The 61165-nt window shown below is 36.0% G+C and overlaps 5 protein-coding genes across 11 annotated transcripts; 4 read left to right on the top strand and 1 right to left on the bottom strand.

The window, feature by feature from the left end:
- The first annotated feature begins 1215 nt into the window (after positions 1-1215).
- LOC113101283 (pre-B-cell leukemia transcription factor 2-like) lies at positions 1216-6679 on the top strand. Its single transcript, XM_026265626.1, has 7 exons — positions 1216-1458; positions 2312-2502; positions 3065-3201; positions 3340-3480; positions 4246-4340; positions 4517-4567; positions 6208-6679. Exons 1-7 carry the CDS (start codon positions 1222-1224, stop codon positions 6286-6288), a joined length of 933 nt encoding a protein of 310 aa, XP_026121411.1. The 5' UTR covers positions 1216-1221; the 3' UTR covers positions 6289-6679.
- A 7732-nt stretch (positions 6680-14411) lies between these two features.
- On the bottom strand, positions 14412-15525 carry LOC113101286 (alpha-(1,3)-fucosyltransferase 9-like). Its single transcript, XM_026265633.1, has one exon. It carries the CDS (start codon positions 15523-15525, stop codon positions 14413-14415), a length of 1113 nt encoding a protein of 370 aa, XP_026121418.1. The 3' UTR covers position 14412.
- Positions 15526-18208: 2683 nt separating this feature from the next.
- On the top strand, positions 18209-36165 carry LOC113101282 (antigen peptide transporter 1-like). 4 transcript variants are annotated; one of them, XM_026265623.1, is made up of 13 exons: positions 18209-18324; positions 21494-21828; positions 21909-22095; positions 22868-22982; positions 27745-27875; positions 28482-28687; positions 31935-32132; positions 32289-32417; positions 32604-32792; positions 33022-33195; positions 33608-33767; positions 34071-34207; positions 35870-36165. In XM_026265623.1, coding segments are annotated over exons 1-13 (2196 nt in total). In that variant the 5' UTR covers positions 18209-18323; the 3' UTR covers positions 36104-36165. The 4 variants fall into 4 exon arrangements, with proteins under 4 accessions (XP_026121408.1, XP_026121409.1, XP_026121407.1 ...); XM_026265624.1 differs by having other exon boundaries at positions 18226-18349; XM_026265622.1 differs by lacking the exon at positions 18209-18324 and adding an exon at positions 19591-19692.
- Positions 36166-37324: 1159 nt separating this feature from the next.
- LOC113101284 (bromodomain-containing protein 2-like) lies at positions 37325-52298 on the top strand. Of its 4 annotated transcripts, none has more exons than XM_026265627.1 (12): positions 37325-37479; positions 39124-39397; positions 40465-40602; positions 41106-41253; positions 41408-41583; positions 42631-43044; positions 43196-43324; positions 44143-44418; positions 44641-44885; positions 47782-48098; positions 50609-50737; positions 52035-52298. In XM_026265627.1, exons 1-12 carry the CDS (start codon positions 37448-37450, stop codon positions 52154-52156), a joined length of 2400 nt encoding a protein of 799 aa, XP_026121412.1. In that variant the 5' UTR covers positions 37325-37447; the 3' UTR covers positions 52157-52298. The 4 variants fall into 4 exon arrangements, with proteins under 4 accessions (XP_026121412.1, XP_026121414.1, XP_026121413.1 ...); XM_026265629.1 differs by having other exon boundaries at positions 39121-39397; positions 41136-41253; XM_026265628.1 differs by having other exon boundaries at positions 39121-39397; positions 44143-44406.
- A 1408-nt stretch (positions 52299-53706) lies between these two features.
- LOC113101285 (HLA class II histocompatibility antigen, DO alpha chain-like) lies at positions 53707-56911 on the top strand. Its single transcript, XM_026265632.1, has 4 exons — positions 53707-53787; positions 53923-54154; positions 55419-55715; positions 56695-56911. Exons 2-4 carry the CDS (start codon positions 53965-53967, stop codon positions 56826-56828), a joined length of 621 nt encoding a protein of 206 aa, XP_026121417.1. The 5' UTR covers positions 53707-53787; positions 53923-53964; the 3' UTR covers positions 56829-56911.
- Positions 56912-61165: the final 4254 nt, after the last annotated feature.

The raw sequence follows: 61165 nt of genomic DNA, 5'->3' as shown, positions 1-61165 counted from the left end.
TCAAACTAAATTGTTTTTCATGCATCTGATATCAAATTGTTTGCATGCATTAAGTACAAGTATGATAGTAATAGGCTTCTATGAGAAATAATAACAACCATCTAGTATATTAACACAAACCTTTTTATTTGCATGCAGCATCCTATTATTTGCAGGCAAGAACTGACCTAATAATAACTGCACAATGCCTTTGGTTAGTATGAAGAGTCTAAGTTTATAAAATCCCTTAAGAGGACTGAGATGTTTATAGTGATGGTTAGTAATTAAATGGCCTTGTGCCTAATGGATACTTAATTTCCGTGGTTTGGCAAGCTCCCTCACAGCCCGTGTCATTAATCACACACTACTGCCACTATTCACTGTTTATCGTACAGTGCTGTCTAGTAACATAAAAAAATTAAAATCTCTCCTAATAAGAGTATGTGTAATCGTATAAAGCAGATTTTAGGGTTGTTGCAATGTTAAAGCAGTGATGAGACAGGAACTTCTTAATGTTTTGCTCTTGACTGAAGCACTTAACCTTGTGTTGCTCCATAGAATACATTAAAATGAATTAAAACTCATATTTATCTTGTAGGTCATTGACTGCCATTATACTATCAGGCATGTTGGATTGTGATATTTCTACTCCTGAGAAAATTAAGGGTTTTAAATAAGCTAACCCAAATTTAGTTTTAAGAAATATGGGTGTTGAGCAACTCAAATGTAGTTTTTATAGCATGAACATACAAAAATAATTTGCTATGGCTTTTAAATAAACAAATTCATAATTTCTGAAATTATTTGTTTGTATTATATCTGTTAATGTTTATTGTTATGTATATTATTCACATATAAAATTCCTTACATTTGAAGTACTAATACCAGTGTACTAATACAATTAGTTATTTGTATTATTAAGTGTAAACATAATATGGTGAATATTAAAGGAGTAATTGCTACGTGACTCGATAAAAGGGCTACGGGGGAATAACACGGGAAAACTGCATCACCCATAATGCACTTGGCCCGATTTGACTAAAAATGTGGAAGTATAGGATCTGTAGTTTTCACAAAAGTGGTAAATGTGCCATACGGCGGACAAATAAATGGGAGTGTCTTGGTGTAACATGAAAAAATAATACACAATGTTCTTTTACTTCATTTAATAACTGAAACAATGCAAAGTGGTTGAAAATCTGTAAACTTTAATGGATCTGTTTCATATTTACAGGTCTTTCTATGAGAAATGCTCAGGAGGAGGAGCCTCCAGACCCACAGCTCGTGCGATTGGACAACATGCTGCTGGCCGAAGGTGTGGCCGGTCCTGAAAAGGGGGGCGGAGCCGCTGCGGCGGTCTCTGCTGCGACCAGCTCTGGCGGGATGTCACCTGACAGCTCACTGGAGCACTCCGACTATAAAAGCAAGTTGAGCCAAATTCGGAACATTTACCACACAGAGCTGGAAAAATACGAGCAGGTACATAACGCTGCCATTGTGCTGGGTAGCCACGCCCCCGGCGAAATCTCATTGGTCCAGAATCCTGCATCACATGGCTTTTTCAGCTGCGTTGTTTCTGGAAGTATATTATTCATTCACTATTTCCATAGAGATTTAAAAGAAAAAGTCTTTGTTAAAGAATTAGAAAAAGTGAACTAAACCAGCGAATCACAATTTTTCCAACTTTGATTTGAAGCAAAAAATATTTGAAAATCAGCTAAAAGACAAAGCTTAACAGCTGTAATGAAGAAAAGGAGCCGCAAGCCCATGAAGCATTGTGAATGTCATTGAATTGAAATAATAGTATTAAAAACATTGTGAAATTGTAAATGTAAAGAAACTCTTTTTTTTTCTTCTATTGCAAAATAAGGATATTACCAAGTACAAACAGTACAAAACTTTAAAGTAGTTAGAGATCATTCTTATTATTATGCCACTCACAATGCTTCATGGAAAGAGATTATTTGCTTGTGTTTAGTGGAGATTTTTCTGCAGAATCGTGGGTGATGTACTTTTCCATCAGGAATTCCACTTTTGAATATGATTTTCTTTTTAATATTTTTAAATAAGTTCAAATAAAGCTTGCTGATGGTTTCAATCAAAGCATATAATGTCAATTGATAACCTTGTCGCTCACAGTAGGTCTCACTTTAGTGGTTTATAAGTTATTGTTTCAAGATCAGTTCCTCTATGGAGAAAATGAATGGGATTTTTGCTTCCAGAACCCAACTGTTGCACACTATTGTGTTTTTGTCAGTTTGCACAGAAAATGGATGTCTGACTTAAGAAAACACATGTTCTGAGTGTTTTCTAATCTCATTGTCGTTTCCAGGCCTGCAGTGAGTTCACCACCCATGTTATGAACCTCCTGAGGGAGCAGTCTCGCACCCGTCCCGTATCTCCGCGTGAGATCGAGCGTATGGTGGCCATCATCCACCGCAAGTTCAGCTCCATCCAGACGCAGCTCAAACAGAGCACCTGTGAAGCGGTCATGATACTGCGCTCGCGCTTTCTGGACGCCAGGTGGGTTCATGCATTTTCTGATATAAAATCTTTGTTTTCAATATCAGAAAGTTAATTGTTCCGGCTTTCTGCATGGTCTTAAAATGTGGATTGAAAAACGTTGTGGCATTAAATGTTTCATTGCATTGCTAAAAACTAATATCTCAGTGTTTTTGTTTTCTAGAAAAAATTTCTAAACGTATTCAGAAAACATCTCCTTGAGAAGTCTTAAAAAATTGAACAATTTTAAATGCTTAAAACAAATTTCAGTCAATGGGGGATGAAAACTTGTTTTCCTTTTCAATTAAATTGATTTTACTGATCCCATTGGTATACATATGTATATATATATATATATATATATATATATATATATATAAAATGTATATATGTTCGTGTTTTATTCAGAAACTCACTTCATATTGACAGAGAACATGCATTTCATTTTATTCCTTAAATTTTCATTATGGGTCTTAAAAGGTCTTAAATTTACCTTCATAAACCTGCAGAGACCCTGTTTGCTCTACGTGTAGATGATAATTTTAGATTTTTGTTTGACTGTGGCACTTTCTTGGTTTTTCAGGCGTAAACGGCGTAATTTTAGCAAACAGGCCACAGAGGTCCTGAACGAGTATTTCTATTCCCATCTCTCGAACCCGTACCCGAGCGAGGAGGCCAAAGAAGAGCTGGCCAAGCAGTGCGGTATCACTATGTCTCAGGGTACCAGCTCCTCTATCAGATCTCATAGGCTTGTTCTCTTTTGAGCGTTTGAGAGGAGCCTGACTCTCAGTGCACTATGGGAGCGTCCGGTCATCAGAGACGTATCCGTTTCATTCTGCCTCTGAAAATCGTAACAGGTGTCCAACTGGTTTGGCAACAAGAGGATTCGCTATAAGAAGAACATTGGGAAGTTCCAGGAAGAGGCCAATCTGTATGCCATGAAGACGGCCTTAGGGGCGACACAGAGCGAGGAATCCCCCCACACTCCAAACTCCACGGGTCAGTTCAGATCTTTAGCTCTGATGAGGCGTTTTCACACTAGATTTGGAGATTTGAAACAGGATATTTAATACATATTAAGAAACAGCAATATTCAGCTCAAACTGAAAACTGACTTGTGACTGACCATCTGTTGATTGAAATGAATATTGGATTCACTGAGATGAATCAATCAAATTAAAAGAAACCAGAATTGTGGAAAAATGTTTTCAACTGTAACGTGATTATTAAGAATTTGAAAGCAATACACACATATTTTGTTGTTTAACAATTTAAACAATATATTATTAGACTGTTCAAAAGTTTGGCACCATTTTAATGATTCTAAAATCGAATATTCTCACCAAAGCTGCATTTATTTGAACAAAAATACGGTAAAAGCATTAATATTGTAAAATATTACTACAATTTAAAATAACTGTTTTATTTTCTAATGTTTTTTAAAATGTAATTTATTCCTGCGATGCAAAGCTGTATTTTCAGCATCATCACTCCAGTCTTCAGTGTCACATGATCCTCATAAATCAGTCTAATATGCTGATTTGCTGCTTAAGAAACATTTCTTATTATTATCAATGTTCAAAACAGGTGTGCTGCTTCATATATTTCTTGAAAATGTTTTTCAGGATTCTTTGAATAGAAAGTCCAAAAGAACAGCATTTATATAAAATTCTTTTCTGTCACTTTTGATCAATTCAGTGCATCCTTGCTTCAGACTTCTGCACAGAATTGCAATATGATATATATACACCTCTTATTTTCCAGGCTCAGGGTCGTTCTCGCTGTCAGGGTCAGCTGACTGCTTCCTCGGAGTTCCTCCAATGAACGGAGAGCAGCCGTCCTATCACATGGGGGCTCAGGTACGACTGTCTTAAACTCAACAGCATTCCTGCTCCCCTGCCACATGTCATTGTCCCTGTGTGCGAGGATCTCACTGCTTCAGTAACATCAGAGGGAATGATGTGTTTTGTGTGTTTGCTTTAGTGTGCAGCTCTATCTAAATGTCCTTCTCTCTCTCTCTCTCTGTCTCTGGTAGGACGCTCCATCACGCTTCTCAGACAGACTCTATAGTACCAGAGAGAGCCGGGTGAGGAGCTCATCACATGCATGCTCATGTCTGCCGTCTATCAGTCTTGCTTTTTAAGTGACTTGCATGCACATCACTGTGATCCGGGGTCTTTACTTGTTTATGCAGTTTTTTTGAAAGGTTTCACATGCTCTGTTGATTATTTTTAAGGTTTGTTCACATCAAGAGCGATGTGTGAAGTTGCATATGATTTATTAATGAGAAACATTCACACATATAAACAGAGGTGAATTACACATATATACTCTTTGAATGGACGTATCCAAAAAAAAAAATGTTTTTATTATTATCATTATCTGATAATACAAATTTCCATTCAAATAAGTTTGAAATAGGAATGTAGCTTGATATAATGATAATAATATTGGTATATTGTTAGTAATAATAGTAAATAAGGTGCTGTATAAATTCTTAAAGTATTATTATTATTATCATCATCGTGATCTGATACCGATTTGTGATCCTGGCTTATAGCCCAAAAAAAAATATATGGGTCAAAATTATTATTTTTTTTACATGCCACAAATCATTAGGATATTGAGTAAAGATCATGTCCATGAATATATTTTGTACATTTCCTACCATAAATATATCAAAACTTAATTTTTGATTAGTAATATGCAATGCTCAGAATTCATTTGGACAACTTCAAATGCGATTTTCTCAGTATTTAGATTTTTTTGCACCCTTAGATTAAAGATTTTCATATAGTTTTGTCTTGGCCAAACATTGTTTGATCCCAATAAACCATACAAAAGCTTATTTATTCAGCTTTCAGATGACGTATAAATCCCAGTTTCGAAAAATCGACACTTAAGACACATTTCACTTAAAAAAAATTATTGTGAAATATAAATACATCTTGTTAAAATGATATTAATAGTGTATTATTAGTAATAAAATGTATAAATGTTAAAGTTATTGTAATTAAATTGTATTGTTATTGTTAAATTTAAATTATTATTTCATGGTTAAATCTGAATATTATCAGATTTTACTTGCATAAAACAGTAATATATTGATAGAACAACAATAGTTTAGTTGTAAAATATTAGTAATAGAAATAAAGTGTGGTATAAATGTTTAAATTGCATTATTATTTTTGTTATGATTATCTGTCAGTATATATTTAACTTGCATTAAATAAGTGTTAAATAGTAATATATCTTGAAATAATGATAATAGTGTTTTATTACTTGTAACGAAATAATACATGTGATCAGCTTCTCATTAATAATGTGGACCATTTTACAAAACCGCTTTTGATTTATCAAGTGAAATCACTAAATGTCCAAATAAAAGAGGTTTGAACTTTGAAGACAATGTGAACAACATGAAAATATACACACAAAAAAACACCAAAATGTGAAATGTTTTCCTCATATCAATTCAGACTATTACTTTCAGCTGGATCATTTTAAATAACATCTTTAGCACATGCTTAAGCACAATTTAGTTTTTTTCACTTACTATGCCTTAAAGGGATAGTTCACCTAAAAATTAAAATGACCCCATGAATGATTTTGGTTGAACTATCCCTTTAAATATTGTCATGTATGCTAGTATTTGAATATGTTTAGAGATCTCTGTACAGGATGACTTCTTTGTATGGTTTTAAGAGCAGTTTTCTGTCTGTGCAGACTAATGGTAACTGGCAGGAGCAGAACACGCCTCCCTCGGCCACTTCACCCGGCAGCGATCACTCCGACAACTCTGACTGATGAACTCCTGCCACCAGGACGAAAGAATGATGCTCACTCTTCTACCCTACTGCAGTTTTAGTTATTCTCATTTTTGTTTTTAGAAGCTCATTATCGGACTGAAATACGAGCAGAGATTTTCCGTGTAAATCGTTCATACAGCTGTTCTTATGAAAATTGGCGTATTCCATTCAATACGGTAATTTACAAAATAATGGGCCGTATTCATGAAGTAAACTGTTTGTAAAATTGTATTTTTTTATTTTGCATTGACTTCAATGTGAGCAGAACTGATTTCAGTCAAAATGTCTTGTGTGTGTGTGTGTATATATATTAATATATATATATATGAATAGTTCAGATGCAAAAGCCTCTAAGTGCCATCTGAAATTTTCATCTAAAATTAGTGCAGGTCCTTTTCCAGGCTATTAAAGTGAAATAACTGAACATAAATATAGAAGCCTGATAAAAATTCTAATTTTAGATGAAAATTTCAGATGGCATTTAGAGGCGTTTGCATCTGAACTCTTCATATATATATATATATATATATATATATATATATGTATGTATGTATATGTATATTTGTGTGTAACACTAATTAAGTTACTTACTTAAGTTTTTGTTACAGTTCATGGAGTTTATGCATATGCATACATATATATACACACACATATACAAATATATATACCGTATTTTTCGGACTATAAGTCGCACCTAAGTATAAGTCGCATCAGTCCAAAAATACGTCATGACGAGGAAAAAAAAACATATATAAGTCGCACTGGACTATATGTCGCAGGACCAGCCAAACTATGAAAAAAAAAGTGCGACTTATAGTTCAGAAAATATGGTATGGTATATAATGTTTGTGGAACTGTTAAATACTAATTTACATCTAAGTTTTGATTTTACAAACAACTTAAACATCTGTTGAGCTTTCGTTTCATGAATAAGGCCCTTTTTCCGTTTGAGTGAGTGAGTGTGTGTGTGTGTGTGTGTGTGTGAGAGAGAGAGAGAGAGAGAAGTGTTGGATGAGATCATGGCGTATACTTGCCGTCATGTATGTTATTTCACTTTTCCACTACAATACAACTTCCACTATTTGTTACTGCAATATCTGGGTGTTGAAAGGGGAACTTTTTAAACTGCATTAAGACTGCTTTCATTATAGGTATTATATTATTATTATCACTGCTTTATATTGTTTATTCAGAGCTCAGATAGAATTGGCTTTGGTGAAGGGGGCAATAGAGAAAAATCCAAAGATTGTTGGTTTTTGTGTGTGTGTGTGTGCTTTTCTCTTTTTTTACTGAGTTTGTGTGTGCATCAGTTAAATGAATGAGGTGTGTTTGCTGTCTTTATTTCCCGTTTGAATGAGTATATCAACAGTGCTGTCTTTTCTCTGTACAGTGAAACACCTGTATTCTCTACCTCTTTTACAATAAAGACTGTCTGTGTACACATTCATCATTTGCACTTAAATATCTTTTTTCTAAGGACATGATCTGTTTCACCTATATTTTTATCACTGAAAAATGTTTGCTTAACATAATTTGGCAATTGCAGCCAATTTTACTTCAGTAATCTGATTAATGTCCCAGTCGAATGTTATTTGTTAATATATCACTGGATGATATTTCAGTCAAGTTGGACCATTGTGAAAGACGCACTGGAATCTGGACCATTCTAGAAACTTCATCTCATGTGAGTGCACTTTATGTTAAATGCATTTACTATTAATTTCTTTAGGTATAATACTTTTTTTGTGGAAAACATTAGTGAACCTTGGGAACCCTCCTACACTCTAAAATGGAGAGCAGATCCGGTGGCAAGAAAATGCAATAAAATATAATAGGATGAGAAAAAATTACAGAAAATTAAGCATATTTTAGCTGAATTAAGATTTTATGACAATATTAAAATATTTGAGATTAAGATGTTATTATTGTACTGTGATATAATTATTGTAGTATATGATGTTTATTGATTTATGATTATTTTCATGAAAATAAAACAATTCCTGTAATGCACAAAATTTATTCTTACTGCTGTAGTGATAAGATTATTATTATTATTATTATTTATATTTTGTGTTATAAACCCTAAAATACTAAAAAGCAAAACATGCAAACATATAATAGTAATGAGACAAAAATGAAGGGAAAATCTGTTTTATTTACTAGTTCTAAATAGGCTTCTTTTTTTTTGTTATAACTTTTGTTTATTTTAATTTTGGGATGAGAACATGTTTTCCTGAAATTCAGCCAATAATATTAGATTATTTTCATACAGTCAGTAGAAAAATTTTAAACAACAGTTTTATGCATTAATCAGTGTCTTTTTTTTTTTTTTTTTTTTTTTTTGGCACTTGCTGCTTTGGATGGAGTCGGTGGGCTCACTATTGACCCTGTCACTGATTTTGGAGTTGAGGTACCTTATATTCTCTTTCTCAGAGTCCATCTGAGCTGCGCTGGGGACGTTCCCTGTGTTTTTGCTCTCTGATTGGCTGGCCGCTTCTCTAGGGTGGGGCACGATCACTATTTCTGCATGCTCATTGGCTATTTTTTTGACTGGCACTGCTAACTGACTCTGGATGGTTGCCACTGGAGCGGCGGTTCAGTGCTTGCTGGGTACAGGAGAACGAGCGCTGTCGAGGCACAGGTTGTGGAAACCGGAAACAAGGAATGTCCTGGGTCATGTCCCTCTCCTCGTCCTCCATCTCTGACATCACTTCATGGAGAGTGCTGATAGGGTGAGATGGGTGGCCAAGAATCCTTGGGCTGACCAATGCCATTCCCATCTGCCAATCACTGCTGAGAACAAAACATGAGAGCATGCTAAAATTGTAAATGGAATTGGAAGGAACAGCTGCAGAGCTGACTTACGTAGGCAGAGTTGTTGACATCCCCCTGTGGCCAATGATCCCTGAAAATGAGGCACTTCTTAATATTTATAGAAGAGAGTGCCTTTTCCCTTCACCTTATGGTCCCGTAAGTCCACTGCAGCACCGTAGCGAATGAGAGTCCCAGTGGAGGTCAGATCTCCCTGGATGAAGAGAAGGAGAGAGAGAGAGAGAGAGAGAGAGAGAGAGAGAGAGAGAGAGAGAGAGGAGATGCAAGAAGGAATTGATAACAGACAGGGCCAGGGTGATCAGGAAATGGCGTGTTGTGGTGCACAAGAGTTGTCACAAAGTACTGTACGAAGCCAAACAATGACATGAGAGCATCCAGGAACGTCTTATGGGAAGAGAGAGAGAGAGAGAAACAGAGGCTTGGAAGATGAATACTCCACATTGCCCAGGCACTACAGCACAATAACTGTGTTCTGAGCTGGATGTGTTGATCGGTGCTGGAGTGATGAGGGAAGCAGGAGGAGATGGAGGACGGCACTGGGGAGTTCAGGACAGAACAGAGACAGTGGCAAAGACATAACCAGAAAGGGCAAAACACATTACTGTCCAACTGCAAAAGAAACTAAATCTCTTTCTGTAATGTATTCTAGAAGACGACATTGATTGAAGGACTCCACATGCAAGGAGTTAATGGCACTCTTACCGGTGTGGTCAGTGTTATTGACAGCCACACTCTGGCTCTCAGGAGCTCCACAACTACTCGGTCAAGCCAACTTCTGACAGCTCGGATCAGTACAACCCAGCCGTCTGGACCACACCACTGCACCGGAGCACTCTGAGAGATGACAGACAAATAATCAGCTCTACAGAGAGAATTCTTTACATGCACAGCGATGCAGCATGCATATTTTGTTCAGCAACAGATATCATGAATGCTGTAGTATAACAACTTTTGTCATGTGCAGGCAGATTGTTAAAATTAAACTTTCTTGGTCTTTGAGGTGTAGGAACCACGTTCCTTTCCCATCCTCTAGGGGGAGCTAAAAGAATATGGTCACACTTTATTTTAAGGAGCAGTTCTCACTATTAACTGGTTGCTTATTAGCATGCATATTACTAGCATTTTATCTATTTATTAGTCCTTCTAAAACACATATTAATGTCTCATTCTGCATGACCATATTTGAGATCCCTTAACCCTTACCTCATCCCTAAACCTTACTATCTTACTAACCAAATAAGCAGCAAATTAGGAGTTTATTGAGGAAGAATTGTATTAATTAATAGTGAATATGTGTTCCCTATTCCCTATTATGTGCTCTCTATAGAGAAACAATGAATTGAAGTATAGACGGAGCATGTGTAAGGCTGGGGAGGGCTTATCCGTCCCCTGGCCACGTATGGGGACTTGGGGCAAAAATGCCACTTAATTGGACAACAAATGTCCCTGCACAAACAAATATAATCTATTACGTCTGTTGCTAACAAAGTGAATATGAATAGAGAGTGTCGAATGTGACATTAAATTAAGATCTTCTCATGTTGCACGGAAAATCAGCCGAAAGAATAACTTAAATGCTTAATTTCGTGATAGATCAGTGTCACAACACATAATGTCACTCTCTATATATAATTCGCTGTTTGAATAATCGTGGAAAGGAAACATTATATAATTAGAAATGTCTGACCTTATTATTAAATTGTAATCTCATTATATACAAATTATGTACCATTACAAAAATATATATTTATCCTACATGACACCCATGTCTGGTTCTTGCCAAAAAAGACGTGTTTAATATGTTTAATACACAGCCAGGATGTTTTTCATAGGGGTGTCTGGGGTGGCACAGAAATCTTCATTATTTCAATATAAAAATATGTTTGATTCTAATGTACTGGACTGTTTTAGTGCCCAAAAAAACACAGCTCAGTACAATCAATTTCTACTTAACTGTAATTGAGATATTTGTAAATTAGATCAAGTAATACTGGGTGAATATGACTTTTTTTTTTTTTTTTTTTAGTAAAGGGGCACAGTATACTGTAGCATTATTGTTTATTCAGCTTCTATTAACTCCCAAATGCTTGCTCTCCAACACACTCATACTCCTGGATGAGGCAAGTTTATTGATACAAATTTAAAAAAGTCTGAAGTCAACAGTCAAAAATGCCAGAATATAAAATGAGTTATTTGATGCATTACATTTTTTTAAATTTTCGCATATTTATTAGTAGCCTATAAGTGCCCTGAGCTCACACTTATTTGTGCATTAAATTACAAATAAAAAATACATATCATCTTGTGCTTTATCTGGTAATCTCGAATTGCAGAATATTATATTTATGTACATGCATTTGAGAGACGTTCTTGTGTGCTGCATACATGCAGTTTGCAGTTTTAATCGCCTTTTTGGTGTTTTCATGACTTAGCTTAGAGGACAGAACGATGTATGCAGCCTATGTTCAAAGTTTCTTTAGCAGGTTATTTATGATGAAGTGATATAGAGCGTGCGCCACATATCTGCGTATTGTTGAAGAGTGTGGACTGTGAGCGCAGTAAAACGGCTGATGGGACATGGAATTGTGTGTTAATGACAAATAGTCTAAAAATATTGTTTGATGTGGTCATAGCCTAAAGAGATATGGTGGTTCCGCATCTAAATAAATGCATTTCTTGTCAAGAAATAAAAGGGACAAAAACTGCAGTGTTTTGAGAGGGGTGGCCAAAGGAATGGCCAAGCTTTTGTTAGTGGTGGCACCGTGTTAATATTTTTGGCTGCTTTTAACCTCACCCTGGAGTTGGTGCACCCTCCGAGTCCTTATATGTCTGTGTTCCATTTCTCCTCGTAGTGTTACATAGTATTTGCATGATAAGAATGAGCACTTTCTCTATTCATGGTGTATTGAAAATAACATGCAAATGTTTACTAAAACAAGTCTGATTTTATTTACTTGAAATAAATAAATGAATCATCAATCAAAAATAATGTATATATTTATACAGAATCAATAAATATATTATCCAAATTAATCCAAAAACTACATGCTTTCAAAATCATCTTTGTTAATTGAAATTCAAATTAAATATAAATATTTAACTTCAATTGAACAAAAATTAGAAAATTTGCCTTAAGGCAACTAACGGAAATATGCTTGAAGTATGAAGTTAAAAAAGAAATACATTAAAAAAAGAATAAAAGTGACAGAAAGCACACCAAAATGCTAAAACATTAACTAAACTGAATTTAAAAAGAAAACTGAAAATATAAAAATAAGAACTCTTTCAAACTAAGAACCAGGGGTGGTTCTAGGGTGAGTGGAGATCCAGTGCTTAGCCCAGAAAAATCCATGTATGTGAATTTTTATTTTAATAAATCAGAAATATTTAACTTGTTTAAAATATACAAAAACAATAAAAACAAATTTAAAATTTTTTATTTAAAGTATTGAGGAAAATAAATTAGCTTTTTGCAAACAAAAATTAAGAATTGCATAACAAATGAAACAGTGAGAAAGCAATGATTTTGCAATAAATATTTTTCATGGTCATATCTATGAATTTATTTGCAGCAATGCTTTTGTTGTGCGTGTCATCCTGTCATGATGAGCGGAGACTATCGAGTAGATCGTTTATTTTTATTCAGTAGCATTAAAACATTAATGTTTTTGTTTTATTTACTTTATTAACAAATTTTTGTATAAGCAGCGTTTTCTCAAGTTAAAATTGTTAACATGAAAATCTGTTGTTTATTTCTCTAGATGTGCACACTTTTATAGCATTATGTATATTGGGATTGCAAATCATTTGAGTCAGTTCGGAGCGGGATCGCGAATCATTTGAGTCAGTTCGGGGGTTCGCAGCGGGTTCACGAATCATTTGAGTCAGTTCGGGAGTTCGGAGCGGGATCGCGAATCATTTGAGCCAGTTCGGGAGTTCAAAGCGGGATCGCGAATCATTTGAGTCAATTTGGGGATCGCGAAATCATTTGAATCAGTTCAGGAGTTCGTAGCGGGATCGCGAATCATTTGAGTCAATTTGGGGATCGCGAATCATTTGAAGCAGTTCGGGAGTTCGTAGCGGGATCGCGAATCATTTGAGTCAATTTGGGGATCGCGAAATCATTTGAATCAGTTCAGAGTGCGCATTTTGAGTGCGTTCTTTCACTGCATTATTCTGTATATTCAAATGCAATTATGAATGCATGTGAATGATCACAAAATTTAGGATATGAACCCTTTGTGCCAAAAGGGTTCTTTCTTGTCATTATAGAACCTTTTTAGCATAAAAGGTTCTTTGGAGTTGAGTAAAGAATCCTATGGTTCTATATAGAACCAATGATCCCTTTCTTCTAAGAGTTTGTTGTCATAGAACTATAGCCTATATAAAAAAAAAAAAAAAACTTGAGTCACGGCTTTCAGTAAACAACTGTACACTACATACTCTTACACATTTATCTTACATATCTAACAGCTAAGCAGCCATATGCATATAATTTGCATGTTATGCCGCACAGTGCGCACAGGCTTTCAACTAACAGCTTATCAACCATTTCAACAATGGGGGTGGGTTCAATTCAGAATAAATTTCCCTACGTCGATCAGTTAAAGTAATCCACCAATACACGATTCACTTTGATCATTCACGTCATTCTTAACTGACGACACGCCCACAACAGCAGCGGAGCTGTCAATCTAGAACTAATGGACCAATGATGTCGCTTAAAACCGCCCTCATTTACATGAACTCTAACCGCAATATTTGGAAAAGCAGAACAAACAAGAGCAGAAGGGCAAATTAGCATGAGCAAACAAAAATTAAAACATGAGCAGAAAATGTTTGAGAGGAGGAAAAAAAAGACCAAGGCAAACATGATTTTGTGCGCAAGTCAGACAGTATTCGCATTAATATTTCAATTTTGTGCAATATACGTGTTTAAAGTTTTGAGCCATGCTTATTATTTAAAAAAATGCGTTATAATTTTTTTATTTTATTTACTTGTATTATTTTTCAATCCGTGACCATTGTTTGCTATTCTGAAAACATTGCTTTTATTTGTAAATCTTGTGCAATATACTTTTGCTTGCATTTAAAAAATTTGTTTTCACCCTTGGAAGGGAGCTTGAGTATAAATTAAAACAAAAGCATCTTCTCTTAATTACGAAGTCTTTCATAAGCAATGATTTATCAAAACAGTTACAAAATCTAATATCAAAATAAACAGATCATATAAAATACAATCTATTTCATAAACATTGTAACTGATAATGTAAGAAATCCTGGGGTAACTTTAATTGAAGTACCACTCATAGAGATCATGAGCTTCTTTATATTCCCTGTGTCGTGCTACATGGTCACAAGCAGTGCATATAGCCAGATTAAACTCTTGTGTCTGGAATATCAAGGGAGGACTTGGAGTGAGATGTTTCCTCCAGTTAAAGTACTTGTGATATGCATCTTCATCCTTGTCCAGCTGAAGCAGATATTCAGCTAGTGACTTTGCATCTGGGAAGTCATTGACATGAATGAAGGACTCGGCAGGAACAAAGTTCTCATAGTTTCTTCTCGGAGGACCCAACACCACAGGGACGGTCCCCACAGCGAGTGGCCCGTTGATCTTCTCAGTGATGTAGTCTTTGTGAATGGAGTTTTCAAAAGCAAGGTAAAATTTGCAGCTTGCCATGGTTGGATAGTAATCATTATAATCCAGGAACTTTGCATAGGCTTTTCCGAACAAAGTCACTTGTATGTATTTCCTGAATTCTCTGTAGAAAACGTTCCTTGTGTCGACACCAGTTGAGGGATCATTGTTACTCACAATCCAACACACCAGTTTGTCCTTTTTAGGAATCACAAAATCCTCATTAGGTTTCTTCCTGGTCATCAAGCGCATCCGTACAGGAATATCTGCATCCTGTCTGTAGCTGAGAGTGAGATTGAACAGGTTTTCCAGACCTGGTATCCTTTTGGTGTTGGTTGGAGATTCCAAATGTAACCAAATCCACCTCTGGAACGGAGGACGAGGAGATGGAGGAAGGTTGGACAGATCCCAGTTGATGGCTTTATGAAAAACGATGACATCATCTGCATCGTTGTAGAGAGCTCTATCATCCGTCAGATGACAATTATCAATATCGCAAAACTTTTTGCAGTCACCGAACTCAAACCTGTCATTTTCAGGCCAAACCCATAACAGAACTATAGGTTTCTCCTCTGCATTTTCAGTTACGGAGTTGTTGCTCTTGGCAAAGTTAATTTCTGAATTTCGATCTGGTATAAAAACTGGAAGTGGACAGTTTTTTGAAGGTGAGAACCAGAAAAACATAATTCCAAGAGAGATGACACCTGCCAACGTGATTATGATACCCAGACGAAACAGCGATGGGCCATTTGTTTTGGCCATTTTTTTACTTAAAGAGAATAATTAAAGAAATTTAATTTACTTTTACAAACAAGAAGCTCTTTAATAAAACTATTGTAGAATCAGTTCAAACATTTGTGAGAAGCAAAAGCTACACAAGTAAAAGTTAACTGTTATCTTGTAATAAAATATAAAGTTGAAACGTTGACAATTTTGTCTAATAAAAACAACTTAATTCAGTTCCTCACCTGATTAAAAGAGAAAAATCTGTAATTTGGTGTCCGATATAGAGACAAACACAGAAGAGAGTTTCCGTCGAAAGAAGAAATGAATGGGTTGGCTTGTTTTGAGGTTTGTGATACCTGCAGGAAGTGCCAGTGCTTGACACGAACCAATAACATCACCTCTAGCTGAGGGTGATGTAAGGTTTTTTTTTTTTTTTTTTTAAACAGCTAGAACAAAACAAACAAAATATACACCTACAATGGCATGAATAGTTAAATGAGTATCAAGCATGGCATATAACAGTTAAATAAATAAATAATAATAATAATAAAAGAAAACATTCTACATTGTAAGTACATGTAAGTACATTTTAAATTTAAAAGTATATAATAATTAAGAAGGGGTCTATTAATTCCTCTTCTAAGAGACAAAGTCTGGGCAAATGTCTGGGCCTTTTTCATTTTCATACATTCCAATTATGGAAATTAAATTACCCTTGAATACAGAAAAATAAGGTTTCATCTTCATACATTTGCATTTACGAATTTTTTCCCCAGAATCATCATTAAATTAATTCATAAATAAATATATACATTTCTTATTTAGAATGCAATAACAATGGAAATGGAAAATGGCTCATTTACACCTCTGCATACAGACACCCAACTGTACAAATTCATTTATAGATTTAAAACTCCTGAAGAGAACCTGGAGAACCATGTTCTGTAGAGTTCAGTTCCAACGCACTTGGACAGTGCTCCTGATCCTGAAGACCTTACTTAGCTTAGGTGTGTTTGTTTGGGCATTAGCTCTTCACATTCTTTGCATGTGATTTATCAACACCTAGTACATCTTAAAATATACAGCTCATGAAAAATAAAAGTTCCATATGGACAAACATTAAATGCATAAATCAGTGTGAATAAACAATATCTTAAAATAGATTTGGAGGTAGGTTGAAAAAGCCAGAATGGGAAGTTTTAAGTAGTTGTACAGCTTGAAGTGTGAAGTTTATTCTTGCGCAGATGAAATTCCTTTTTTTTAATTTGTCTTTTAAACTAATATAAACAGAAATCCTGTCGCCCCCTCTAGTTGACATTAAGTATTAAGGCCTTCATTGCTCAGATAACAAAAGTCACTAGGATTTTTTGGGAATGTAAGTCTGACCAGTTATACAGCAACGCGAGCCAGACGAGTCTAAAGATCTGAGCTGAATTTGGTGAAACATTAAAGTTTTATTCGGGTGTCAATTATTCTCATAATAAATAATAATAATAATGTTTAAATATATGTTTGCTTTCTCAAGCCCAACAAAGAAGACTAAGAAGAGAAACATCATTCAATTTAGTATGTAATAAAACTAATATTACTAATTTATTTAATAAATTTAACTATAGCCTATTAATTTTCACAATTATTTATAAATGTCACACACATACAGTAACTAGTGCCTTTAGACTTAAAAGACGTGCGTGGTAAATGTTACAGACATATCATGGAACTGTTCAGTCTATTACTGATTTTTATTTCCACTTTGCTTTTATCCAAGGAGACAACAATTTGCACTGTATATATTAGTGGGGCAATATTCATACAATACTATAACCTAGAAATAATTTAAAGGGGTCACTTGCAAGTCGCAGCAGCACGAATTATGTGTCCAACTACATCTGACTAAAAAGTTATGCTAATTAACAGTGAGTGGTGATTTCAAACATTATAGTACTGACTATTATTCTGCCTGAAACAATGAATAGACCGTGGTGAAGGCGGAGCGTTTCGACCAATCAGACGAAAGGACCGTTTCAGCTCCGCCCACAAGTGCCCTAATCGACAAAATGAGATGTCGAGCCTTAAATTAAAAGGATAAACCAATAAACTAAAGTTTTACCGGATCCCGGCAGACATTCCTTCACAGAAATCAAAAAGACAATTGTGGTTGGTTGAATGCAATATGGTACAGACTGTACGGAGATTATCATAAATAATGCTCTGTTTGCAGTGCACACTTCATATCAGGTAAAATAATCTATTCATATGAACTGGTGTGTTGGTTTTATCTAATAAATCAGCAAGTTTCTGTTTTATAGGTGAAAAGTCGCCAACCTTCAGCTCACTAGCTAGTTTAAATGTTAAACAAATATACAGCCATAGATGTGTGTACCATCCTTTGAATGGTCTCTTAAAATAATACACATTGCTTATCATAGTTAGCCCAGCATTAGAAATAAGCCTTGACAAAATTCCCCAAAACCAACCAAAAGTAATTCATATGGCCGTATGGCAAGCTGTCACTGTCCCGCAAAGTCAGAGACTGTACATATTCGGACAGTTCCGAACCTTCTTCTGCATCCATGTTAAATAAATCCCTCCAACGTGCTAGTTTACGCTTGTCAACATTGCGTCCGCGCCTCTTTTTGCCTCCAGATAAGCCCCGCCCACCCGGAAACGTTGCAATGTTTACAAACTTTTAAGGGGTCTATTGAATTCTAAATAGGAAATGAAATGATCCCTCCTGTAATCGAGGTCAACGTCATTGTCAACGTCACTAACGCGTCGCGAACGCTGTAACGTTACTGTGGCTGCTTTCGGTATCAGGTGTGGACACTGGAGAGAGTAAGCTTGATTTCCATTCCCTCTGGTATGGTTCGCATCAGCTGTTCTGTTCCTCGTGCGGGTCTCGCAGACTTGCACTGCTGCTGTGGCTGTCTTTGTTGTGTGTGTGACTATGCACGTATCATACTGGTCATCGGTATGTCTAATAGAGGCTTGCTAATTTTGGGTGAGGGGTTAACGTATAATAGTAGAATTGAATGGTAACATTCTGTTTTTATTTCAGATGCTCTCCCTAAAACATTGGGAGTGTTGACTGCTAGTCCGGTGTAGCAGTCGATTCCAAGTATAGGTCTCTGCAGGAAAGTAATGGGAGTTACCAGATCAGGGTGTTTTTCTGTTGCCCATCCCTTCTGAATGTCGGTTCCCCTTTCCGAAAACATACTGCGTAGTTGCCAAGTTACCATACGTACGATCAGAACTAGCGTGCGCAAGAGGCGCGACTGAATCAAGTCAAATGGTTCAAAATATCGTCCAAAATCCTATATTTGAAAGGAGAGGGTTTTCAACTTGAAAATATACATTAGAATAAACATTAGAATGCTTTATATTTTGTTTCTCTTTGTTTTATGTTATCTTCATTTACATTGGGCTAAGTGATTCTCTCTGCTCTTCTTTGCCTTTGTATCTTCTAATAGGTTTTTTTTCTTTTGTATTTTATTCTGTTGATTTCTATTTTGCATAGAACCCTACCTTTTGTCTTTGGGTTTATTTTGCAGTTCATTATTTTGTGTGGCTTGTTTTATTTCTTTGTTACTTCCTATTAACAATGGTAACATTCAGTTTTTTTTGTTTCGAACGTTCCTTGTTTTGTAAGGTTTTTGTTGGCCGTTTGATTTTTTTGTTAAATGCAACCCTTTTTTTTGTGTATTTTTCTATATTTTGTATTTTGTATTTTTGTTGCTTAGTTTATTTTCTTGAAAACTGTTAAAACCAGCTGTTTCTATTGTGCATTTTCTTAACTCTTTTGATTAATTGATTCATTGCAATTTCAGGGCAAATAGGCCTTGCCTATTTTCTTTTGCAGTTTTGTTTTAATAATTTTGTGTTTTGTCATTTAGTTTGTTAAATCAACAAGAGGACAGTTCAGTGCCGTGTTTAATAATTCGGTGTGCATTTTAGTGACTCTTTAAGATTGCTCTGTTCTTGTGTCACAGGATCTGGGGGCCAAAGTCAGGGAGGCCGGCTCTGTTCCCTTCTAGTGGTGTGTTGTTCACGTGTGCTGTGTCCATCTGTGGAAAAGTGGCGTGTGTGTTTGTGTGCACTGGTGAAAAGAATTATTTCTCTGCTATAGGCAGATAAAATCTGACAGCCTGACCCTGCTGGAAGCCCCAGTTAGCTGGTGTTCGTAGAGCAAATCTCTTATGACAGGTATTGTCCATATTGTCCACACACAGACAGGTCTGGAGTTAGTCAAGTTCCTCTTGATAAAACACCATGACCCCCTCGTTTAAGAATCACCAAGATGAAGACCTGGTGTCTTCTCATTTGAGGCTGCTCAGGGAGTCTTGGATGGTTTCTTCAGATGGATGCAGCAGTATCAGTCCAGTGATGCTGTGTGACATGTGTGAGCGTCCGTGACTCTACAGCTCCCTCCCCGAATTTGTCCCTCATTCTTTTTCGGAAGTACTGCGAATATCTGGATGACTTTCTGCCACTGTGTGGAAAAAAATGGGAGCGAATCTGTGTGAATCTGAAAGGTCATCATTATCGCAGGAGTTTGACCTGTTTATGAATTATTTTACTGCAAGAATTTGTAATGAAGGAAATTTGACAGGACAATTGATCAATGCCACACAGAAAAACTTCTCTTCCTTGTGTTTAAACTAGACATATCTCACTTTTATATGTTGCTAAAAATCTTGTATTTTTTTTAAAGCGGTTTGTCAAAAAAAAGTTTGGGGTCAGCAATTTTTTATTTTTTATTTTTTTTTATTAAATTAATACTATAATATTAAATTAAAATTAATAAATTAATTTTATAAATTATAATTTATAAATTATAAGTTTTTAAATTAACAGACCTGTATAAATAAAAAAATAAAATAAAATAAACCTTTTTAAAAACATTTCCATTGAGGAGTAGGCTATAGGCAAAAATTAAGCATAAGCACCTCAAGTGGTGTTACGCTATGTTTAATGAAACATAATAATAAAAGTAACCTAATAAGAAGAAGAATGTAACAGGGCTACATTACTTGGAAGTACTAAATCCTCTTAATATTTCAAATTTTTGATGCTTTTGACGCATCTGAACACACGGTCCACAGTGCCACTGTGTGGAAATAGTTGCACGAATTGTCGGCACTGTATCTATTGTCTTAGGACTTAATCATGTTTTCCTGCAAATTGGCATTGAGAGTTACTGACTCTTGATGGCCAGAAAAAAATGACTAAATACTGTAAATAAATAAGAATAAGAATCAAATTTAATTTTATGTGCGTTCATGAATTGTATTAATTTGTAAGTATCATATTTGCCAGTTGGTATTAGAGGTTATATTACTAAAATCACTGTATATAAAACACAAGATAGCTGAAGCTTATATATCAGGGTTCCTCAAATCTTGTCCTGGAGGGCTAATGCGCTGCAGAGTTTAGCTCCAACCCTGATCAAACTCATCTACCTGTGATTTCTAATGATCCTGAAGACATTGATTAGCATGCTCAGGTGGGTTTGATAAGGGTTACAGCTACAGTTACAGCTAAACTCTGCAGGAAAGTGGATCTTGTGGGCCAGATTCACTCAAATTCATTAGTTTTCTTAGCAACCCCTCAGGACTGTTAAGCCTCTGTAACATTATAATTTCTCTAGTTTATTGACTACCGTATTTCTTTAAGCTATAATGTATTAAATAAATGTGACGACGACATTGAAAACATTAAATTCTTACATTTTAAAGCAGATTTTCTTATTGTTTGCTTCCTTCTTTTTTTCAATGGCATTCTGTTGTCTTCATGCAGTGCTGGAAAATCTTTACACTAAATACATAGATAAAGATAAAGATATAAAATGGACTGTTGAGTAAGCAAAAACACATCGAACATAATATTAAAATACAAGTGAACTTAATTGAAACCGAAAAAAGAAATTCCATTGTTTTGCATTGTTTTTACACTGGTTGTTTCTCACTGTTAAGTTCTGGGATTTGGTTTGTTTTCTCATTGGCAGTGCTGGAGGTGAAGGATAAGATGTCCGTTCCTCTGTTCGCTCTGTTGGCAGTGTGTGTGGACGTGAGTGCTGTGATGGTCATTGGTTTCATCCAGCTCTCCTCTTCCTTCATCAACAACACCTTCATCCTGCTGTGGGCCGGTGGTCTGCTCCGAACATGTCTCCCCGTCTTGGTCTCCTTCAGCTGTCCTGGCAGCCCAGCGTGGATGAGAGGATCCGAGGGGATGCAGACAGCTGCAGTTCATGGTCTTGTTTATCCAGTGTATATCTCCTCCCTCTGGGCTTGTGACAGGCCTATAGTGGAACTGGTGTGGGGTTGGCACACCTGTCAAGGGGTAAGATGGGTCTTAACACATTTAAATGCTGTTCCCGGTGACATTTTGAGAGTGTGCATTAAATTAGTATTATATTTCAGCTCCTGCAGGGCTATGTGGTGTTGGCTTCTCTGTTGCTGTGGAAACGGCATGCTTCCACTCTCCTCCTCATGGTCCAAAAGGAGAAAACCGAGCGGAAGGATTTGCTGCAAAGGCTGCTGGGATGCATGAAGCCTTTCAGTGGATGCTTTGTAGCCGTCTTTTTCTTTATTTTTATTTCTTCATTAGGTAAAAATATGTCAAAGTCTGGTTTGACCATCCTGCAAACAAAAAAGAAAGAAAAACAATAGTGCATTCAATTCTTATCCTGTAAGTGCCATGGACCCCAACCTGTGATCATCCTTGAGCAAATGACCCCATTCCTAAAATAAAAAAGGCAGCTCTGTAATTGCATATATTATGATCTGTAAATAATTACTTTGAAATCTAGCCTGTAGTGTCATTTAAAACTATAATGAGATCTAATGTTACTTTTACTTTTACTTGCTCTGATAGTTGAGTACACAAAATCATGCCAAGTTTGCAAACAAAATAAATATAGACTTTTCAGCAACTTGATTTAAATGTATTGATTATTCTCTAGAGCAGTGGTTCCCAACCTTTTTCAACTCGCGGCCCACACAACCAAACACATATGTTTGCACGGCCCACTGCAAAACAATTAACTGACCCCGCTAATGTTTGGTGAATAACTGAGTACTCAGAAGCTAGATTGTTAACTGTCTTTATTGAATGAACTGGCAATGAACAGAAAATAACTCAGGCTGGCACCTCTTGGCACAACTGCTGTTGTTCTGTAGCATATGCAGCAAAAATATCAATTTGCAGTTTATTCTTAAACCAATCAGTGAGCTTGAATAGTGGAAGCATAGTTAGAGTTTAATATTTATGTTTTGTTATTTAATGGGTCACTGATCATAAACTTGGATCTTTTGTGTGTAAGCAAATTAGAAGATGCAGACAATGTTAACTGCAAGTGTCAATGCATATTGTCCCGCAGGTGAAATGGCGATTCCTCATTACACTGGTAAAATGACTGACTGGATCATGAATGAAGATGAACCCGAGGCTTTCAACCATGCTATCACTGTCATGACACTGATTACCGTTATGAGGTAAGAGCAAAAATGTGTCACAGTTATTAAGTTGGCTTGAGAAAGTCAGCTAACTGAAATCCTATTTAAACGTATTATTCTTATTCTTCTAGAAACATGGTAATCATGTTAACGACATGCTAGTAACTTGCTAATCATGCTAGCGACATGGCTAGTCACTTGCTAATTATGCTAGCGACATGCTAGCAACATGCTAATCATGCTAGAAACATGCTAGTGTTGGGAACTCAGAAACGAAGACCAGGAGACTCTTGGGTAATCTTCAGCAGGATTCTTTATTGAGAACGCTCTGCGTGGCGCTGCAGTCATCAAGAGGTCTAAATTGTCCTTAAGACATTGTAGATTTTATACATTCAAGTGGGAGGGATCCATACAGTAGAGGTGGAGACCATTTTAACAAAGCATGCAAATGCAATCAGGAAGATACCAGACACTGGCATCTTCCCAGCCTTGATCTTATCAGCATAACAGTGTCATTTAAATACAGAGGTGCCTGACAGTATCACGGATACCTTCACATTATCATAGAGACAAAAGGCACAGCTGTGCCTTGAGCTTCAAGGAAGAACACAAAGACAAAAGGTTAATGTCTCAGACACTTGATTCTCCTGATTTGAGCTTCTTGGATCTCAACTTTATTACCCCAAAAAGTCTACTATTATATTGGAACCTAGATTTAACATTTTCTAAATTTGTAATCCCACAGTCCTCCCTTTGAGAGTTCTAATAACTCTCACATAATACAAATTTAAACTTTCATAAGTCCATTCTATGGCCTATGTTTGTTAACACAAGCCCCATCTTCAGTCATGTAACTTGAAAAGGTTACAGGCACGTTTAACTTATTCTGTGTCTTATACTAGATTTACTTAGGTGTATTTTTAGAACCATAACTGTTGACACATATGGCATGGATGGTAACACGTTGTACAAACTACATGATGACACAGAAAAAAATCATGTAGCATAAGAGTGGAAGTCTTGAAGTCCATGGCATCCGAATAGCTGTGAAGTCTGTTTTCTGTAGTCCATTTCGCATGTTGATTCACTCAGATGACTCTTTGTCCTCATGAAGCTTGTTCATGGAAGTCTGAAGTGATGCTTTACACCAGGATGTCACATATGGAAATGACTTCTCATGCACACATACCTGCAACACAAGAAAACAAAGAAACAGCAGACCAGCAGTATTCATGCATAGACATTTTTAGACTTCTGTTGATCGTATAGTGGTTTTAAGTCTGGTGATTGTATAGATTTTTTCTCAAACTAGTTTGACACCTATGGACCAGTGAGGTGGGGATAAAACTATGGATAGGGGAAACCTATGAGGAAGTCTTCACCACAGGGTTGGCCCCCGAGGCCTGTTGCACTTCGGTTCTTCCCTGGGCTCCTCACTGGTCTCTGTGTGTCCTAGTCTGTCCCTGTAGTTGTTGTACAAACTTTACTGGGTGACATCTCCATCCTCTAATGAAACATCAGTCATAACAAGACATCATAACCCAAAAAGAATAGGAGTGACTGGAGTGTGCTTTAGTATAGCTTTGAAGGTAGGCTGTGAGTGTACTTAATGTTCCCTCAATGAAAGGAAGTGACAGTAAACATATTTACAAAGGATGTTTCATCTTTGTTGCACATTACTGGGGAAGTTAAGCACTCACAGCCCTTACAGTTAACACCTGAGCAAGCTGCTCCAACAGTTAGGTGACGTGGGGAGGGGCAGACTCAGTGTGGTAAGTAGACTGAGTAGGAGCTGAGTAAAGCTGTTCATTTCTCTTAATGTCTTCTTGCTTTTTCTACACTCTTTCATCCAGTGTCCAGTTTTACCACAAAAATGACAACTACCCTCCTTCCTAGGACTTCTATGTTTCGGTCGGTTCTCTGTTTTGACCTGAAAAGATGCTGCTGCAATCTTTACTCTGGCTTTGACATCAGAGTTTCTTTCCCAAGTAGCTAAACTGTCTAGATTTCTTCTGAGAGTTTTGTTAGACCAAGTTAGATCTAAGAATGGCAAAGCTTTTCTGTACTCAGCTACAAGGCCATCTGACCAGATGCGAACTAATGGTCCCTTGTCCTCTAATACATTTTCAGGATCATCAACTAATCCACTGTAAGTTACTGCTGACTGACAAAATCTTTCAGTGTATTCACTCACAGTTTCAGCCTCTTTCTGTACACAGCTAGTGACCTTTGACCAATCTACTTTTGGGCCAACAATATTCTTTAACTCTCTCAGAACTCCCTCTCTCAATTCATCTTTATGTGCATGTTGTAGTTCAGAAGTAACAGCAGACTCAAAACTGTTGAATTCAGATTCAGTTAGAATTTGTGACATCAGCTGTGTGACTTCTGCTAACGACATGTCATAGAGACGCATTTTGCTGATCAATGCTCTTCTGAATTCAGTAAAGTTTGTGCGTACAGAGGGTAAGCTCTGGGATAGTCTCTCTATATCTTTAGGTCTTAGCCCTGTGGCAACAGTTTGTACTTGGACAACAGAAGAGTTGGTAGGAACACTTTCAGTTCCTTCAATCCTCTGTGATCTTTTCCTCGCACCACATACCTTTACTGAATCTACAGTTACATCAGTTACTGACTGGATGGCTACATCTGTTTCAAAGAAAGCTTGTAAGTCAGGATAATTGTTATCAGTCTGACTTACTACTTCCACATCAGTTTTTGCTGCAGCTTTGTTGCGATTCAGTTTCTTAGTCAAAGACGATACTCTAGCTCTGAGCTCTTTGTTCTGTTTCTCTAGTTCTGAGGTACGCTGAGAATGTTGCGTAGCTAGTGCTAAACCAAATTCTCTGTGGCAGCAGATAATGCCTTTCGCATTGTTTTTGCGAATACATGATCCTAGTACCTTTTTACATTCTTCAATTGACCATACTTTTTCTGGATCAATACAAAATTTCTTTATCAAATCCAATCTGACTGACTCTGTCACTATTGAGTCCATGTGCTGTCCTAACAATGATTTGAACTCACTGTCTGTCCATGAAGGAGTAGCTAGTCCACCTTTCTTAGTTGTTGGAATCAGCTTAGGATTCATTCTCAACATTTTGTAATGTCTTTCTGACACAAAAGGACACTTCTAACACAAACTATTAGCCCTTAATGCTAAACTTCCCTGTCAGACACAGAGGGTAGAACAATATTAGCATGTGATGCTAATCTTCCCTGCCTAACAGAGGATTATTTTCATCTCTAAAATATCCTTTTTAGAGGGTCACTTAACACAAACTTTTAGCACTTTACGCTAAACTTCCCTGTCGAGACACAGAGGGTAGCAAAATATTAGCATGTGATGCTAATCTTCCCTGGCTAAACAGAGGATTATTTTCATCTCTAAAGTATCCTTTTTAGAGGGTCACTTAGTTAACCAAACCCTACAGCTGTCTGTTAACTCTTCTCTGACGGTGCAGAGGCTAACAAATTTGTTCTGGTCTTAAAGGTTCTTTTGGATAGAGGTACACTCACCAACCATTGGTTGTAAAGAAAGATTCAGTCTGGAATGAAGTCTGATCTTTGTTGAGGTTGCAGTTACAATCTGGATTCAGGTGAGAAGCTCTATCCGGGTCACGGCACCAAAAACTGTTGGGAACTCAGAAACGAAGACCAGGAGACTCTTGGGTAATCTTCAGCAGGATTCTTTATTGAGAACGCTCTGCGTGGCGCTGCAGTCATCAAGAGGTCTAAATTGTCCTTAAGACATTGTAGATTTTATACATTCAAGTGGGAGGGATCCATACAGTAGAGGTGGAGACCATTTTAACAAAGCATGCAAATGCAATCAGGAAGATACCAGACACTGGCATCTTCCCAGCCTTGATCTTATCAGCATAACAGTGTCATTTAAATACAGAGGTGCCTGACAGTATCACGGATACCTTCACATTATCATAGAGACAAAAGGCACAGCTGTGCCTTGAGCTTCAAGGAAGAACACAAAGACAAAAGGTTAATGTCTCAGACACTTGATTCTCCTGATTTGAGCTTCTTGGATCTCAACTTTATTACCCCAAAAAGTCTACTATTATATTGGAACCTAGATTTAACATTTTCTAAATTTGTAATCCCACACTAGTCACATGCTAATCATGCCAGAAACATGCTAATCATGCTAGCAACATGTTAGTCGCATGATAATCATGCTAGAGACATGCTAGTAAATTGTTAATCATGCTAGCGACATGGCTAGTCACTTGCTAATTATGCTAGCGACATGCTAGATACCTTGCTTATCATGCTAAGTACATGCTAGTAACTCGCTAATCATGCTAGCATCTTTGCTAATCATGCTAATGACATGGTAGTCACTTGCTTGTAATGCTAGCAATATGTTAATCACTGTCTTTTTTAAACTTCTTAAACTTTTAAATCTTTTTAAACTTTTCACATTTTCAAACTTTCTAAACTTTTCAACTTTCTGGTCAGGCTTTCTCAGGCCAACTTAAAGTTTGTCTTGACAAACTTTTTTATCTAGTTATTATTGCAGTTATTTATCACAATCACATTTCAGCATTTATGATAATAAGAAATATTTCTTGAGCAGCAAATTATCATATTAGAATGATTTCTGAAGATCATGTGACACTGAAGACTGGAGGAATGATGCTGAAAATATATTAGATTTTTAAATATATTCAAGTAACATTCCTTTTAAATGGTAATAATATTTCACAATATTACTGTAACAGACAGCTTCTCAAATGCAGTAAAGATAAAAGCACATCTCAGGTTTTCCATCTGTTTTCTGCAGCGCTGTGTGTGAGTTTGTGTGTGACCTCATGTACAACAGCACCATGAGCCGAATACACACGTCCATCCAAGGACTCGTCTTCCAGTCTGTGCTGAAGCAGGAGATTGGGTTCTTCGATAAATCTTCCACAGGTAAAAGTGCGAAGTATTCCATTAGTGCTGTTTTTTTTAATCATGTAACTGTTGCTATGTTTGATTGTTTTAAAGCTGCGGTAGGTAACTTTTGACGCTCTAGCGGTTAATAAACAGAACTGCTTGCGTCTTGCGGAAGAACATCGTAGCCGGAACTACTTCTCTCTGTTTATGTCTATGAAGAATCACAAAGGTACTGGGTTACTCCGCCGCGGTATCCCCGAAGCAATCTAAAATAGTCCGAATATAAACACTTATTATAGGTGCACCCTAGTGATTCAGGACAAGCTAAAACACGGTTTGGAAAATGGATTCATGGTGTACTCGCTTATTATATAAATTTTTCTATATTTTGAACACAAACAAAGTTACGGACCGCAGCTCTGATTTGTTGTTTCTTAACGGGAGCGGATGACTTTCTGCAAATGGCAATAGGACACTGGGAGGAGCCAGAGGAGCTTGATTTTTTTTCACAGATTATCTGTCTCATATTCTACTGTCAGGACATAATGACAGGTTTAACAAATATGTAAAAAATATATATTTACAAAAGTTACCTTCTGCAGCTTTAATGCATCCTTTCACTGTTCCTGGTTTCCTGTCAAGGGTGCATTGAATCTCACATCACCACCGCCACCAACGAGATGAGTACGTCTCTGAGTGAGAACTTGAGTCTGCTCATGTGGTACTTCATGCGTTTCGTCTTCCTGTTGGGCTCCATGGTGCGGCTCTCCTGCACGCTGACCTTCTTCACCGTACTCATCCTCCCCATCATCTGGATCATCCCAGAATATTTTGGCAAGTGTAACCAGGTAAGATTATAGCTGAAGAAGAGTAGTAGTGATGGGATTTATGGCTCTTTGAGGGGATCCGGATCTTCGCGATCCGTTCCTTTCAAAGAGCCGTTCAAAAGAATGGCTCTTTTGGCTCTTTTTAAATATTTAGTCAGTTTTAAGAAGCCAGCTTGGGAGCATCTCAGTTTATCCTGGAAATAATCACTGGGAGGTATTATGAGGTGAGATTTGTAGTCAAATAATTAAAGCTCAGATATCACACACCAATATCTGAGTTTGAATTATTCTGAAATATTGATTATTACCTCATTTCTCATGTGTCGACTATATTCCATAGGGTTGCACAAATCCCTCTGCTTAGACAGTGACATCATTATTTTGATTTGCCTTTAGTACAAAGTGTGTGTGTGTGTGTGTGTGTGTGTGTGTGTGTGTGTAAAACTACGTTGACTTATGTTATTCATACAATACCTACTCACAAATAAACATAAAAAACAAAGCCGGCTGCAATGAATTTCTGTGCAAAACAGCTTTTACTACAAACACAAGAACATTGTTATCACACAAGAACATTTTGATAGAAAACTAATTTTTTTTTTAAGTAGATAAAATTAGAATAAATAAAATGGAAATGTCTACATACTACATACTATTACTACTGTAAACTTTGCAAATAGGACATCAGCCCCTTCAAGTCAATGAACAATAACAAAGTGGGCTGCAATGAATGTCTGTGGAAAACAGCTTTTAGTGAAACATTTCTATACAAGTACAGTATCACAAAATAACATTTTTAATGATTTTAAAATAAGTTTTAAATGAACACAAAATGCAATGTAAATGCATGCACAACTAATAACTAATATCATCACGCTATAAAGGGTTGGCCTGCGCTGGGTGCGCCCCTCCCCCTATAACTGTTCTGTCTCCTGGCGGAGCTCATTTGTATGAACACGCATAGGAAAAAAGAACGATAGAAAGAACGGCTCCTCTCCAGTCGCGACTCGGCTCCCATCGTTCATGTTTATGAGCCGTTCAAAAGAATCGGTTCGTTCGCGAACGTCACAACTCTAAAGAGTAGTACACAGCTGCAGTACATTACATATAATGTAATACTTTTGAGTTATGAGATTTTTTTATAATACTGCTATGTCATAATTATTCAACCCCTATTCAACATTGCTGTTTTTAAATCACTTATTTGCATGGTGGGGAATAAAACACAATTAAGCCTTTAGAAACTCTATCAAAAACAGTATTAGCTTGAGCCGTTACACATACAGTTTGGCCCATGCATGTGCTGAAGTTGAGTAGCAAAAATATCAACAGAGATCTCACAAAAGCTAAAGAGAATAAATATTGTAGTACTTTAGAAAGACTAAGGCTATATGAAGATTTCCAAGACATTGAAAGTTCCTAGAGACACAGCTCTCAGCCTTATTCCTTAGCTTAAAGTGTGTTTTACCAGAAAACCTTTGAGGGTGTTGAAGAAAAAGCACAATATCATAAAACGTTTAATCAGAGCAACTGAGAAAAATCTGCAATGTTAAGCCAAAGACTTGCAAGATGACCCGATGAAAGGAGGAAAACCATTTCAATGCAGTGTGTAAGAAGATCACTAGACAAGTATTGCCTTTATGTTGAGACATCTTGTAGAATACCACTCTTGATCAAGAAGAACAAAAGGACAACTTGAACTTGATCAAATTCATTTGTGTAGACCTGTGTAGCTCTGGAGGAATGTTATATGGAGTGATGTGACCAAACTGGAACTTTTTGGACCCATGGATCAGCGGTATGTCTGCTGCAAAAGAGGCAAAGCTCATAAGCAGAAGAACACCATCTCCATCCTCAAACTTGGAGGTGGATCAGTCCTGTTATGGGGTTTCTTTAGAAGGAAGTGGAAATCATGACTGTATGAAGGACATCATGAATTCTTTAATGTGTCAGGCCATTTTGACAAGAATTGTGATGCCTTTGGTGCAAAGACTGAAGCTGATGATCAATGGACTTTCCTGCAGGACAGTCATCCCAAAGTACACATCCAAATCTACTACTGCTTGGTTCAGGGATCAGTCAAAGAATGTTCTTGAGTGACCTGTTCAGTCTCCAGGCTTAATTCTCATTGGAAATATCTGGTTGAATTTGAAGAAAGCAGTGGCAATGTGAAAACCAAAGATTATCAGTGATCTGAAAGCTTTTTCAGGTGTGGATTGGGCCAAGACTGTAGTAGAGAGGTGACAGAAGCTTCTAAACACGTACAGACAGCGTTTATTGGTGATTTTAAAGAATAAAAGATTCTGCACAAAGGGGGTTGAATAATTTTGAACATGAATGTTTAGAGCCAATTCGAATTTTATCATGATACATCAATGTTCCATTCTCAGAATCACTCAAAAGAGTATTAACAAACTTTCACTAATACTTTACTGATGCCTGTTAAATTGATTTCATAAAATGTTATCCTCCACAGCAAATTGTCTTGCAAGTCAATGGGATTGAATAATTTTGATTGCAACTGTGTATATATATATATATATATATATATATATATATATATATATATATATATATATATATATATGTCATACATGAGATTGTAGGCTAATATCTTAAAGTATTTTTGTACATTTATAGTGCACATGTGATGTTAGTTAAGTCAAAATGTGGTTAATAGGGCTTTATATATATAGATATTTATACATATTGTAAAATAGCATTTTGGAAAAAAATATGGATTTGTAGCGTTTTGAGAAAAAATAAATAAACTTTGAATTTGTAATCAAAAATATTGTTGCTTCATTTAGCAATCATTTTTAACATGTTCAGACTGAGCCAATATACCTTTTTAAAAGGATGAACTAAATATTAACAAAATGTATGGGTCTAGGTAAAAAAAGGTAATTTTCATGAAAATTATTAAAATGGATTTATAGCGTTTTGGAAAAGAGCTCCTCATATATATTACTTACATCAATTAAAAAACATTTTGTAACGTTTTCTTTACACTTTCTTAAAGAAAACATATTATGGAAGTAAATCCAGTTAAAATCTCAAAATTGACCAGTACATGAAAGAACTGTGGTTTTGTTTGTAGTATCTTTTCTTAAGACATCAGTGGAAATAAATCGTGCAGAAAAAAATTAGCATTAAAAGAGAATGTGCATTAAAAAATAGGGTAATTTTTCATCTTACACTGACTTCATGTTTCCAGTGAAACCGTTTTCTGTAGCTCATCAGATGTGTGATTATATTTTTCCCACAGAAACTTTCTAAGCAAGTGCAAGATTCTCTTGCCAAGGCCAATGATGTCGCCAAGGAAACCTTCTCTTCCATGAAGACAGTAAGGAGCTTTGCAAATGAGGAAGGAGAGACCGAGAGGTACAGGATGTGCTTAGAGGAAACGTATGCCCTGAACAAAAAGGAAGCCGCTGCTTACTCTGCCTCAACTTGGACCAATAGTGTAAATGATTTTTGATCTACTGACGAACTTTGATTTGGCCTGTAGGGGCAAAAACAGGAACAAAACATGCCATTGAAGCATATATTAGTTTACTATTGTATATATTCATTTATTATCTAATACATCTTTGTTTGAAATCAAATGTGCATTTTTCAGATGTCGAGTCTGGCTTTGAAAGTCTGTATATTGTACTATGGAGGCCGGCTTGTGACAGGAAGTGATGTCAGTAGTGGCGATCTAGTGTCCTTTGTGCTATATAAGCTTCAGTTCTCATCAGCTATGGAGGTAAGACTTCAGATTCTGTCTGTTCGAGCACAGACATCATGCTTAACAAGAATCACTCTTTAAACAAAACCCTGTTATACTTTAGGAATGCCCTGGACCCACAACACCCTAGAACTCCTATTGCATGGGAAAACACCACTTATAGTTTGCTTTTCTGTCTTTAAACCAATGCCTCTTCTATCACAGTCACTTATGTCCACATGGCCAAAACTAATGAAGGCAGTCGGTGCTTCAGAGAAAAACTTTGAGTACATTGACCGAAAGCCTGATATTCCTCCGGATGGATCCATCGCTCCTGAAACTCTGAAAGGACACGTGCAGTTCAAAAATATCACCTTTGCTTATCCAAAGCATCTGGACACAGAGGTGCTGAAGGTATGTGTTGAGAAAGATGTCCTATTATATTACACAAAATCAAAAGAAAAAAAATCATGTTTTGTCCGAAGAAAATTAAGTCTGTTTAGCATTATGACAGTGAAAGATATTTTAATGATATTTTTAATTCTCATTCTCTATACTGCAATGGCAAAAAAATGTTTTGAAAAATATTAGTTAGAAATATTATACATCTCATATTTAAATAATTTGTTGCTGGCCTCTCTAGAACGTTTCTCTTGAGCTGAAGCCAGGTCAGATCACGGCTCTGGTGGGTCCATCAGGTTCTGGAAAAAGCACTATTGTGAGTTTGCTGGAGAGATTTTACCAGCCTCGAAGTGGGAATATTTTCCTGGACCAGAGGAGACTGGTGGATTACAAGGACCAATATCTACATGAGAAGGCAACCCGATTTTATTCTATAGTTCCCATGGCTCGGTGGTAGAGCATTGCATTAACAGCCCAAAAGGTTTTGGGTTAGATTCCCAGGGATAACACGTACTGATAAACAAAATGTTTAGCTTGAATGCACTGTAAAGTCGCTTTGGACAAAAGAGACTGCTAAATGCATAAATGTAAATATAGTATCTGAGAAAAAAAGGTACAATAGCTGTCACTGGGGTGGTATGCTTCTGTACCTTGTTTATGGCTAAAAGGTGCATAGTAGTAACTTAAAGGTACCAAAATGGTACATTTTAGTACCTTTTGAAAAGTTACCACCACAGTGACCGCTTTTGTACCTTTTTTCTGACAAGAGTGTACTAAATAAATAAAAGTTACATATTCTTTGTTTGCCAACCTTTTTTAATCTTCAGATTAGTGTGGTGCCACAGGAGCCACTTCTGTTTGCTCGGTCAGTGCAGGAAAACATCAAATATGGCAAAGAAGATGCCTCGGATGAAGAAATGTACACTGCTGCCAAGCTGGCCAATGCAGATGACTTTATTTTGAATTTGCCTAGAGGATATGACACGGGTGAGTCTTAAAGGAATAGTAACATTTGCATAATGTACTTAGGACATCCAAGATGTATATGAATTAGTTTTTCATTGGAGCGGATTTGGAGAAATTTAGTATTGCATCACTTGCTTTCTAATGGATCCTCTGCAGTGGATGGGTGCCATCAGAATGAGAGTCCATACAGCTGATAATGATGGATTTGTTTCCTAAAAACATGCAGCTTTTCACTTCACAAGATGGACTGGACTGTCTAGCAAGTCTTGTAACACTTCTGAACATTGGTTGAGAAAGTGACTCATGTTGTTTTGTTATTGTCAGATGCTGGAGAGAAGGGTGGTCAGGTCTCCGGAGGTCAGAAGCAGCGTATCGCCATCGCCAGAGCTCTGATTCGGAAACCACAGATTTTGGTGCTTGATGATGCTACCAGCTCACTGGACACCGAGAGTGAACACAGGGTAAGAGGAGCGCTTACTGATGCCGTATACACCATGAAACCAACAACCTTATGTGTTGAATATTCACAGTATGTTTGCAATAATTTTGCATTAAGCAGCAGGGTGAATATTGCAATGCACTTTTATCCGAATGACTTTCATCACAACCTGCTTTGAAATTTGGCCATTAGGTTTGCTAAAGAGAATATCATTAGTCTAGGACCTATAGACTCTAATTTAAAGGGGGGGTGAAATGCTCGTTTTCACTCAATATCCTGTTAATCTTGAGTACATATAGAGTAGTACTGCATCCTTCATAACTCCAAAAAGTCTTTAGTTTTATTATATTCATAAGAGAAAGATAGTCTGTACCGATTTTTCCCGGAAAAACACGACCGGCTGGAGGCGTGACATGTGCGCGGAGCTAAAGAATGTGGTATGTACTGAAACTGTATATATTTGCTTAGCGGTTTTGAAAAAAATGACTAAGTTCCACTTTGTCGTCTTTTTTTTCTTTTTTTTTTAAGCTGTACATGTGGAAAGTGCAGTTTGATGACAACATCGCATGTTGTTTACTTGATGTGCTTACGCGCTGATAGCTAAGTTAACAACACAGAGATATTTGAAGCAGTTTTACTCACCGCCTGTGGTTCCAACACACGATCGTGACCCTTTTTCGTTGGGACTGCATTATCCTTAAGAAATAAATGATGTGCAAATCCGTCGTCAAACTGGGCCTTGTTTGTAAAACAAGCATCTTCGAAATGCAGGGAACAAACACAAACACTTGCACAACTCCGTTGATGCTCTGTAAAAATAAACTCCACCCACTGGTCCCTTAATGCTGTTTCTCTTTTGGTAATCTGTGCAGGGTTGTCTTGCCCTGGCAACCAAAAACACACTCCTTTTGAAACATTTGGCGACGCTCTCGCTCTGATCAGTGAAGTCTGTTGTGCTCTCTCTGCTCTGCTATACTGGAGCGCGCACTCTTCCGGGAGAAGTGCCTCAGGACCCATATAAGGAAATTCCGCTCCATCTAACGTCACACAGAGCCATACTCGAAAAAAACTTTCCGAAACTTGTGACAAACCGGAAAGGAGTATTTTGGTAACAAAAATACTCCTTCAAACGTATAACTTAATTTTTGAAACTTTGTCCATGTTTAGCATGGGAATCCAACTCTTTAACAGTTTAAAAAACTCAGTATGCATGAAATAGCATTTCACCCCCCCTTTAACAAATGTTTTGAAGCACATCTCTGATTTAAATCCCAGTAGTAAGAAGTTTAGTTCAGTTTTGTGAATAATTTCGAGCTGCTTTAATGAATCGATTAAAAAACTATGAATAAATAAAAATAAAAAAATATGCAAACATATTTATGTTTTATATATATATATATATATATACATGTGTGTGTGTGTGTGTGTGTTAAACATTAGAAATCGAAGCCTTTAGTTTTATTTTCAGTTTTAGTTCTTAAAGTTGCACAATTATAAATCTCTTTTGCTAAAATGACTGCTTGGTTGAAATTATGTTTTTTTTTTGGAGAAATTAGTAACAATAAGTAATTATGTATTTACAAACATCACCTAAGTTTAAAAAAGATGGAGATGTTTTGTGTAGTGTTAGTGTGATTATTTTTTTTTTTTTCCTGATCTTGGGTTCTCATCCACTTCTTCTCAGGTGTACAGCGCTCTGCGGAAGGAGCTGAAGAACTGTACGGTGCTGCTCATCACACACAGACTGAGCGGTGTGGAAAACGCAGATCACATCATCTTCCTCCGAGAAGGGGAAGTGGCTGAGGAGGGGAACCATGAACAACTGCTAGCCAAACATGGATTCTATGCGGAGTTTGTGAAACAACAGAAAACTTCAATCCATCGCAACACAAGAGATGTAACAAACTCCATCCAATGATCTAGACCAGCTGCTCTACATTTAATCTGAGTTTAGCAGAAATCAGATGACAAATCCTTGCTTTTTTTTTCTCTATTAGCACATATTTCTCAGCTATTCATTTGTTAATGCTACTAATGTTTTAAAATTAGGTGTAAATATCACAAAAATGCAAGCACAAAGATATGGATTAATCTTACTAAGATATTGCAAAAAAACAGAATAGATTCTGGACATGTGACTTTTTTTTTCCTAAGCTCACATCTACAAGAGTATCTTTTAGACATGTATTATATTTCAAATATATTGTGTAATTCATAGCATTAAATTGCATGTGTATTTTTAGTTGCACTTAACACATTTTTTAAATTATGATTATTTTCTTTACACCATTTTTATTTATTTTATTATCCTTTTTAATTTTTATTTATCCTTTTCCTTTTTATTTCTAGATAAAATATGTCTTGTTCTTAACATGTTACCTGAAAATCAGTTGTAATACACTTTCCCATCAAAGTACCTTAACCATGTATTTATTTTTTATTTTTTTTGTTATGGTATTTATGTTTTTATGATTGATATGTTCAGGTTGTAAATAAAAGTAGTGCTTCGTAACTTTCATTAGTATGGCATTTTAAAACATTATGCTTATTATGGACATGTAATGTGTTATTTCATTTAATCTATTAAAGAAAATATATATTTTTAAAAAAAAATGTCTGTAATTGTTGACATTGAAAAAAATCCGGTAGTGCTAGAAAAATTGTTAATTTTGTAAATGTTTAAAACTTTAATAGGTGAATCAGAAACAGTAACACAAAAAAAGCTTTTTATTATTTAAATAAATATGCTTTTGAGATCAAAAGGAAATGAAGGGTTACGAGGGAAAATATTTTCTTATAAATATTAAACTAAGAAGTTAACTATTTTATATCGTTCAAACTATAATAAAGGAAATATTTTTAAGTAATTTAACCATGCGTGCAGTTAGTGTTGAAGCTTAATTAACATGCTAAATAAAAAATATATTAAAAAAGTATTATTATTAATAATAATAGGTTAATAGGCTAACAGGTTAAACAGTTAAAATTCCTTTTTTTTCTTTATCATCACCCCCCCCAGTCATGGGCGGTTCCTGCCTGCAGAAGGACTTGACACTAAGCCAATAAGAAACTAGTTTCAGATCCGGGACGAGTTCTGATTGGTCAGTAGCGTTCGTATATAAAAACCCAGGAGCGGAAATTGAAAGGCGCCATTTGTTCGTTGGACTGTCCGGGGGTAGGTCGATCATAATCAGTTGAATAACAATAAAACGGAAGCGAAAACACAGGATTCCGCACCGTAAAACTACCCCGATCCATCCGAATGGATGCGGCCATCAACCCGTCTCTTGACAGGTAACGTTAATATCGGCGTGCCTTCGGAGTCTATTTACAAATCCTGTGTGTGTGTCTTATCACTAAGAATGAATAAAATGGAAGGAAGCGTTTGTTTACAATTTAATGTCTCTCCTTCAATGGGAATACAACTCATATTAAAGCTGCCTTGCGTCTGTTAAACTGAGTTGTTCCAGTTATTAATATAACAGCATGCAGTGAGCATCACTGTGTTGTGGGTATATGCTGTATCTTTTCCAACCGCCATCTTCAGCATTTAAAGCTTTACACTGTAATAACACACACACACACACACCATGATAACCACATAGTCCCTGTCGAAATACAATAGTTATTGTAGTCATTGGTACAAACAGGCATGCAACTATGTTATCTTGGTATTTACACTGTTGCCATATCATCTATTAAGTAATCATGTCTTTACAGTATTAACTATACTAATGTGGTTAGAACTGTATACATCGTGGTACAGTTTTAAGGAATCCTAATGTGATATATATGCATCTCAGTGTTTTGCGTGGCTTGCATCTGTCTGATTGTGTTTGCGCATTCATCACATTTGCATAAGTGCAGTGAATGAGCTATCTGAAGTGTTGGAGCTGTGGTTGGTGTTAAATGTGTGTGAGGGGTGGGTGGATGATTGATGTGGCTGCTGACTGTCCTGTGATGATTGGGCATGAATGCACACAACGCTTGTTTACAAACAGAGAATAGGCGGGACAGGTGTCTCTTGTAGTGTGTTTTGTTATTGAATGACGACTTTGTCTTGCTGCAGTGCTAATGCATAGTTTCAATGCACAGATGAATTGTCTATTGAATTAATGTGTCAGTAATATTGTATGCAGTGCATGTGTGTTTATGCCTTGTAAACAATTGTTGAAATAATGAGAATATATATATTGATAGCCTGAATGCACTGTTTATGCACTGAATGCCTTGGATAAAAGCGTCTGCTAAATGCATACATTTGTTTAACTTATATATTAAACATATATTAAAATAGAAAATAGTATTTAATATTTTAAAATATAACTTTTTACTAGACCTGCACAATTAATTGAATTTCTAATCGCAATTTCAATTATGGATGCCACAATTACGTAATAATTCAAAGCGGCAATTAATCATTCAAAATCCACTTATATTATTCTCTATAGATAATTTTTTTCTTTCTACATGTTATCTTAAGGGTTTTTCGCTGTTTTGATGTTAAAGTATAACTATAAAATTATATATATATATATATATATATATATATATATATATATATATATATATATATATATATAATAATTTAAAAAAGAGACCAATGTAAAATGTATATTATCTGTTAATAAGGCAGTAGATAGCTTTGGAAAGGGACTTGATGGAAGTATAACACTACTGTTTTATGCCATTAAAATGACCAAATATTTGTTTATCAATCAAATTAACTGATATGTCTGTATGGTTGAGGATAATGGATGTTTTATATATGTAATGTAATATTATGTGGCTTGTTCAGGCTACAGTATGACTAAACAACGCAATGTTTGATATGCAGTCATATTTATTACATTTAAAATCATTTAATTTTTTTATATTCTCCAAACTCAGCACTAAATGCAGCATATTTTGTGTTTTGTTGATGATTTTCTGCAGCAGCTCTGTGGGTCTAGGGCTGTCTGTCTTGGGCGGGATGGAGCAGGGTTCAGGCAAGCGTATTCGGAGACCCTCGCTGCTCTATGAGGGCTTTGAGAGCCCGTCTCTGCCCCACGTGCCTCCAGCCGGACCCCATCCGCCCCAGACAGACCCCAGCCGACAGGGACGCACCAATCAGCTGCAGTTCCTCTACAAGGTCTTGGTGAAAGCATTGTGGCGCCATCATTTCGCTTGGCCTTTCCATGAACCTGTGGACGCGGTCCGACTCAACTTACCTGTGAGTGAACGCTTACTTACGGAGAATAATTCACTATAAATTGTCTAGGGTCATTTTGTGTCAAATCAACTACATTTCAGAAAACTTTTGATTTTGTTAATATTTTTCTGAAGAAAGACAAGCACAAATGGCAAAGAAAGCCAAAATATTAGATGTCATGGATTAGGGATGCACGATAATATCGGCAGAATATCGGTATCGGCCGATAAAAGCTTAAAATGACCATTATCGGTATCGGCCGATATGAATATTTCTGCCGATGAGCCAAACCGATATTGTCCAAGTGAAATAATTGACCTGTTTTTCGGATGTGAATGTCTGTCTACATTTGTAAAATAATAAATTTATGGTAGAATCAGTACAGAAGAGATACATGGATTTCTCTTCAGTAAAATTAAAGTTTAAATATATCAGTATATATTTGTATATATATCGATATCGGTATCGGCATCGGACAAAATTATTTTGAAAATATCGGCATATCGAATATCGGCCAAAATCCAATATCGTGCATCCCTATCATGGATGTATATTTAAAAGGGAAATACACTACTATTTATGACCATCTTCACCTGAGATTTGGAGCCAAATTACAAATGATGGCAGGATATGTTATTTGTACATGGATTGGTAGGTCTGTTTATAAAATTTAATAAAGATTATTGCTTTACATTATATGCCATTATAAGCGCTTTTCAAGTTTTATTTTCCTAAGTTTGCATGCCTGTAACTTAAGAAGTAATAAAGATATCTTAAAGCCGTTTTAGAGTTTGGTTCTTAATAAACTTTTCTTTTGATATCTAGATTTGTAAGGCCCTATACGTTTCAGTTCCAGTGATATTGGGATCTCCATATGGCTCTGAGAGTAAATTCACAACTCTAACCAACCGACCTTCATATCATTCCAAAACGGCATGGTTTTCCTTTTTCTTTGCATTGCAATGAGTCTGTCCTAGATTGGTAATCTTCAGGATGGAGTTGGTGCAAATACTCTGAGAGACATTCCCTTATACAAATGCATAAATTATATGATCTCCAATGACACCATTTTCACGTTTTGCTTTCAGGACTACCATAAGATCATCAAACAGCCGATGGACATGGGCTCAATCAAGAAACGACTGGAGAATAACTACTACCACAGCGCCAGCGAATGTTTGCAGGACTTCAACACCATGTTCACCAACTGTTACATCTACAATAAGGTGTGTGTTGCCATGAAAACATCCCACAGTCCTCGTTAGGCATCACCTAACGGTGAAAGCAGAAACACAGTCATTTCATTTAATTGCTGCATTTTTAAGCACTAAAATGAAATGTGAGAGATTCAAATGGTTGTAGGTGAGATATGGAAAACAGAAATGTTTCTTAAGCAGCAAATCAGTATATCAGAATGATTTCTGAAGATCATGTGACACTGAAAACTGGAGTGATGATGCTGAAAATTCAGGTTTAATATCACAGGAATAAATTACATTTTAAACTATATCCAAATAGAAAAAACTCATTTTAAATTGTAATAATATTTTACAATTTGACTGTATTTTCATCAAATTAATGCAGCCTTAGTGAGCATATTTTTTTTTTCTAAACCATCCGAACCCAGACTCTTGAATGGCAGTGTACATTTACATATCAACATTGGTCTATCAACTGATGCCGCTGTTAAAATATTCTACAGAAGTGTATTAAGTGAATAGTTTTTCAGCCTACAGATGACATTGTTTTGATGGCACAGTCTCTGGAGAAGGTCTTCTTACAGAAGGTTGCCCAGATGCCCCAGGAAGAGATTGAGTTGCCCCCTCCTACCCCTAAAGGCAGAGGAGCAAAGACCATCAAAGGACGTCGAAGCAGAGGTAAGTTACACAGTCATATAGTCTGTAGTACCAGATTTGTAGCTAATTGCCAAGAACTGTCTATCTGTACAGGAAGATATCGCCTGACTGAGATGTGAAGCAATCAGTCAATCAGTCTGTCACTTTTGCTAAATGCATGCTTTATTTCCGTCAGGAGGAGGAAGCGTAACATTGGCTCACCAGGTGCCTGCCGTGTCGCAGTCAGCATACTCTCCTTCCTCTCCCGACACGCCAGATTCCCGGTTTTCCACCCCACCACAGACTCTGCTGAGCAACAGCGGCCCTCCTCCACCGCTGATGACCCCACCACCCACCCAACCCACCGCAAAGGTTCATACACACAAGCTTCAGGGCAAAACTCTGGGCTGATACTAGACATCATCTTCATCTGGAGTTACTTGTTGATCCTTACATTATGATGTTATGGTTATTTATTTACTTATTATTTTAATATTTCAATAATTCTATAGATATTTTAACATTTATATATAACATTTATTTATTTATTTATTTATTTATTTATTTATTTTCTTTTACCGTCTATGCACACCCCACTGTTTAGTAAAAAAAAAAAAAAAAAAAAAAAAAAACCTTTATACTTATATCAAGAATGCATTAAATTGCTCAAAAGTAACAGTTAAGTCTAAAATTCTTAAAAACAAATGTTTTCAAATAAATGCTGCTCTTTAGAACTTTTTTGAAGTAACAAAAAATAATTAAAAAAATCCTATAAAAATGTATCATAGTTTCTACATAAATATTAAAACTTCAATCATAAACTAATTTCAACATTGATAATAAATATTAATCAGTATATTAGAATCATTTCTGAAGATAATGTAACACTGAAGACTGGAGGAATGATGCTGAAACTACAGCTTTAATCACAGAAATAAATGACTTTAAAAACATATTCAAATAGAAAACATTTATTTTAAATTGTAATAATATTTCACAGTATTACTGTTTTTACTGTATTTAAAAAAATATTTTCTGACTTCAAATTTGCAAAATGTTGGGTTGTTCTGAATGCAATTCATTATATATAACAATAACCTTATGTATTATTTATTTGAACTAACCAGTAATTATAATAAATAAACTATTATTTTATATAGTCATATGATCAGTATTTAGTGTACTTACAGACTATACTAAATACACCATAGATTTAGGTTATGATACTTGTGTGCTGTATTCCAAGTCTTCCGAAGCGTTTCGACAGAAACACAGACGGAAGTTTAATTGATTATTCACAGAAAATGTTTCCATCTGCCATTGCTTTTAAACACTTTTGGCTGCTGGTAGGTTCAGTTGTGTGTGTAGTAGTTATTACTTGCACTAAATGAGAGCCTTATGTGCGTGTTCTTTCTTCAGAAGAAGGGTGTGAAGCGTAAAGCTGACACCACCACTCCCACCACACTCGGCTTCCCCGTGACCGCAGCTGCTCGGATGGGAGGCATGGGAAAAGGTCACGGGTCAACTGGAGAGATGCCCCACTCTCTGAACGACCCCACACACCTCCAGCCCGTCTTGGGGCGACCGCTGTCCCGTCGTCCAATTAAACCTCCACGTAAGGACCTGCCCGACTCAGTGCGGCCCCATCAGCCCTCACGCCGGGGGAAACTAAGCAAGCAGCTTCGCTACTGCAGTGGCGTACTTAAAGAACTGCTGTGCAAAAAACACGCGGCGTACGCCTGGCCCTTCTACAAACCCGTGGACACATCGACACTGGGCCTGCACGACTACCACGACATCATCAAACACCCCATGGATCTCAGCACCATCAAGGTGACTCGCATCAACTACACATACACACAGTACTTTTGGATGGCCGTGTATACATGCTTCATCTGCAGATTTTTGGCTTTGTAAAGGTTCTGGGTAGCATTAAAGCAGTCTGAGGTGATGTAATACTCGACCTGTGTTTTGTGTTCCTCAGAGGAAGATGGATGAGCGTGAGTACAGAGATGCCCAGCAGTTCAGCGCTGATGTCAGACTCATGTTCTCCAACTGCTACAAGTACAACCCACCTGATCACGATGTGGTCACCATGGCACGAAAACTGCAGGTACTTGAACTCAACTGCCTCTGCTGTTTTGTATGAAGATGCATCAGTATAAAGATGCTTAATTCTGCTTCACTGCAAAATAGTAATGATGCTAAAATAGGCTTGTGTTTTTGTTCAAAGTGTTGGTGTGTAGTAATTGTTTGATTTCGCTGAACGCTCGAATGGTTTATATATTAATGTCATTTTTTTGCTTCTACTATCAGCCTAGTCAAACTGAGAGCCATAAAACATACTTAAAATACAATTTGAAATCATTTAAAAACATTTCTTTAATTATTCTTTTAATATTTTTAATATTCTCATTCAGCTTATTTTATTTGAAAATGAGGCCCGATAACTGAAAGTGATTCAGATTAATTATATTACAGTAAAATAAATATTAAAATGTATGTGTGTATTTATATAAATACAAATATAAATACATAAATATAAATATAAATAGTGTGTGTCTGTGTGTGTGTGTGTGTGTGTATATATTATTTGTTTTACTTTAATATAATTAATCTAGTTTCTTATTTACTATTATTATTACTCATTTCAATATTTATTTATTTTAGTCAGTTTATTTACATAAAAAACTATTAAACTAATTTATATATATATATATATATATATATATATATATATATATATATATATATATATATATATATAAATGTATGTATAAATATTTGGAACCTTTTTTTGTGTGATAAAATGATTTGTTTTATTTTTTTGTGCAGTGATTCTAAGTAGTTTATTTTTGTTAGAGATTTTGCTAGGATTGTCCTTTTACAGATGTAATGTTTTTTTATATTCTTCCCTTTCTTTTTCCACAGGACGTGTTTGAGTTCCGCTTCGCAAAAATGCCTGACGAGGTTTCGGAGGAGGAGGATTTGTCTCCCATGCCATTAGGACGGAAGATAGGCATGCTGGGAATGCACCACTCCTCCTCTTCATCGTCCTCTTCTTCCTCTTCGTCGTCCTCTTCCTCCTCGTCGGAGAGCGAGCCGAGCAGTGACAGCGAGCCGAGCAGCGACAGCAGCCCGAGCTCAGACAGCGAGGAGGAGAGAGCTCAACGCCTGGCCCAGCTGCAGGACCAGGTGTGTACTCAGGTACACAGACCTTCCTGTTACGCTCTACTTCATACATGCACTTCACTCAGCCAAGAGATCAAAGTCCTCTTTTACTTTGATAAAACTCTCTCGTCTTACTGTGCATGGTTCATCCATTCATTCATCTTTATAATAACTTGCATGTTAATCTAAAGGAAAAGTGTCATGACTTTGACTGTCATAACTCGATATTTTAGCATGTAGTCTGTATCTGTGCTTTAGCTCAGAGCGGTACATGAGCAGCTGGCAGCCCTCTCCTCCGGCCCGATCGTCAAACCTAAAAGGAAACGAGAGAAAAAGAAGGACAAGAAGAAGAAAAAGAAGCCAGAGAAACACAGAGGAAGTCGAAGTCTGATGAGTGATGAGCGGGACAAACCTTCCAAACTGCCTAAAAGCAAATCCAGCCATGCTTCCCTGTCATCTACACAGAGCAAGAAAGGCCCTGCGAGGAAAAGCAGCAAGAACAAGTTTGTATTTTTCTGTAGCTATGAGATATGGATGGAAATTTATTATTCTGCTCAGATTTTTAACTAGTTTTGTTTCTGTTACCCTAAAAAAAAAAATCCCGTAGTTTAAATAAATTTGAAATGCAATAAAAAATTTATATTATATTAATTTGTTTACAGAAATTAGAAATGTTGGCTTGACAACTTACTGAAATAAAGTTGGTTGAAGTACAACAATTATTAAAACAGAAACGCAAATAAATTGAAGGTACAGTATATAGAATGTTAAAATGAATGTCTTAAGAGTAATGACAAATGCACATAACAAAATCAATATACATTATTTTCCGGACTATAAGTCACACTTTTTTTTCATAGTTTGGCTGGTCCTGCGACTCAGGTGTGACTTATTTATCAAAATTAATTTGACATGAACCAAGAGAAATTAACAAAGAAAAATTAACCAAAATAAAAAATTACCGTCTCCAGCCATGAGAGGGCGCTCTAATGCTGCTCAGTGCTCCTGTAGTCTACACTGAACACATAGAGCGCCCTCTCGCTGCTGTAGACGGTAATGTTTTCTCTTGGTTCTTGGTTCTAAATAAATGCAACTTATATATGTTTTTTCCTCATCATGACGTATTTTTAGACTGATGCGACTTACACTCAGGTGCGACTTATAGTCCAAAAAATACGGTAATTAAAATTAAAAGTAATTAAAAATATGTTATTGTATATTTGTATTCTAAAAGTATATAAACAGTACCAAAACATTATATATATATATATATATATATATATATATATATATATATATATATATATATATATATATATATATATATATACAGTATTGTTCAAAATAATAGCAGTACAATGTGACTAACCAGAATAATCAAGGTTTTAGTATATTTTTTATTGCTACGTGGCAAACAAGTTACCAGTAGGTTCAGTAGATTGTCAGAAAACAAACACGACCCAGCATTCATGATATGCACGCTCTTAAGGCTGTGCAATTGGGCAATTAGTTGAAAGGGGTGTGTTCAAAAAAATAGCAGTGTCTACCTTTGACTGTACAAACTCAAAACTATTTTGTACAAACATTTTTTTTTTCTGGGATTTAGCAATCCTGTGAATCACTAAACTAATATTTAGTTGTATGACCACAGTTTTTTAAAACTGCTTGACATCTGTGTGGCATGGAGTCAACCAACTTGTGGCACCTCTCAGCTGTTATTCCACTCCATGATTCTTTAACAACATTCCACAATTCATTCACATTTCTTGGTTTTGCTTCAGAAACAGCATTTTTGATATCACCCCACAAGTTCTCAATTGGATTAAGGTCTGGAGATTGGGCTGGCCACTCCATAACATTAATTTTGTTGGTTTGGAACCAAGACTTTGCCCGTTTACTAGTGTGTTTTGGGTCATTGTCTTGTTGAAACAACCATTTCAAGGGCATGTCCTCTTCAGCATAGGGCAACATGACCTCTTCAAGTATTTTAACATATGCAAACTGATCCATGATCCCTGGTATGCGATAAATAGGCCCAACACCATAGTAGGAGAAACATGCCCATATCATGATGCTTGCACCTCCATGCTTCACTGTCTTCACTGTGTACTGTGGCTTGAATTCAGAGTTTGGGGGTCGTCTCACAAACTGCCTGTGGCCCTTGGACCCAAAAAGAACAATTTTACTCTCATCAGTCCACAAAATGTTCCTCCATTTCTCTTGAGGCCAGTTGATGTGTTCTTTGGCAAATTGTAACCTCTTCTGCACATGCCTTTTTTTTAACAGAGGGACTTTGCGGGGGATTCTTGAAAATAGATTAGCTTCACACAGACGTCTTCTAACTGTCACAGTACTTACAGGTAACTCCAGACTGTCTTTGATCATCCTGGAGGTGATCATTGGCTGAGCCTTTGCCATTCTGGTTATTCTTCTATCCATTTTGATGGTTGTCTTCCGTTTTCTTCCACGTCTCTCTGGTTTTGCTCTCCATTTTAAGGCATTGGAGATCATTTTAGCTGAACAGCCTATCATTTTTTGCACCTCTTTATAGGTTTTCCCCTCTCTAATCAACTTTTTAATCAAAGTACGTTTTTAATCTTGAACGACCCATTTTCCTCAGCTTTCAAATGCATGTTCAACAAGTGTTGGCTTCATCCTTAAATAGGGGCCACCTGATTCACACCTGTTTCTTCACAAAATTGATGACCTCAGTGATTGAATGCCACACTGCTATTTTTTTGAACACACCCCTTTCAACTAATTCAACTAATTGCCCAATTGCACAGCCTTAAGAGCGTGCATATCATGAATGCTGGGTCTTGTTTGTTTTCTGACAATCTACTGAACCTACTGGTAACTTGTTTGCCACGTAGCAATAAAAAAATATACGAAAAACCTTGATTATTCTGGTTAGTCACATTGTACTGCTATTATTTTTAACAATACTGTATATATATATATATATATATATATATATATATATATATATATATATATATATATATATATATATATATATATATATATATATATAAATATAAATATAAATACATTCTTTAAATACATTCAGCTTTAATACAAATATTATCTAAAACAGTTTTCATTTTTCATTTGATCATTTTATAGTACCGTTTATATTGCAACAAAAAATATTTTAGCTACATGTTATGAACAACCAGTTCTGATCAATTCAGTTATTGGAATCTTAATTCAATTCAATAACAGTAGACTGCTTCAGATCAATAACCCAGATAGTGAAGAACCAGAACAGCCTTTAGTTTAAGATCTAAACCGCAAACTAACATGTTCTCATAAGAAGCAGCAAATCTTCAAATCCAGCTCAGATCTTTAACCAGCAGCTTCACCCTCCCTCTGTCTGTTTATTTGATTTACTGGCAGGAACGCAAAGAAATCCTCCTCCTCTCTTTTCTCCGCGGCTGCTGCCGTCTGCTTGCCACACTACGACTCTGAGGAGGAAGAGGACGGTCTTCCCATGAGTTATGACGACAAGCGGCAGCTCAGCCTGGACATCAACAAGCTGCCCGGGGAGAAACTGGGCCGCGTGGTGCACATTATCCAGTCACGGGAGCCCTCGCTCCGCGACACCAACCCCGAGGAGATCGAAATCGATTTTGAAACGCTGAAGCCGTCCACACTCCGTGAGCTGGAGCGATATGTGATGACCTGCCTTCGCAAGAAGCCCCGCAAACCATATGGTGAGCTGAGATCGAACGCTTGTTACCTGTGACATCCTGAGCTAGGACAGATGAGAAATCAGTTTTTCATATGCATTATTATTTGCATCTGGTTGCTAACTCAAACATGATGTCAAAATGAGTTATGATTAGTGGTTTAAGCCAAAAAAAAAAAGATTTATTTTTTTAGCAAGATCAATTTTTAATTTTATTTTTTTCTCATTTAATTCATCCTTAAGTTACATACTTTAAAATTTGTCTCTGGTCTTATTGTGCATAGTTTTTTTTTGTACATTTTTATAAATGTTTTATTTATATGACATGTTTTTCACATGATTTTAAAGTTAATATCTTTAAAGTTAATCTTTTAAATATAGTGATTTTGTTTTATGTATTCAGATTTGTTTAAATCTTAACATATTTTAATAAATAAACCTAGAAAAAAATTATATATATATATATATATATATATATATAATTTTTTCTAGGTTTATTTATTAAAATATGTTAAGATTTAAACAAATCTGAATACATAAAACAAAATATGTGTATATATATATATATATATATATATATATATATATAAATTAGTGCTGTCAAAATTAGCGCGTTAACGCACTCAATTAATTTGAAATATTTAACGCGTTAAAAAAAAATAACGCAATTAACGCGGTTGCAGTTTTTTTTTATTTCCAGTTGTGGCCTATGTGTGTTCAACGTGCAAAGAAATATGGATAAGACCAAGGAAGGACTTTTAGACGGAAAGTTTCAGTATAAAACTCTGCCGGATTACTCTTCAGTCTGCCACAAGAAACATTACTCTTCATTTAGTCTGCCACAAGAAACAGCAACATTAAAATCATGAACTCAAATGTCATTGTTTAAAAAAAAAAAAACAATGACTGTAACAGTGCGTAAATCAGACCTTTCTGTAATGCTAACGTTAATAAGCTTAAAGGAAAATAACATAATAATTGTGTAGCGGAGTATTTTTTGTACACAGTGCTGCGAACTGTCAATCACTCCTGTGCGCGTGCATCACTGTCCTCCTCGCAGCTGCAGCAACTTGCGCTCTCTCTCTTCATCAAGCTTTAAAACAAAAAGGGGACAAAAAGATCATATTGTCTTTGTGCATAGGCTATAGATTAATTAGATAAATGAATATCTAAATTTGTGCCTTGCCGTCTACGGTATTTTTTTAGAACTTAGAAAAAAGATGCTGCAGCCAATGAGCAGCCAGCGGGAGCTGCAGGACGACTCAACCTCCGCAGAAAGTTTTTAATGTTTATCAGACAATAAATACTCAAGATTTTGCTTTAGTATAACTCACAACGAGTTTCACACACCTTCTCCGGCCACGATGAGTTGTTGACACTTAACAGTGGGAAAAGCGACACATGCGCTATTCACTTGTATAACTTAAGGGTGAATGGGTAATGTAGTTTCTGCTCTGGGTGGGATGAATTAGGAAGCTTGCATTGTGAAGGGCGCTCTGAAAATCGGCAGTGCAGGTAAAAGATTAAAACCTCTATTAAAACAGATGTCCAAATGAGCGTACCGGTAAGCTACAAGCACGTTCTGGGCGCACGGAGAGGTGGCGGTACGCTCAAGAGCTATATTTGGAAGTGGCGGTACTGAGTACCGGTGCGTACCGGCCCACTTAAAGCACTGGCAATGACTATACTTTGGAATTTTTTTTTTTGCAGTCCACTTAGAATTCAACATGGAAATCATTTTTGTTTTTTATTGGCATTGATTGTTTTGAAATTCAAATGGTACTTACATGCCTGTGTTTTTATTTCTTTAATAAATATGGCTTTCAAGCCAACAATTAATTTGGAGGATATTGATGGTTTATTGCAGGTATGTTGTTTACATGAGAAAATCTGTGTTACAAGTTAAACAAAAATTCCAATAAACAATCATATTTTGAATTTAAATAGTTTCTTTGTCTTGAGTTTACATTAATTATTTACATTTTACATTTACATATCCAAAAAGTTTCAGTCTTTTAATTGCGATTAATCGCGATTAATCGCGATTAATTTTAAAAAATTGTACGATTAATTAGTTAATTTTTTTTAATCGATTGACAGCACTAATATAAATATATAATGTGTGTGTGTGTGTGTGTGTATATATATATATATATATATATATATATATATATATATATATATATATATATATATATATATATATATATATAATATATATATGAGATTTGTTATAGCACTTGTGTATCGTTGCTCTTTTGTTGTTTTTGATTGCTTCTATTGTTCTCATTTGTAAGTCGCTTTGGATAAAAGCGTCTGCTAAATGACTAAATTTAAAATAAATACACATTTAATATACATTTTACTTGATCATATAAAACATATAATATAAATCATCCTTATATTGGTCAGTGGCCGCTCTACTCTCTAAAATATCAGCATCTACCATCCATAAAAAACATCTTTATTTGTTGACCTCTAGTACGTTTTAGCTGGAACATTTTGTTGTGTGATGGAGATGTGTCCTGTGTGCAGTGATGAAGAAGGGAGGAGGTGGGAAGAGCCGAGAGGAACTGGCTCTGGAGAAGAAGAGAGAGCTGGAGAGGAGGTTACAGGATGTGAGCGGACAGCTGAACTCTGTCAAGAAACCCCAGAAACCCAAAGGTACTGTAGGGCTGATAGCAGCTTCTGAAGGTCTCTAGCTGCTCCATTATGTCTCGGTGTGTGGGACTCGTCAGTAACTCTGGTGTAATCGAGCTTCAGGCCAGGGTTGCCCTTTATGGGGTTAATTGAATGTGTGTGTGTGTGTGTGTGTGTGTGTGTAGAGGTGATGTGGAACAAGCAGACAAGAACAGAGCGAACCTAGGTGAACAAGATGAAAGAAAAAAACAGCAACAGACATGCCGCAAGATGCAGTTCAATAGATACTTGGGGCTGCATGAATAATCAAAGTCAAAACTAAATTGAGATGATTATGACTTTATGATTATGGTGTTTTCAGTGTCTTAGAGCGGCTTGGTTCTCGAATAATGCCACTCCGCACAAAACCTAACATTTGCCAACCATCTTCCCTTGTAATGAGAAGTGCTTATAAACCAGCTGTTGTCATCAGAAGAAAGGGTTTAACATTTGAAAATAAAGAAATGAAGCCATACATATTAGCTTTGCAATGTTACAGCTGTATTGTAAAAGAAAATAAATTATAATTGTTATCATTAGTAGTAAATAAATTATTTAAAAACAATTAATATTGCAGTTGTATTAAATTGAAAAACAATTCTAGAAAATATGAAAAGTATTTCTCAGTAGTAATGTGACTTTTTTGTTATTTGCAATAGTATTATTTCTAATTTTGTTGAATAATTAATCGGACAATTAAAAAACAAGCAAATATTTAAACAATTAATATTTCATTTGTATTAAAAATAAAAAATTTACATTATGTAGATAATAATGGAAAAAAAAATATTGCAATTGTAATATTGCTTATATGTTTATGTTTATTTGATAATAATAGTAGTAATTATATATAAATTATGGCTTTTAATCCATCTCTGTTTGCTTTAAGATCATCTATTTGCTTAAAAGCTGACAAAATAGCATTTTCTCTCAGGAAAACGGACTACAAATATGAATTATGAGTTATGTTCACATGTGCAGACCAACTGTAAGTTATATATTGTAGAAATCCTGTCAGTATTTATATACAATTATAATGTAACTCATGTAGGGAGTCAATAATTTATATTAGTATATTTGTATCTTTTGTATTCAAAGCTATTATAAACATATGTGAAAAGTATCAATTTAGAAAAAAAGACATATTTGGTCTTTGAAGGGCAAGTTGTGTGTTCATAGTAATTTGCCATGTAAATCAAGTCAACAGCAAAACTCTCTGCTGGGATAAACCCACAAAACCAGTTTCTTCATGAGTGTGAACTGGTTTGTGTTTCTCTTTCAGTGGAGAAGCCGAACGGCGCAGAGCCTCACACCATAACCTCACGTCTCAGCGCCAGCAGCTCCAGCTCAGACTCCTCCTCATCCTCCTCCTCATCTGACACCAGTGAAGAGGACTCCAGGTGAAGAGGACTCTGGGAAGGCACAGGAAGTGGGCTCTCTGCAGCACACTGAATCCAGGACCTATGTTTACTATAGTGTAAAAAACAATGCACATACTATGAAGGATTTTTTTTCTTTTATAAAGAAGACTTTTACCAGAATGCCCATAATGGGAACGAGTGTGTAATCATAACTGCTTTTCTTAGTTGATGAAATAGCTTGTTGTTTTGTTCTGCTTCCATTTTGACCATTTAGAAACATTTCTTACTACTTTTTGCATTGCTTTAAAGATCAGGGCCAGTATTTAAATCTCTTTGAGCGACCGAAACTTGCCTGAAGATTTCTAAAGGACCTTTAAGGGGGAACGAAACGTTGCATTTGCATTGGCTTTAAAATGTTTATTTGTCTGAGCCGCGATGCACTGGACTGTTTTGTACACAGAGTTGTTCAAAAACTTTCCATTCGTGAAAAGAAACCACTCTAATTTGATTTTGATATTGCTTTGAACTGTAAAAAATGTATTTCATTTTTATTTTTTACATGATTGAATCAATGTCAAATTCAAACACTCATAAATCTGTCTGAATAGGCACCTGTAAAAATTGTAGTAAATATATTCATTGAAAAGAACAGCCATAAGGCCTCACTGGACTGGAGGAGATGGTTCATGAGCTCTAGAGAAAAGTTATTAAAAGAATGAGCAGTTTAAGTTGAATGTTAACTTGAGAGATCTGGTTTGTAGAGGAGAACAGAGGCGTCACATTTAAGCAATAGACTGTCATTTATTTCTTGTATCTATGGAGTCCTTATACCATGTTTTCTCGTTTGTATTTATTTGCATTGCTCTAACCTCTCTTTTCTAAAATATTCTTATATATAAGACACACGGCAGATCATTGTGACTCAATATTCCTTCTCTGCAGTATAATTAAGAGTTTATGCGCTCCAGATTATACATTGGTTTTTTATTTGGATGGAAATTCAAATACAACAGGTGAACGGTGTAAAGGGGTGTTTCAGTATTTTATTATTGGTACAACTCAGCAGCCTTGCAAAACAGGTAATGCTAGGGAGAACGGTGTGGGAGTTAAAATAGTGTGTACAAGCAAACATAGTCACGCCGAGAGAGAAAAAAAACAAAATAGAGCACGAGCGCTTTCGGTTTAGCTCAAGGGCATGAAGAAGTTCTGACTGCTGCGATTTTGAGCGCAAGTCTCAGAAAACATTTTAATATCAGGATTATTTGGGGAAATTTATGCTGTGGAATATCTCTGTGGCAATTGACATAAATCCAACCATCAACTATCCTACTAAATTGAATGAAAATCCCTTCGAAACAAGCTGCTGTCAACCAAATCATATATGTATATATATTTGTTTTTTACATTTACACAGTTTTGCCACCTTTTGTTTTATGCACAATGGTTATAGAAAAAAAATGCAGTGGTTTCATGCAACACAAAAGATGTGGAACCTGATTAGCTGGTGGAATGTAGTGCTCTAGTTTCTATCAGGCATGAGGAAACTGTTTTGTGCTTAATAATGACTGGAGCAGGAAGTAAACGCTCTGTTCGGCTCATGGCTCTGACATGTTGTGCTTGTTCTCTCCGTTTTGCACACTTGGTGTTTTTTTTTGCATTTTTCAAGAGCTCAAGGTAATGATTTTATCTGCTTAAAAAACTACCTTTGAAATCTTCTGAACTCAAATTTGAGGTCGTTTCTGTTGGCATTGTGTTCATTGTCTGTAATCCTGCATGTTGATGGTTCAACAGAAGGTTTTTCTCCTTCAGGTGTCAAGGGTTTAATGCGTCAGCTGACATACCGTCATAGAGATGATGGAGTTTGGCGGTGAGGAGCTCTGGCACGTCGAGACTAATGATTACACAGCAAAGCAACGTTTGAACGCAGGCGACTGGACCCTTGACCGCAATCTGCCTTCTGTAGCACACTTCTCCATCGGCAGCTGCTTCTACAATATTCCTCGCTGCATCACAGGAGAGAAAAATCCCTCCGAATCAATGGGTAACATCTCCATATGAATAGAAAACTAATGATTGAAATCATGATTCAGTTATGTCATATATTAGTCTCTCTCTCTCTCTCTCTCTCTCTCTATATATATATAAAATGTGTATATATGCGTTTTATATATATATGTATGTGTATATATGTGTATATGTGTATGTATATGCAATGTTTCTTTTATGCAATGTTTATGAAGCCTGTCAAAATATGTTTGTCTTTTATCTCAAAATCAAGTGAAAATGAACCCTTCCTTGAATTTCTATAACATTTAAGCACATTTTTAAATTCTAATTACTTTAATACAAAATGTATTTTAGTTACTATTAACTGGAACTATTATAAATAACCCCAAATAGTAATATTTCAAATAAACAACTAATAAAAATTGAAAAAAAAAGCACAATGACATGAAAAATAAAAAAATGAGAGTGCAAAAATTTAAAGCCAATTCAGATAATTTATAAAAACTATTTATTATATTATATAATTAATCCTAAAATAATAAACTGCTCAGTTGTCATTAAAATAATGGCTTTTTCCCCAGTAAATTTTATTATATTACTGCAATTTTATTTTTTTATTCAATCTTTTAAATACATAATAGTATTTGTTGTAGTGCTTCTAATAAGTATGACAATATTACATTAAAGTGCCCAAGTAATGGCACTTTATTAGAACTGAAGGAGAATGTGCTCAGTTGCAGGTTTATTATCATTCATTTTGTTAATATAAATAAAGCTGAAATATATAAAAAAAAACATTTAAAATAAGATTAAAAACTAAAAATTAAAATTAACCCTAAAAAATAAATTAACCCTAAATAGTAATGTCTAGAATAAAAAATGAATACAAGTGACAAAAGCACATATAGTAACAAATTTAAAACTTAAAAAGTGAAAGTGAAGAAATAAAAGCCAATTCAAAAGAAATAACAGCTATAACAGTGTACAAATACTAAAATAATACAGTTACAGTTGTCATTTCAAAGTGTGACACATTTAATTTTTTTTTTATCTTAAATATAAGTTGTTGTTGTTGTTTTTTGAGTAGGTGTAAAAATTATTCATCTTTTAAGAACGAGTTGCTTTAGGCAGTCAGTCAACCATTATTTCCTGTCTGCCATCGGTTGGACAAACAGATAGTCCCGCCCTAAACTCGCAGCATTAGTTGAGTCAGTGTTGCTGTGTGTGATGCTCAAACACAAACAGTGCTTTAAGTACATGCAAGGTGTTTAAGGATTGTTTTTTCATATCTCTATAAGATCTGTCCACAGTTCCTCCGTCCACGCAGCTGTACACCAAGAGCGACGTGAAGCTTGGTGTTGAAAACACCCTCATCTGTTCAGTGACCGGCGTCCACCCGCCGCCGGTGAACATTTCATGGACGAGGAACGGCGAGCCGGTGAATGAGCAGGACGTCAGCGAGACGCAGTATTACTCCAATCCAGACTTCAGCCTTCGCCTGTTCTCCCACCTGAACTTCTGTCCCAAGAGAGGAGACATCTACACCTGCAGCGTGCGACACAGAGGACTGGAGCGGGACATCACCAGGTTCTGGGGTGAGCTTCAAGTTTGTGGGAATATCAGACAGTTTGTAAAGATTTCCAACAGCATGCAGTCGATCTGAACAATGATCTTGGTGTGTGAGAATTTTCCAAAGTACACCTTTCCTTCTCTTAGATTACCTAAATAAACTAACGTTTCAAGGAAAGTTTGTCTATTACTGTTGTTTATTTATTCACTCATATTTCTGGGCAACAGGAACAAAATAATCAAGTTTGTCTATTTATTTATTTACCCCACAATAATTTTTTTATTTTATACTTTAAATCATTATAAAAATAATTTAAAGCTTTTAATAATACTTGTATTATAATGAATATAATTCTTATTGTTATGTTTTAACTAATAGAAAACTAAGACCTCAATGAAGGATGAAAAGACCTCTTTGCTAATAAAAAAGTAGTTTATTTATTATTAAAGATTAATTATTGCTTCATCAGTATTCAGTAAAATATACATATTTTATAGATGCACAGTTGTACACAGTTTCACTTAAATGTAAGACAGTTTAGTGAAGCGATAACAGAATGCATTTTATTTATCATCATATTATTATTAGCATCTTAATTAAATAGTTTATTTTCACATTTCTGTATGAGGGAACAAAAGAATCGAATACATTTTTTAAATTATTTTATACTTAATAATAATATATATATACTTTTTTTTTTTTTTTGCTAACAGAAAATAAAGAAGCACAATTGTTGGAAAAAATTATTTAAATGATATTCAATCAAGATTTGTACTATTTATTTATTGGTGAATATTAATTATTGCTTCAGTTTTCAGATTTTATAGATGTAGAATAGTGCTTAATTTCACATAAGTCAGTTTTGCGAGGCAAAAGGATAGTACAGTGTATGTTGCTGAATGTAGATCTCCTCCTTTTTTATTTCTACCATTCATTTCTGTGAAGTATTTCAGATGTTTGGATGACTGTTTAATGTTGGTGATGTTCTGCTCTGTGTCCCACAGAGGTGGAGGTGCCAGAGGACTCTCAGGAGGTGGAGGTGGTGGTGCTTGTGATCGGAATTCTCGTGGGATTTCTGGGATTTGTGCTGGGAATCGTTATAGTCGTAATGAGCAAGCTGGAGCTGCGGCCTGAATGATCACGAACTCTCAAACAGCCTTCTGTTCTTCTGCCACAAACACTCTAAATCATCTGTTTATTCTGATTTTAAAATTAATAAATATTTATTTAACATTTGAGTCTTTTATTATTTGTTAATGTATTTACTTATTTTATTACATTATTTTATATATTTATTTATTATTATTGGATATCTCTCTTGGATAGCTCATTTTTAAACATGTTTTCTTCATACATTTAGATTACGGAAAGCTAATATAAAATGTTATTTAATAAATCTCCAGTTTATGGCATCGGTTTATTATCCAGGACATGACAAAAATAACAACATCCAGCCCATACAGTAGCGTATAAATTGAATGTAACTGAGATAATTATTTAAGTCTTACTCCTTTCTATAACAACTTTCACGTCATCACTGATGTGCAGACAGTTTCACTTATTGTTATGCTGATGCATATTCATCCTTCAGTTCAGATTGCTGTTATATACGAAGTAGATCAGGTAATTAATTCATTTACAGTTTGGGCTCTGACAGCAGTAGATAAGCAATCATGTGGGGAGAGCAAAGCTTAATTGCATTTATTAAATGTGGGCTGAATAATCCACCTAGACTGTATTCAAGTACTGCTCTCTTTGAATGCAAAAACTAAAACTTAACACTAGACTCGAGTGGAGAAGAGTAATGATTGTGCATTACACAAACAAACTACGCACTGATGGTATCAGTTCCTAATAATATGATACTTTTGAATGATATTGGATGATTACCACAATATTCATAAACGTGCATTTACATGAGTAGCTTTTTAGTCATAAGTGAAATGCTGAGATGCACGAGCCACTAGATGGCGCTGTGTTCCTTCAGTCGGGTTTTACATACTGTACTTGGCTTTTTGGTGACCTGATTTGACTTTACTAAACAAACCTCTAAAAGTCACCTTTGGTGTTTTTTTTTCTCATCTAAATCTAAAAATGTGGCATGTTTTAGGACGTCTGTCTATACATTATTCATGGTTCTAGTCTCTACATCACTGAAGTGTCACTGAAGTGTCTTAAGTGTTTTCTGGTAATGAACGGGGCATTGATTTCATGTGCGTGTGTTTGCACTTGTGGTCTCTGTCCCAAAGAGCTTCATGGAGGTCATTTATACAACATTCAATGATTTACTCACAAGTGTTTTTCATTAGTTTGACGGAGCTATTTTGGTTTGTGGCACTGCATACCAGATAAGTTACTATCCACGGTGTCCGTATGTCTCGCGTTATAGGAGTGAACGGGTGCCGTCAGAGTTCAAACAGCTTATAAAAACAAGTAATCCACACCACTCCAGTCCATCAGTTAACATCTTGTGAAGCTAAAAGCTGCCTGTTTGTTCCCCACATACCACATTTGCAGTGCGGTTTTCCAACTCCTATGTTAGCGTTCATACTGCAGATGTGGTTCAAGAAGCGGTGCGGATTCAACAATCGTTTCTGCACCCAAGTCTGTTTTTGCTGTGCTGCGCGAGCTGGATTTAAGTGACAGTGGATTGTTTGCAGTAAAAATGAACATGGATTGATACAAAAAATATAGTAATTGTGCATACCATTAAAGTCTATGTATCACAGTCAAAACATTGCCTATGGGTTTTTGGCTAGGTTTAAAGCAAGGAAATGAGCACCTTTAGATAACAAATGCAATAGATGGCACTCGCGGAGGTGTGAAACTAAAGTCTCCAGTGAAAAAGTTGTCTTTTCTGAATCAGAAGAGAAATCTGCACTGATCAAGCTCGGTTTACAAGTCCAGACTAACAGCTCTAAACAAATATGTGGGTGGATTTTGATGTGAGATGACACCTGGAGATAGGCTTTTTCACCGGAGGAAGCGTTATTATTATGAACTCAAATTTTTTGCCAGAAACGACAGGTTGAAGTTAAATGATTCTTTCTTTTCTTCTAATGTTGTACTTCACAAGATGTTAACTGATGGACTGGAGTGGTCTGGATAACCTGTGGATTATTGTGATGTTTTTATCAGCTGTTTGGACTCTCATTCTGACGGCACCCATTCACTGCAGAGGATATTGCACTGGTGAGCAAGTCATGGAATGCTACATTTCCTCAAATCTGTTCTGATGAAGAAACTCATCTTGGGTGGCCTGAGGCTGAGGGTGAGTACATTTTCAGCAAATTTTCATTTTTGGACGAGCTATTCTATTATCTTGGGGTCGGTGATGAGGTTTAATTCATTTTTTGTCACAAAACGTTTCTGACAAGCATATGAGAAGCATAAGATGTTGTGTGTGCATAATGTTATTTATTATTATTTATGAATTAAATACACACTAAAAAGTGTGTGCATTGTGATGCAACCTGACATAGAAATGTTGCTGATTTCTGTGGAGCCATAAAATGTCTATGCATGATATCTGTGATGAACACGCTCTTCACATTTCTCCTCATTATCATGCAATTACAATTCGCATGATGAAAACAAAGCCTATTTAAGGACCATTAAGATTTTAATTAATTTTTTGGACTGTGAAAGTATCTTGGTAACAGTTAAGCACATTCCCCGAACCTTTAAGTTTTAAGAGTTTTTTGTAATTAAATTTTTTTTAAAGATGATTCTCATTAGATTATCATTTGGGTAATTGCACTTAATTGTCATGAAATTACTGCCTCAATGCTAAAAAAATAAATAATAATTATTATTATGAACATAAGGTTTAATTTTCTTAATGCAAAGTAACATTAATGTTTTTTAAATGAAATATGACCTGTGCAATCCCTCTATTAGAAACATCTTGAGGCTTTGCTTAATAAAGCAAGCAATAAAGAAGCTGACAGATATTATAGCAAATATAACTTTCAAAACAAATCAAATATAAATGATATTTATTATATTATACAAATTGTACAGATGACATTATCATGTTGTTTGTCCTTACAAACAATGAAAAATGGTTGATCAATGTTCACAATGGCACAACAGAGGCTGACAATCAAAGAAGCAACCTGCAAATACAGAGGCAGAAATGGTGAAATCCTTTGAGGATGTACAAGCTTGCTTTACGCATCTCACCGGCTGGGGGGTTGAGAGGGGAAATGCAGCATGTCTGGCATGTTTCTATCTTCTGAAAAAGCAAGAAAACCAACAGGAAATGGACCACAGAATTAGGTGCACATACTTAAATGTGCATTTAGTAGCTATGATGATCCTCCCCTGCCGCTGCAGGGATGCATTAAAATCCATTTATAACTGATGAACTGGCACATTTCTTAGCATACAACAAACAGAGATGGAAAAAAAAAAACCTACAGTGGACGAGGTCAGCTGCTGCATGAATCACGGAGATGAGGGTTAAAATTACTTCAGCATCATTTCACTGATCCTGCCTCACTTTCTTCCACATCCTTGTTTTTCCCTAACAGCTCGTTTGGAGCAGACTCACCGACCCACGGACTGATCCGACTGACCCTGCGGACACAGACCGGACATACCATCCATAAACTTTCTGATGTCATTCAAATCCACACGGTGGGCGGTAAAGATCACGCATGTTCACTCTCACAAACTAACCCTTCATCACTGCCAGCTAAACCACAGAAAGCATGTCTACATAGACATAATCTAACCTTCAAAGTCTTTAAGAAAATGCGTAGCTGCTGTGATGTGTTTGTTTAACAAGGTTTGAGTGCGGAATAAAGGCTGTGTTTGAAAATATAGCATTACTGTTACCAAGTTTTCTGCATAATTATTAAGTTAAGGTCAGTTTTTGCACTGAGCATAGACACCTCTGACTTAGAACTTTCTTTTATGCTGTTTCACATTCTATTAAAACAAAAGCGGCAGTACAGCATACACTGTGCAATACGCAGTACACTAGTATTCTGTCCCCGAACACAGTCAGAGAACTCAATCTAGATAAGCCAAGCTATCAGAGGCAGATGCTGACAGTAGAGCAATATGCATACTAACACACACTGTAACATAACTGCTATCTGTCAGTGATAAGCAGGCCCACACACAATCAGTGCCTTCAGATGTCCGCAGGAATTGGCTCGCCCTTCATTCACAAACTTCTTTATTTATTTGAACTCTCAGCTCTCGTTTAACACATTCCACGGATTTTACCACCTCAAAAAAGCCTAGATTCCACCTGTGATACGCAACAAGTAATGCTTGAGAAATACATCTGTATGTAAGCGGAGATTGAACATGTTAAGACTGAAAACAGTGGGGATCAGAATTGTCTTCTTGCATCATCAGCCGCAGCTGGTTTTTTCCTGTATGTAAAACAATAAACAAGGCCTTTCCCCTCCATAGCGTGCAGTCTTCTAACAACAAACACTGTGACCCAAAGCGCAATTA

The sequence above is a fragment of the Carassius auratus genome, unplaced genomic scaffold (genome assembly GCF_003368295.1).
Source record: "Carassius auratus strain Wakin unplaced genomic scaffold, ASM336829v1 scaf_tig00217598, whole genome shotgun sequence".
Classification (NCBI taxonomy): domain Eukaryota; kingdom Metazoa; phylum Chordata; class Actinopteri; order Cypriniformes; family Cyprinidae; genus Carassius; species Carassius auratus.
Note: the sequence above shows the minus strand (reverse complement) of the source record. Positions and strands in the feature narration are given on the sequence as shown.

Bases quoted from the DNA above. Each gene is read 5' to 3' on its own strand.
- LOC113101286 (XM_026265633.1), bottom strand. From the start codon at position 15,525: ATGGCCAAAACAAATGGCCCATCGCTGTTTCGTCTGGGTATCATAATC.
- LOC113101282 (XM_026265622.1), top strand. The intron at 32,418-32,603 runs GTAAGACTTCAG...CTTCTATCACAG, and splicing joins AGTTCTCATCAGCTATGGAG to TCACTTATGTCCACATGGCC. The intron at 34,208-35,869 runs GTAAGAGGAGCG...ACTTCTTCTCAG, and splicing joins ACACCGAGAGTGAACACAGG to GTGTACAGCGCTCTGCGGAA.
- LOC113101285 (XM_026265632.1), top strand. From the start codon at position 53,965: ATGATGGAGTTTGGCGGTGAGGAGCTCTGGCACGTCGAGACTAATGAT. The intron at 54,155-55,418 runs GTAACATCTCCA...TATCTCTATAAG, and splicing joins AAATCCCTCCGAATCAATGG to ATCTGTCCACAGTTCCTCCG. The intron at 55,716-56,694 runs GTGAGCTTCAAG...TGTGTCCCACAG, and splicing joins GGACATCACCAGGTTCTGGG to AGGTGGAGGTGCCAGAGGAC.
- LOC113101284 (XM_026265630.1), top strand. From the start codon at position 37,448: ATGGATGCGGCCATCAACCCGTCTCTTGACAG. The intron at 43,325-44,142 runs GTACTTGAACTC...CTTTTTCCACAG, and splicing joins CCATGGCACGAAAACTGCAG to GACGTGTTTGAGTTCCGCTT. The intron at 44,886-47,781 runs GTTTGTATTTTT...ATTTACTGGCAG, and splicing joins AGGAAAAGCAGCAAGAACAA to GAACGCAAAGAAATCCTCCT.
- LOC113101283 (XM_026265626.1), top strand. From the start codon at position 1,222: ATGAGAAATGCTCAGGAGGAGGAGCCTCCAGACCCACAGCTCGTGCGA. The intron at 3,202-3,339 runs GTACCAGCTCCT...AATCGTAACAGG, and splicing joins CGGTATCACTATGTCTCAGG to TGTCCAACTGGTTTGGCAAC. The intron at 4,568-6,207 runs GTGAGGAGCTCA...CTGTCTGTGCAG, and splicing joins ATAGTACCAGAGAGAGCCGG to ACTAATGGTAACTGGCAGGA.